The following is a 72,089-nucleotide window of genomic DNA, read 5'->3' on the forward strand; positions in this document are numbered from 1 at the left end:
GTAAGTGACAAGGTACGTCAGGCTCGTGACATTAAACAAGCGCTTCTTAGGAGGCAACCAAGCATTTGGGGGTTTATTTTTATGTTTTCATGTTCTTTGTGTTCATTCTAATGTCCTTTTCATATTTTCTTAGAGTTTTGAATTTGAATAAGTCCATGCTCACATTGCTTTGTGTATCATCATTATTGTCTAAGTTGTCTTTACTCATTTTTTCTTAATGAGAAACATGTGTTTGGTTGTCATGTCATGCATTAGATCAAACAAAGCCATTATTCCATGTTGGAGATGTTTTAGAACACCTTATGGCCATTCCCATGCACTTTGAGAAGTGTTTAAAACCTTGAAATTGAATTCAAGGGGCATACAGCCTCAATAAGGTCCTCATTGAGGCCGTCTGCCCCATCCAAAGAGAAACAGTTAGGGTATACAGCCTCAATGAGGGCCTCATTGAGGCCGTCTGCCCTAAACTGAGAGAATGAGCTACTTCATACGGCCTCAATGAGGCCCTCATTGAGGCTGTATAAAGTCAGGTCCCTTATATGTTTTTTCCAACCAACTTTTCTTTCTCTTCACTATTCTTCTTCTCCAACCGAGTTCTTTTCTTCATTCAACATCAAACCTTGGCCAAATCTCATCCTCTCTTATTCTAAATCATCTCCTAACCCCATTGAGAAGTCGATTTAGTGATTTCATCCAAGCTTCACTCTAGTTTTCTCAAGTTTTTGTCGGTAAGAATTTTGATAACCTAGTTTTATTTTCTCCATTTCATCATGCTTTATTTGGTTTGTTTGTGGAATTTTTCAAGCATGTAGCTTGTTTTGTGTGGTATGAACATCATGGTTATGGAGTATTGATAAGTGCTTGAGTAAATATATTTTTATATATGTTTTACATTCATTGAGCATCGTTTTTACCATGGTTTATGTCTCATATTGCGTATTTGGTGTTCTTTTATGCATATAGGTTGTGAATGCCTTGAAGAGTAAAAAGAAAGCAAAGATAGGCTATCAAGACACAATGTTGGGAGTTCTTGTTCAATTCAAGGACCAAGACATGAGAGGATTTCATAAACATGGAGATGTGTGCCAACTTCCAAGAAGATTCAAGTCAATTCACTAGTTGGAAGGGCACAAAAGCAGCCACATCTTCATGTTCCTTCTCTTTGTCAAGATTGCAAGATCTCTCAAAGATATGTCGACGAAGAAAAGTTTTATAGCCTACCACATGGACGTGTGCCCGGACATGTGGCCTCAAGAGAAGAGTGTTTGGACCACGGTTTGGGAAATGTAATGTAGCAATTTCACTGTAGCAAAGTTACTGTTCACGCGGCCGCGTGGAAATTTCGCGCACCCGCGTGGAAATTCCTGCATCCCACGCGGGCGCGTGGAAAATCCACATGGACGCGTGGGGGCACGTGACAGACGCGATCTAAGGCCTATAAATGGCCGGTTTGCCCTATTCTTTCTCAACTTTTTGGCAGAGCTTTGAGGGGGAGACATTGAGAGAGAGGCGGCTAGGGTTTGAGGAGAAGATCTTCGCCAATTGAGAGGGAGTTCTTTACCAACTTTGATTGGTTCCTTCGACGTCATAGCATTTGGGGAGCCATTGGCGACCTAGCTTCGGAGAGGAACCCTTCAAGACGTAGAACTACCAATCAAGGCCAATCCGCACGAATTCGAGGGGGTTTTCTCTATGGGTTTTATTGCTTTTCATTGTATCCATTATTGTTTTGCAACTAGGCCCATGGAGAGCTAAACCCTAGTGGGTATTTGGGCATGTGAACCCTAAGATTTACATTTTGTATTGATTCTCTTAATCCTTCTAGTTAATTCGAGTTGTCTTGAGTTTTAATCTTATGATTTAATTGCTTGCTAGTGTTGTTAATCCTTGTGGTTGATTTACATTGCTTGATTTAATACTTTGATGTGAGAGGTCTCCATTAGAGTTAGAATTCCAAGATTAAAGAGGGTTGAGAGGGTGAGCCTTGGGATGGAGGAGTGTCCCCTTTCCCCTTCGATTGAGTGTTTTCTATCTGCGTATTCCATATTCTCTTTGCAACCATATTTAGTGTGAGGCGTGAGATTGCTCGATTTCTCCGCCGGGAATTAGGGTTGGATCTACATTTAGGAATCGGTTTCACTCTTAGGTTTCCTTAGAGCATATTGCCGTCATATGGGGTGTGAGGTGTTGAGATTGGTCGATTTCTCCACCGGGACCTTGTAGGGGACTAGTGCCTTTTGCTTGGAGAAAAGGATTGGTTATCGTTGTACTACCTCGACTCATTAGATTCGATTCTAGAGCATTTAGGGAATCTTGAGCTTCATGGAAGATCTTAGGGGATCATTGCCCGAATACCTCATCCTTAGTGATTGAGACTCTTCTACTTTATTTCTTGCATACTTGTTTGCTTTGCTTACAATTAGTTCACTCCATCATATTCATTGATTCCGACTAGATAATTGAGAAGTGGTTATTACTAATACTTCCGTTCCCTGTGGATTCGACTACCCGACTCACCTGGTAATTATTACTTCGACACCCGTGCACTTGCGGTTTATACGCATATTCGGACGTGTCAAGTATCTTGATTTTATGTACAAATTTTTTGATTTTCATGATGATGGGGAACCCTTGTAAGATGAATAGTGTCCATACGGCCCCCATACGGCCGTATGGACCCTATTCACTTGTTTATTTCATTTATCTTGCCCTTTTCATACCACATTATGCATTCTCTTGGATTCCTTTAAACCTTATATGATTTATTCTGGATGTAGGAATGCCGAACGTCAAGAAACTCGCCTCCAAATGACCAAAAATGATTCTGACATCCCCGAAGAACCCCGTTTCTCTAGTGCTCTTTACAAAGCAAGATACGACATTTTGAAGACCAAACCTTTCGGTATCTTTTGTCATATTGAGTGGAGGGTTCTAGGGGAACTTGGGTTGGATGACCAAGTGAAGGAATTATTATCTCATAATGGTTGGGCGAATTTGTTCTCAATAGATGATCCTACTTTTCGCCGACTTACATTGGAGGTGTTGAGCACTTTTGAGGTGAAGCATGATGAAAGGAACGTCATTACTCAAAGACAAAGTGCCATTCGATTCCAAGCCTTTGGAAGGTCTCATGAAATGAATCACATGGAATTTGCAAAATACTTGGGGGTTTATGATGACGAATTCATTAGCATGTCACTGCTTAATCAACTCCACATTGATTATCCACCATGCATGAGTGTGGGCTAGTATTGGACTTCTTTAGCACCTAGTGACACCAAAAATACTCAGAAAGCTACTCGTATGGTGAACTTCATGCACATATATGTTCATGCTCTCATTACATGTTCTACTAGGGGTAGGAAGGATAGTACTGGAGTGGTTACACAGTCTGACATGTTCGCCATGTATGGCATTCTTGAGCAACACCCTATCCATTTTGGGCACCTTATAGCCGAAGCATTCATCCATCAGGGTCAGTGTGTTCATCTGGGAGCCATCTTTGCAGGACCCTACATCACTAGATTGATTTGCAATATGAACTTGTTGGACCGCACTCGAGGTATGACTATAGTTGGGGATGTGGCACTTGTTAGAGCGCCTATCTTGTGAACAATTGGGTTATTATAGAAGAAATGTGGCATATACAGAGTTGCTCAACACTTAACCACGGGAGAATCTAGTCAGCGCGTACCAGATAAGTCAGAGTCCGAGTCTGATGGTTCACCTACTTATACTACTCCTGGCACTTCCTTTCCATCAGACTTCGACTCTCGGTTCAAGGTTATGGAAGATGACTATCATGCTATAAGTCATGAGCAACACGAGTGGGAGGACAGATTTATGAGATTTTAAACTATCAGGGTCAACTCACAGAGCACTTCAATCAGTTTGTCATCTCCTCCTGTGGATCATCCTCATAGGTCACTACCGCTTCTTGCTCCATCGCCCTCCATCTGCAGCAACATTTGACGATCTGTTTCACTTCTGAGTATAGACACTTGTTTTATTTTTGTAGTTTATTTGTGTTGCTTTACTCTCTGCATGTGTGTTTGTTTGATTTAAATAAGTTGGGAAGGGGATACCCTACCAACCTTGTGTAAGACCTTCTTTACTTTATTTATTTTGTGTGTTTGATTACTCCCTAGTATTTAATTCTTATAATTTAAATTTTTGTTTGGAATGATGATGCCCCTTTAGGCCTTGCAAGGCATTAAGGGAGCTTGGTGAGCCTCTCCACATTTCATGAAAGTTGGACCCGACATGACAGCTCGCAATACCTTCTATTGGGGTCACATCTCGCCACTTGCACAAGATTAACCGGGGAAGTTCATTTTCACCCTCCTCCATTGTTTTCATTATATATATTACTATGCTTTTCATGATTAGTGTACATTGGGGACAATGTATAACACTATGTGTGGAGATGGGTGTATTTTATGTATTAGGGGTATTATATGCATGCCAGTGTTACCCATGATGGCTTGTTCATTATTGTAAGACTCTTCTAGCATGGATTAATGATTGATGTGAGTTACATGCTTTCTGTGCTCTATTGAATCCTGTTTCACCTCTAATACTGTCTTGTTCACTGAATTTTTTATTGATGCCTGGGAATAGCCAACATAACTACTCTAACTCTCTTGTATGCTTAACACACAACTTTGAGTATTTGGACTTAGAATAATAAGTTCTATCTTTCAATGAACTCTTAAAAACTTCTAAGTCTTGTTAAGCTAGCCATAGTTTTATGGCATGTAGTGTAGTCTGAAGACGTGATCTAGGGTGAATGTGAAAAAAGAAAAAAAATTGAATGAAATGAATGAAAAAAATGAGTCTATGTCAGTATTCCTCTGCTAATGAAGCATGATGCATCTATGTAGACTGTAATCGAGTAGTTGGGTAGCTCTTGTGCTTAACCAGCATGTGCACCCTCCAAAAAGATTTTTTTTGTGCAGTCTACGTTAGTTGGACTCAGAAAAAATGAAAAAAATGAAAAAAAAATGAATGAATTAAATGAAAATAAAAACCCTAGTGATCTTTTTGACTACCTACTAGAGGTTCTGAGAAAGAAAAGGGAGTTAGTTTAAGTTTAAGAGTGAGAAGGATCTCACTTGTTCATTTGAGTAGCACTTAGCATTCTAGGACTTAGTATTCTTTGTTTGTGGAGTGATTAGCATCTAGAGCTACGCTGATTAAAGTTAGAAGGCTAGACCTAGTTAGGGTAGATGAGATAGAAGATTCACACACATGGCACAGATATATAAGAGGTGGGACATGATCTTTCTGTTGTGCTTACTGTTTATAACTCATCAGTTGTATATCATTTTCCATTGCTTATATAGTCTTGTATTTATTTGACTTGGAATACATTTAGCCACTTATCATTTCCTTTGTTTTTCATGATTTGTTTGCTTGGGCACAAGCAAACGCTTAGGTGTGGGGATATTTAATAAGTGTCTAAATATATGTATTGTAGTATATGTATTTGATACTTATAGCATGTATTTTTGTATGAATGGATGCCCGTTTTGTGCTTAATTGACTATTATTTGCTTTGTAGGGCATGAAAGAGCCATGGAGGACACGAAGATACGATTTGGGCTAGAAAGAGAAGAAAACCAGGTCACAATACTGCAACGCATTCACTATCACAGAGCACTATAGCTAGAGTACTATAGCAGTGGTATTGTATCAAGATCGCTGTAGCAACCACTGTAGCACATGGAGAATTTTTGAGTCAGGAATTGATTCAAGCCATACGGCCTCAATGCTGCCCTGGATTGACCCCGGGATGGATATTGTAGCAAGAGAAGCCATTTTCAAGCTTGATGCATACGCCCTCAATGACGCCATCATTGACCCCATCATAGACCCCAGGATAGACCATGGGATGGCTTGTTTTAGAGGGATTTTTGTCTCTTTTGGACCCCTATACTGCCCCTATATGGCTGGGATACATTGGAAGTATAAAAGCATGATCTAGGGGTGGAGAGGAGAGCTTTTTGGCTGCCACAACTTGTGGAAGAAAAGGGGGAACGAAGACATATTTATGAAGACTTTTCTTGACGTTTGAGAGGTGATCAAGGGCTTGAACTTGAAGGGGAGAGTTTCACCATCATGGGAAGAGGAGTCAAGAGGTCATTCGGCATTCACTCGGCTAGAGGAATCGTCATTTGGCCGGCCTTGCTCTTCTTCCCCATCATTTGGACTACGGAGTTTCACTTATGCATTTGTTTCTCATTTTTCTTGTCTTTATCATGTTTGTTTGTATGATGGCACACTAGACCCCCAAAGCCACCAGATGTAGGTGAACCTTGGTGGGTTCATCATGTATTTTGGATGCTTTATTATTAATTGAAATGCTTGGGATGATTTATGGTTTAGTTCATCGTTTTTCATGCCTAGAACTACTTAATGGAGAGATTCGTAATTCTTATTTGAATTATACACGTAGATGTGACCTATTCACATGTATTAGATTCCTAATGAACTAAAAGGTTTATACTTGTATCGACATGCCGAGAAATTGGGTGTCGGTAGGCCCTCCGAACCATAAGGATAGACTTAGGGTAAGTGTGTCCTTATTGCAGGATCTCCTTATACTTAATGTGATCATAGGAATATGATTAAGGAAATATCCTTATCGACATTCGTATGGAATTAGGGTTCAATTGCCAAGAAATTGGGGTTGGACTAATCTTGAGATCCTTCTGTCTAAATCACCCTTGCTATGTTATCACCGTGCATCCATATATCATGATGATCCCTCAAGGGGATCCTCATCCCTAGGCCTCTATATCTCATTGTTTCTCTTGTGATCTCTTATGTTACTTTGTAATTCTTATACTTGTAAATTTTTTACATCATTGCACTTGTTAGAGTAGTTCATCATGTTTAAGTTGTAAGGTTAGATAATAGGTGATGGAGCAGTAATAGGAGCTCCTTAGCCCCATGGAATATGACCCCTATGTCACTCACAGGGTATTACTTGGCTATCCCGTACACTTACGGGGAGGCAATCAGCGATCTTGGGTGGGATCTACTCCTAGGGCTTGTATAGAGGAGGTTTAAGACAATGGAAGCCACATCTTGTGTGGCGTCTATGAAAGCTTCTCTGGCTTTCATTCTTTGAGGGAGTGTTCCTTATGTTTTTTTTGGTTGTTTGCATTGATTTTTTGTTGTATTTGGTGACTATGAACAACTAAACCCCAAGGTCACCGGATGTAGGTAAACCTTGGGGTGAACTTATGCTTGTATGGATGCTTAGTTCTTTCTATTGTATTTTGTCTTGTTTGTGATCCATGTTTGGTGTATTTGAATGCCTTGGTATGCATGAGAACTCTGTGTATCAATTTTTAGGTAATACGAGGTTGCATGACCATTGCCCTAGTGTTAGACTCACCAAACTTTGAAGGGAAATACGTATAAATACACCATAACCATCGGGTATTTGTACCCCTCCATTTCTATGGTTGAGTACTAGTTCATATTCTAACTCTAGTTTGAGAAAACCACTATTCCCATTGCAATCGTAAGAGGATTTGGGCGGAAGAGATTCCGTATCCAATACTTGTACCGGATTAAGGGTTAATTACCGTGATCATCGAGTTGACCTAATCTAGGTTTTTCTCGCTCCATCTAGCCATTTTCATGTTAGTTCTAGCATCCTATGCACTTTAGTAGCCCCTGAGGGGATCCTCATCGGTGACCATTTTTTTCCTTGATTATCTCTGCATCTTGCCTTCATTGTTAGCATTTTAATTGCATTTTATTTATTTTCTTGTTTTGTCTCTATCACACTTAAACTTGAAGATTAAACAACATTACAAGAAGGAAATAGGAGTAGCTTCTCAGGCCCTTGGGAATACAACCCTCTCGTGTTCGCACGAGATGTATTACTTGACGACCTGTATACTTGCGGGCTTGCACGAGATCATGTCTTTTTCTTTCCTTCTTTCTTTCTTTCTTTCTCCCTTTCGGATGAGCACCCAAACCTTAGGGAATTTCTCTGGCAACCATCACCGGCGAATCAAAACACCAAACCTTTTCCTCTCTTACTCCTGAATACGGTAAGGCTTCGATCCAAGGTTTTTCTTCTGTATTTCTCTGGTATTTCCTTGTTTTTTGAAATCTTTGAAAACCTAAAAATACACCATGGATTGGGTTGTTTGTAGGCTCAAATCAAAGTCAATGTTATTGTTATTCATTTGTGTGAATGCTTGTGAAAAATTTCTTGATTAGATGATGTAAATTAGGAGAAAGTCTTTGTATAATGGCCGATTACTGTAGCAATCTCGAGTTTACTGTAGTACCGAAAAGTTTCAACATTTTTTTTCCTATTTCTTTGATCCAAATCGAAGCCCTTCTTACTTGGAATTTATTGGAATTAATTTTACTCCAGTTTAAGCTAATTTGGATCCAAAATGATGTTATTTTGCCATAAACGCTAGAGTTACATGTTTGACATGAACATTTGCATTCACATGCATTTGAGTTTCATTCTTGTGTTCATTGGTTCGTGGATTCCCTACTTGTATCTAGGTAGTGAAGTATCCTCCAAGGGAAAGGAAATTGCTGACCAGTGAGCACATCTCAAGGTGAGACGACTGGTTCTGTGAGTGGTTTAATTCGTAATTGTATAGATTTAATAAGAGTATTGCAGTATTTCTTTATGTGTTTTATAACATAATTTTGATGATAAATTAGATTCCATTTGGTATATATATATTATGTATTTTGAGTATGAATTTATTAGAATGTTAAACCTAGAATACTTATATGTATTTATTTTGAAAGAAACATGTTTACATGTATATGTATTTACATGCACATGAAATATGGTTTGATGTACATTTCCATATTTAAACATTGTATGATGGATTCCTTGAGTTGGAAATTGGAAGGAATTTCATAGTTGCATTTGATTTTGATGGTGACTGATTGCTTCCCTGTAAGTGTACAGGATCGCCAAGTAATGCCTCCTGTAAAGACACAAGGATTGTATTTCTTGGGGATAAGGATCTACTATTAATCCTTCGGCACCTACTTTCTAACCCAATATCTTAAGTGAGAAAATCTACTTTACTAAATGCAAGAAAATAAATAAAAGATTACTACACAAATGAAGACTTAAGCACAAGGTTACAAAGACAATAGTGATGTGCAAAGGACTATGTATGCGAATCCCCTAGAGCGGTCATCATGATACAAGTATGAAATACAAAAGATGAAAGGGTGATTTGGACCTAGGGATTTATAGATTAGATCAATCCTAATCTCTCAGCGATGAACCCTAATTTCATACGAGTGTTGATTGTTATTTCTTAAAAATCAGCACACCTACGATTGCATTAATAACAAAGAAATCCCAAGATAAGAGTAAACATAACCTAAGTTTACCCTTAATGATAAGCTACCGACATCCAATCTCTCGACATGTCAATACAAATAACCCATTTTAATCCATGCAAGATCTAATACATGTGAGTAGGTCACATCGACGTGTATAACTCATAAATGAATTATGGATCTCTCCATATGTAATTCTATCATGAAAACATAATGGATTAAATCACAAATCAAACCCAAGTAATGGAATTAAGTATTAACCATCCATAATCCATGATGAACCAGACAAGGTTCACCGACATCCGGTGTCCTTGAGGATCTAGTGTGCCATCAAACAAATGCAAGCAATAATATAGATCAAAATACAATAAAGTTCATAGATGACTCTCACTAGATGAAATGATGAAAAATAAAGTGGAGATCGGCCGAATGATGCTTCCCTTTTCCAAGGATTGCTGAATGATGCTTCCCCTAGCCGAAGGTCGGTTCTCGGACATAAGACTCCTTCCTTCCTTGATGGTGGATCTCCCCTTTGAAAGATGATTCCTTGAAGCCTCTCAAGCCCTTGAATATCACCTTCAAAGATTTCTTCATTTCTTTGTTCTTCTTTTTTCCCAAATAGTGCCCAAAGCTCTTTCTTCCAGCCCTAGAATGTTTCTTTAATACCCCTGAGTCATACAGTGTGGTAGTTTGACCAATTTCCTACTTTCTTATTTTTTTTTGACTTGTTCGTTGTGTGTTTCTTTTGTGTGTGAGCTTTCTTAATTTGTCTCTTTGGTTTTAGGACTTTAGTGTATCCTAAAACCTGGTGTGTCCTCAATGGGGCAAATTGAGTTGGTTTACTGGTTGTATTACAAGCTGTATTATGGCTTGTATATTGATTCGTTAGCAATTCAGAGAGGGATTGTAGCCTCTCTTTCAGCCATGAGGCCACCCATGAAGCTCCCCGAGACTAGTATCTTCTAGGGCCTTCTAGGGTTATATAACACCCCTTTTTGCCACTTTCTTTTGCTTGTTCTTCTCATTCTTTTTCTCCCCTTCTCTTCTTCTCTTTAGAACTTCTTTTTCCACTCTTTAATCCTCTCTTTTCTTGGTTTGAATTTGGAGTTAAAAAATTGGAGACCTCATCCCTCCACTCTTATGAAGGTTTTCCTTGAGTTTAAGGGGCTTAAAGGTATGGTTCTTATTCTTCTTCTTTTCTTCTCTCTTGTTGTGTTTCTTTGAGTTCGTTTGGTTAGAAATCCTTGCTTTGTGTTAGATCTTGAGTTTGGAAGCTTAATTTGGTTGTATTTCCTTGGGTTGATGAAAGATTGAGAGAGATCCTTCATCTCCTAGTTTGGAGTTACTGCATCACCGATGAGTTTTCCTTGTTTTCTTGATTTCTTTGGCTTAGAATGAGACCTAACCCTCTAGAACTTCATTAGTAACCTGAGATTTAGTTGAGCAAGCCTTAGAGTGGATTAAGGTTGTTTGGTAACAGGAACCTAGGGTTTCTTTGCTTGGATTTTGTACTAACCTTTGATGTTGTTTGTTGTGCTTGGCAAGAAGGTGAAGCATTGGATTGAAGCAAATGGCTTGCTGAGGATTAACTTGTGAGGAAAAGAAATAATCAATTTTGTGAATGTGATTATTAAGCATGACTATTATAACTATACCAATATTTATATGATTATATATATACTTTATTTTTATTAATGAGATTGTTGTTAGTTTGATGATTGATTTTGAGATTTTATTGTCTTGGAAATGAGTTTATGGCTTAGTTAAACCTTTATTAGTTTATACTTGTTAGCATTTTGTTGAATAATAGTTATTATTTTTAAAGATCATGGATGTTTTACTTGGTGTTTGAATGTTCATCTTTGACTTGTGATTTAAATTCTTCAAGGAGTTTATGAAATCTTTGTTTTGTGAAACTTGGGATTTGTTGTGAAAATCATTGATTTCATGAAATCTAAGGCTTGAAACTCAATTTACAGTGCCGAAAGGGAAAGATTTCCATGTTGCTTCTTGTGTTGGATTTTGCAAATAGATTTGTGTTAATAGATTTAGTTTAGCTTATGCTTTTTATCATTTCCTTATGGTAATAGTTGAGGTACTGTTGTTGTTATTGTTGGCTCTTGTACTCCGTGTGGAGTTATACTTATTTTTAAGTTTGTATGGTGATACTCTACTGTAGTATGCGGTCTCCACGGCCAACCTATTGAGGTGGCATGGTAGACCAGCTGATTACTACGAGGGTTAGTTCAAGTGGGATGGTAGAGTCCTGACTGGATATTCATCGGGTAGCTGTTGTCACCATGCGGTGAACCGATGTGTCAACATCTAAGGCATGATTACTTTGGTGGCTCTAGACCTAGACGCGGCCACAATGAAGGTTTAGGGAGGTTTATAGACCACTCTATGTTAGGTGAGTGTTGGGTGCGGCTTTATAATGGGTTTGAGATTTAATTCTTTTGTGTTTCTTTTGTAGTGTCACATTGAGTTTATGGTGATGGGGCGAAGCCCAGCTGTCGTTCTTAAGGGGCAGTCTCCCATAGATTCAATCTGGTATGAGTATTGTGTTTATTTATTTTGAAACTCATATTATTCACTTTTTTATACTCATAAATGGATCTATTTTGATTTACATGTTTATGGTGGAAGACTTGTTTCAAGATTAGCATGTTTTCATAAATTTTTGAACTCTATATTTAGTATATTTACATTTGATATTCCAAAACCATAATTAAGGTAAAATGCCTATTTGGTGCTATCCTTTCATATTACTGTATTAAAGTTTGTTGTATTAAGATTTCATGCTCTAAGTTAATATCTTATTAGTAAAATAATTGAAGATTTATGTTTATTATGTTTTGGTACATTGTATTAGAGTTGTGCTAACCTCCCCTCACTGAGTAACGTTAGTTGCTCACCTCTTTTCCTTTCTCCCAGGCTGTTATAGGCAGTAGGTAGGGTGGTGCAGTTGTATGCTGAGCATTTGCCACCTTCTTATCTTCTTTGTTTCTCCTCTATTCATGTATGTTACTTTAGTCATGTATACGTGACTTGAGTCTTGGATCTACTAGTATGTAAGAACCCTGTTGCATGGTGTTCTATTAAAGCAACTCTTAAACTCATGTGTATCATTTTTTGCTACTATTGTTAGTGTTGCTTTCCTATGTGTTTGTGAACTTCTCTTTTCTATTCTTATTGTTGTTGTCATGGTTTATGTTATTACTTATGTTAGGTGTTATTCTGTTTGAAACTCGGTATTGGTGTTGGATATTGTTGATTCTAGGTTTACTACAGTACTGCTATAGTACTACTGCCTTCAAAGTTCTCGTGGTCGTGAGATTTCCTGTAAGGATTTCCAGGCTTAGAATTTTCACCAACTCTTTGTGTTATAGTGCTGCTAAAATACCGGGACCTAAAATGGTGTTTTCTGTGTCGATTTCTTCTCAAATCGCATCGTTGAGCTCACTTGGGCTTCTATAATTCCTGTAACACGAAATTAAATAATTAAACCATAAAAAGGGCATCAATTCATCAATAAAATACATAATTAATAAACAATAAATATATATAAAATACATACATTTAGGCGTTTATCATTCTTTATCTCAAAAAATCTCTAGGTGTTACAGTGACTACCACAGTTACTCTGCTATAGTAAATCTGCTACAATACTGCACAACCTAGTTCTCCATGGCTTATTCATGCCCTACAAAATAAATAATACATGATTAAGTATAAAACAAGCATCAATTGTTACAAAAATACATGCTAAGTGTATAAAATATGTATAATATAAAGTATACATTTAGACACTTATCAGAATATCCCCACACCTAAGCGTTTGCTTGTCCCCAAGCAAACAAATCATGAAAAACAAGGAGGATGATAAGAGGCTAAATGTATCACCTCTAGCTCAAGTAAAAATAAGAATCTAAAGGCAATGGATAATGATATGCAGATATTGAGTTACAATGAAGAAGCAAGAAAAAAAGGATCTTGTCTCACCTCATATATACCTGAGTAGTGTGTGTAAATTTCTATCTCATTTGCCTTGATCTGGTCTAGCCTAATAACTTCAATCATTGCAGCTCTAGATGCTATCACTCCACGTACAAAGAATATTGAGTCTTAAACTGCTAAGTGCTACTTCAGTGAACAAGTAAGATCCTTCTAATTCTTAGACTTGAGACTAAACCCATTTTTTCTCAAAAACACTAAGTAGTCAATCAAAAAGATCAAGAGGGTTTTTATTTTTTATTTTTATTATTATTATTTTTTAGATACAAAAATATTTTTGGAGGATGCACATGCTGGTTAGGCACAAGAGTCACCCAACTACTCAATTACAGATCTATATAGACGTATTCATGCTTTATTAACAAGGGAATATTGGCATAAAATTTTCTTTTTCTTTTTCTCTCTTGTTTTTCCATTTTTTCACAATCACCCTAGATTACGTCTTTAGACTGCTTTACATGCCATAATACTAGGACTAGATCAACTAGACTTAGAAATTCTTAAGAGTCCATTGAAAGATAGAACTTAGTATTCTAAGACCAAGTAATCAAAATTGTGTGTTAAGCAAATAAGAGAGCAGAGTAGTCATGTTGGCTTTTCCCCAGGGCATCAACAGAAGATTCAGTGCACAAGACAATACTAGAGGTGAAACATGGATTCAAGAGAGCACAAAAAGCATGTAACTAACATCAATCATTAATCCATGCTATAAGAATCTTTCAAGAAGGACATAGCCATCATAGGTAACACTAGCATGTAAACAATGGCCCTAACAAGTGAAATACACCCATCCCCACACGTATTTTTTTTATATTGTCCTCAATGTACAATAATCATAAAAACATGGTAGAATAAGCAATGAAAACAATAGTGGAGGTTGAAAACAAACTTTTCCGGTTCATCTTGTGATACCTGGCTCGTCACTCTTCTTCCTATTTTCTCTTCCTTGGCCATTAGGAGCGTAGAAGGTTTCCACGGCCTTTATTGGGTTAGTTGGGGTCATTTGAGTAATTATCACCCAAGTTTACTCACTAGTGTCTTTTCTTGAATGTACAAGGGCATTGTTGTCTTTTGCAAATGCTTATTCACTCTAGTCTTTGTTTCATAAGCATGAGGGTAACTTAGTTATTTCTTGAAGTCCATGGCATTTTGGTTAATATATTGAAGCTTAAGGGGTGAAATGGTCATTTCCCCTTAAAACCTTATCTATTGCTTTAAATGAAAGGTTCCTTAGAGGCTAAGTTTCTCATTCATCTCTTAACTCTTCTCTTCTTCATTCCTAGGGCTGTTCTTCTCTTCTTCTTGCCCAATCTTGTTTGATTTGAAGCTTAGAAGGTAATGAACCTTTCTTTTCCTTTGTTTGGATAAGGCATGAATCATCTATGTTGTGCTTGTGTTTTTAGCTCTTGAAATGGTTATTTCACTCTCATGCTCTTCCTTGAAAACTTGTTTTCAAGATCTTTGTAATTGTTTGAAAATTTGAAGGTTGTCTGAGTTGTGAATCCCTTGTACTTCACTCTTGTATTCATGGAATTAGCATACTTTTGAATTCCATGAGTTTTGATGGCATTTTTGTGGAGTTTTGGTGCGGAAAAGAAGGGTGTTAAGAGCTCAAAATGATGCCGTAGGTTTTTAGATTCATGTGTCTTTTAGTTAGCAATTGTATAGTTGTGAGAACTTGGTGTATTTCCCTTGGATTGTTGTTGAGTTTGGTCTCGGGCATTGTTGCAAGCCTGCTTTTACTGTAGCACCGAGAAGCTTTACTTGTTTCTTTAATTTCTTTGAATTAGAGTAAAGCTCTAACCCTTAGGATTTCTTTGGTAACCTTTAGACTTAGCTTTGAGCCAACCCTAGGATCAATTTAGGATTGTTTGGTAGAAGGAACCTAGGGTTTCATTGCTTGGATTTTTGTACTAACTTTGGATGTTATTTGTTGTGTTTGGCAAGGAGGTGAAGCATTGGACTGAGGCAAAGAGTTAGCCGAGGTTTAGTTTGTAAGGATTATTAAGCATGACCCTATTAGAAATTACCAATATTTATATGCTTATATACACTTTATCTTTCTTAATGAGCTTTTGTTAGGTTCATGATTTATTTTGAGATGTTTAATGCTTTGGAAATGAGTTTAAAGTAAATATTTATTGGTTTATACTTGTTTTTTTATCTTTTTTAAAGATCTTGAAAATTTTGCGTTTCAAAGGAGGTGTTTTGTGAACTTGGGCTTACTTGTGAAATCTTTGATTTTTGTGAAAAATAAGTTTGAAACTCATTCTTGGGTTGTTGAAAGGTAAGAATTTCCATGTTGTTTCTTGTGTTGAATTTTGTAAATTGATTTATGTTAAAATCTTGAGTTTTGCTTGTGCTTTTATCGTTTCCTTATGTAAATGGCTGAGGTGTTGTTGATTGACAATTATTGGTGGCTATTGTCCTTCGTGTGGAGTGTGTTTATTGTTGAGTTTGTATGGTGACCTTGCTGCAATAGGCGGTTTCCATGGCCAGCCTTTTGAGGTGGCGTGGTAGACCAATTGATTACTACGAGGGCCAGTTCAGGTGGGAGTGTAGAGTACTGACTGGATATTCATCGGGCAGCCATTGTCACCAGGCGGTGAACCGATGGGTCAACATCAAAGGCATGAGTACTTTAACGGCTCTAAACCTAGCTACGGCCGCGGTGAAGGTTTAGGGAGGTTTCTAGACCACTTTATGCTGGGTGAGTGTTGGGTGTTACATTATCCCGAGTTGAGAAATATTTTGATTTACATGTTTATTGTGGAAGCTTTGCTTCATGATGGGCTTATTCCTTTAATCTGGAACTCTATATTCAGTATTTTCACACTTTAATATTCTAAAACCCCAGTGGAGGTAGAATGCCTTCTTATTCTATCTTTCTTGCTAGTTTGCTATTATATGTATTCAACTGTGTGCTACTGCTGTTGTTGCTTCCTTGTGCATTTGTGAAGCCCTCTATTTCTTTTTGTTATTGTGGTTGCCATTTTTACTACTTCCGCTGTGTATCAGTATGTTTCTCCGTTTTATATCTGTGATAGATGTTATTGGATTCTAAGTGCATTGATCAGCCTTGCGGCGTCCCGAGGGTTGAGTGGCGGAGTATCCCTCCTAGGGATTATCGTGGCGGTTATTGCGTCCTGTGGACCCGCGGGTCAGGGCGTGACATATCTTATGCAAGTTGCAAGGTGTGACCCGAACATATGGTCCGGCGAGCTATATATGTCGGGTCCGGTCACCATTGAATGTGGAGAGGCTTAACAAACTCCCTTAATGCCCTGCAAAGCAAAAAGGGGACATCATTTTTCAATCGAAAAAGTTTAAACACAAAAAATAACCCTAGGGAGTAGCTAAAAACATATACTAGATAAAAGGGAATAAAGTTCAAAACAAAAGGTTAGTAGGCATGACCCTTGCCAACTAAGAAGTACAGTAAACAAACACACAAACTGAAAGCCGATAACAAAACACACTAAAATAATTAAATAAGTGTCCATACTCAAAAAGAAAACTAGTTGTTGCAGGCTGCTGTAGGTGGTTTTGGCATGGCGGCACATGAAGATGTGGTGGTGTGATAGGAGGAAGTATAAGTGGAAATGACAAACTGATGGAAGTCATCCACTAATTGACACTGTCCCTCTACAAGCTGGAAAATCTGGCCTCGCATCTCACGCTGCTCATGATGCATGGCCTAAATCTCACTCTCTATCCTCCTCAGTCTAGTGTCAAAGTTTGGTGGCAATGTGGTACTGGGAATAGGCGGAGTAGGTGTATCTTCAGACTCAGACTTTATCTCAATTGGCTCACACTGATTGGACTCTTTTATGGCTAGGTGTATGAATACCTCAACAAGAAGTTGGCCAAGATAAACAGAATACCGCTAAAAAATTCCATACATAGTGTACAAGTCTGACTATGTAACCACCTCGGTAGTGTCCTTCCGGTCCCAATAGAATAAGTGATAAAAGAATGAATATATCTATGGACTGGGTTCTTTATATGGGAAGCTTTACAGGTGTTCTTACTGTCACTAGCTGCTAGGGAGGTCCAATACTGGTTTGCATTCATGTATGGTGGAAAGTTTCTTTACAATTAGCCAAATGGCACCTCGTGAATGAATTTGGCATCGTATATCCCCAATGACTTTGCAAACTCCATATGATCCATCTCATAAGACCTTCCAAAAGCTAGAAAATGAATGGCTCCTGGTCTTCAAGCACCGACAATCCTTTCGTCTTGGTGTGCTTCAAAAGTTATTAACACCTCCAAGTTTGGTTGGTGATAAGTAGGATCATCGATCGCGAACAAATTTACTCAACAATCATGTGAGAGCAAACCCTTCACTTGCTCATCCATTACAAGTGTTTCCAAGATGCCTCAATCTATATGACGGAATGTGCTAAAAGGTTTGGTCTTCAAAAAGCCATATTTTTCCCTATTATGAGCATGCTTGAAGTGAGGTTCTTTGGGGGTTGGCATTGTGTTTCTTGGACATTTGGAGACAAGTTTCTTGATGGTCGGCATTCCTAAATCATATATAAACCTAATAAAGTTTAAAGGAATTCAAAAGAATCCAAAATGTGGTGTAAAAGATGGAGAAAAATTGGATAAAATGGTGGATAGTGACCATACTGCTGTATGGGCACTATTCACTTCGAAAGAACCTCCCCATAAACATGATAATCAAAACCTTTTTACATAAATTCAAGGAAAACTTCATCCATGACAATCAAACTATAGAAACCAAGCAAAATTCTTGAATAATTCCACAAATATGCTTCTAGAAAATAAGAGGATTGAAAAGGATAAAAACTAGGGCGTCAAGACTCTTACAGAAGATAACTTGAGAAACCCACGGTTAAACTTGAAGAAAACTACTAGATAAAAATCTCAATGAGGTTAGTAGGAGATTTAGAAGAATAAATGGGAAGATTTGGCCAAGAAATGAGTGAGAAAGAGGAGGAAAAATTGGGAGAAAAAAGGTGGTAAGAAGAAGAGTTGGTTTTAAAGGACTACACTAGCTATACGGGCTCCATGCGGCCCACATGGAGGCCATATGTCCTAGTGTATTCTTTCTTGATTGTCATAGATGGCCTTAATGCATCCTGCATAGAGGCCGTATGAAGTATTTAAACTTCTCTAGATGGTTTCAGATGGGCACAATCTAGGGCACATTGAGGCTGCATGGCTTAGAATGGGTTTCTAAGATCAGTAATCAACCTCCAAATGATCAAATGAAGCCAAGAAAGGATAAACCTCCAAGGCCAAATGTAAATCTTAAGACTTTGATTGAATGCATGAAATAATACCAAGAATATTTCTCACAAAGAAAAGTGATTATGCCACAAGAAAGACGACAAGAAAAATGCACAAGGCATGTGTGCGTGGACTTATTCACATAAATAACACACAAAAAAAATGACTTCAAGAATGATAAAACTAAACCCTAGAATACAAAAAAAGAAAATTAAACCCCCGAATGCTTAGGTTGCCTCCCAAGAAATGCTTGTTTAATGTCGCGAGCCTAACGTACCTTTCTTACTTACCTCACGGGGGTTCAAAAAGCTTGAAGTTACCCGCATTCATCTTTGGAGGATTGATTCTTCCTAGTAAATTTAATTACAACAATGAATGAATTTTACACTTTTCATGAGTGAGGAGGGATGAGAAATGTACCTTCCATCCTTGAGGTGTTGGATGATTAGGATTGACACCTTTCCTTTTTCTTCCACAAACTTCATTCCAAATTTTCTTCAACATTGATTATGTTCCTTCTTTTTCTTTGGCAACGAAGAGTTTATGATGCTTGGTTCGATGGAAGAAGTACCATCTACTCCGGGGATCTTGAAGAAGGTGCTCCAGAAGTTGAAGAGGTCTAGGAGACGCCACCGGAAACGCCCCAAGGCTGTTGGAGACGTGCGTGAACCGAACAAGGTGGTTGAACAATTGCTAGGTGGTCCAAAGCTCGATAATTTACCCTCTACCCTTAAGAAATTGTGCTCATCATGCTTCCAAGCCACGGGTAAGAGAGCAACCTTCATCTATGAACCCCCGTGAGGTAAGACAAGGTACGCCAAGCTTAGTGACGTTAAACAAACACTTCTTGGGAGGCAACCCAAGTGTTTGCGGTTTTCTTAGTCTTAGTTTAGTTTGTTTGCATGAATAAATTATTGAGTGTTGGTGTCTTGAGTTTTAGATATTTGTGCTATGATTTCATCGTGTGTTTTTATGTGGATTTGGAGAAGTTGGGTCGTTTGAGCTATATTTCATGTTTTTTTTTCACTGGTATAAATTGCATATTAGGGCAGGCTCTGAGTGTGTAAACATGTTCAGAAATTTTTTGCAGAGCCTGCAGGTTTTTCTAAGGTATCCAGAGAAAACGCGCGGGCTTGTGGAATTTCCGTACGCCCGTGGATTTACATTATGAGCTCATCCAGAGATGGCACAGGTGCGTGGACTTGCCCCTATGAATGACTTTGTGACGAACGCACGCCCGTTTGTAATTTCCGCACGGCATGTGAATTCCTGCAGAGACTTGGCAGATTATCCCGAAAGCACATAGGGGCGTGAACTCGCCCCTGTTGACGACCTTATGCAAATCGAACGGGCGTTGGTAATTTTTGCACGCCTGTTCGAAACTCTGCAGAGGAGCTCTCTCCATCCCGAGAAGACACAGGGGCGTGTGGCTGCCCCTGCAAGTTGGACCTGTGAATGTCCACGCTCATGCGGAAATTCCGCACGGGCGTGCGGAACACTTACCAAAATTTTCTCGGATGTCCAGAGATGCCACTAGGGCGTGTAGCTGCCCCTGTGGGTCGGGCGCACATTCGTGGGTATTTTCCGCACGCCCGTGTGAGAGTAATCAGAGACAGTGGGTGTTTTCCCGAGAGTGCACAGGGGCGTGCGCTTGCCAATGTGAAGCTCTCCCGTGTAGGAGCACTGCCGTGGGTAATTTCCGTACGCCCATGTGGATGCACCGAATTCCAAGAGACGCGAGTTTTTCTTTAAAATCTTTGCGGATCTTCTTCTTCTTCATCTCCAATCACCTGAAAACCACCCCTGATCATTTTCCCGGCCTCTCACCACTATTTTGGAGGATTTTTCTTCACTTATCATGCCGATTTTCAAAGTATTCACATCTTTTTCATCGGTAACCTTTTTATCCTCTTTTTCTTCACAAATTCTGGAATTTTATTGGATTGAAGGGCCTGAGTTGTGCCAATTTTCATGTTATAATGTTTTTAGCATGTTTAGAAAGCGTTTAGGTGCGTTTTTAAGTTGAATTTTTGGAGAATTGGTGCACAACCGTGAGGTTTTCACGCTTTGCAGATCCACACGGGAGTGGGTAATTTCCATAGGCCGTGTAGAATTCTGTAGTATGTTGTTTCTAAGCTTCTTTGACCGTTTCTTCATCTTTTATCGCAGGTATGGCACCGCGCTCGAAGATGCAAGAGGGTAAGCGTCGTAGAGAGGCCTCACCTGAGTTAGTACATATCGGATTCTCAAATCCCGAGCATCAGGCTCGATTTGAGTGGCTATCAAGGCTCAGGATTTGGCAGTCAAGATTTGTGGACCTGAGCGCATTCAGTGAGGTCCAGCCAAGTGACGAGTTAGTTAGTGAGATTGATGCACTGATGGCCGTGGGAAGCTGGAGGAGATTACTTTCGATACGAGTACCAGTTTTGCGGCCACTGACACTGGAGGTCCTGGCGTCCTTTGAGTTCCAGCAGCCATATGGGAGGTTTTACATCATTGATGTCATTCTGTTCAGAGCATTCGGACGTCAGTTCACCATGAGTTTTACTGAGTTTTCAGTGCGCATGGGCTTGTATGATGAGGCCTACATAGATACCGAGGACTACAGATACTTACCAATAGATTTCCCTGGCACTTTGACCACATAGTAGGCTTACCAGGCCTTCTGCGGACAGGGGCAGTATGAACCGGGAGTGTCCAAGGCCTCATGTTTGTCCCGACTGAGCTACAGGTACTTATTCGCCGTTTTGAGCAGATCTATAGATGGCCAAGGAGACAACACTTGTGTTTTGAGTCGGCAGGGGTTACTTTATTTATATTCCATGGTCCATACCGTGCCAATTCACTTGGGGTACATTGTGGCTGACTATTTGCGATATCAGAGCCAGAATGGGAGAGTGGGAGTATTATTTGCTGGTCCCTACATTACTCGACTTATTCTGGGGATGGGCCTTGGGGACGCCATTCGGGACACCGAAAAGACAGTTATTCTTTCTCCTCTCAGACTCGATACTCTCAAGATGATGGGAGTAGTGCGTAGATATGGTCTCAGAGTTTACATACTGGTGACATCCGAGGCGGGAGACTCCGCACCGGTGACAACCGAGGCCTTAGGGCAACTAGGTACTCTTTCAGGATCCTATGATCGTATTGAGAGGCTCGAGAGCACCATGACTATATTACGGTCTAAGATCATCGAGATACGGGCGATACAGTCAGCACAATATACGGATATGATGGCCCGTTTCGATTTCTTATGACAACTATTGAAAGGCAGACCCTCAGCTCCTCCAGCATCTCCATCACCACCTCCACCAGCACCCTTTGACCTAGCACCCGCAGCAGCAGCGTAGCCCGAGGACGACACCGACACTTGACTTTATTTTTCTGTATTTCTTTTCTTTTTGCATTTTCATTTTGGACTTGTACTCTCAGAAAGGACTTTCCTTTTGAGTTTATTTTTAGTTTGTGTCTTGAGTTGTATTCATTGCTTTATCTTTTATATACTCGAGTTGTTTTTGTTTTCATTGAGCTTTACTGAACCCCCTCGTGTGTGCATGCAGATGGTCTTGTCATCATGAGAATTGAGACTTTGTCATGGGCACAACAAAGATGCTTTGGCACTTGGCCGTGTGAGCTTCACAACCCGTTGGAACATCACTACCAAGGATTTAGCTCCATCAAATGCAACACTAGGAGTAAGGGGAGTATCGTTTTGATTGCTTCTTTCATAGTGCATACATCTTTTCTATTGGTTTTGATTGATATACATACTCACATAGCCAATGGTTGTTCATCTTAGTTGCATTGATTATATTCTTGAGTTTAGGAGAATTTTTAACATTGAATGTCTTCATGCTCTAGTTTTTGCTTGAATTTCTAGGAATTTTTGCCCGATTGACACTTGTTGCACTACTCACTCTTTAAACTCTTTGGAAACTCATGTTCGATGTTAAAGGGACTAGTTATAGTTGTCTCTTGTGTTAATTCTGAAAAAAAAACATTGGAAAAATAAAAAGAAGGAACAAAATAGTTTTGTTGTTTACTTGCGCTTGTTGGGTGGAAAGAGCTACCACCTATGAAGTATGAAGCTACTCTCATAAGTCGGATACTAGTTATACTCTAATGAGAGAAAGAGCTATCTCATAGGATGAGTGAAAGCTACCACTCCGGTAGAAAGAGCTACCACTTCGAAAGTGTGAAAGCCACCTTAGCGGCCGCTTTGGAAAGGGCTACCTTAAAGGATATGTGAAGCTACTACCATTTTTAAAATGTTTCTTACTTTTTGTAGATAAATAAGTCTCTTGTACTTAGATCTTTGAGGAGTATACTTTGGGTTGTTTTGAGTGAGTTCACACACTTACACGATTTCGGGTTTGTTGTCCTTCTTTATTCGAGTTTTTAGCTAGAGCATCCATTTTTCGTATTTAATGTTGAAATTTCTCTTACTTGTAGAATGCTCTCTTTGTATACTTTCATGAACCTAAGGCCAAGCACTTCCAATTTTTCCTTCATCTACGCACACAATGTTTTAATTTTTGCTTGAGGACAAGCAAAAGCTTAAGTATGGGGGAGTTTGAATTTTTGCTAAGAATGCGAAGCGTTCTTTCCTTATGTTGAGCATTACTTTTCTCGGGTTTTTACACTAATATGTGTGTATTTATGTTACTTTAATGCAGGTAGGGTTGTGAGGCCGATTATAAGAGAAAGAAGCCAATGTGGATTGTAATGCACCAATTTGGAGGAAATCTTGAGAAGGTTCAAACGCGGAGACATAGGTCGGGTTGGAGATGCAGGAATGTGTGCCAACCTCCTCGTATTCGAGTTAGTACAACCATTTGGAGGAGCACAAAAGCAGTCACATTCAGGCATTCCGACTTGTGCATATAGGACAAGATCTCCACCAACATGTCCGTTATTGAAGAAGCAAAGCGACCCACGACGTAAACGTGTGCTCGTATGCGTTACCTCGATGAAAGCATGTATTCGGGAGTATTTCATGCCGGTACTATAGCAGGTACTGTAGCAAATACTGTAGCGTGAAAACTGGAAAACAGAGAATCCACACGCCCATGCGAAAAATCCACAGGGGCTTGTGGATTCCCAATTCCAGCCCTTTAAAAGCTGATTTAAGCCCCGATTTCAACATTCTTTTCTCCATCTTTTCCCAAACTTGAGAGAGGGCTTAAGCTAGAGTTTTGAGGGGTATTGGCTATTGATTTAGAGAGGTTTTACGGCTCCAACATCACGCGCCGTTTGTAAAAAGGTTATTGGGAGAGCTTTTATCGGCATCGATCTGGCGAGGTGTATCATAGGCCGGACAAAGGGACCCTTGCGACGAGTAGAGGATCTCCACAAGACCATCGCCACGACTATCAAGGTGGTTTTCTATAGATTTATTGCTTTTACATTCAATTTCATTGATTGTACTTAGCTCCATGGAGCGCTAAACCCTCTAGTGGGTACTTGGGTATTTGTGAACCCTAGGATGTATTCGTTTTATTGAATCTCTTTATTATGCATTCAATTAATTGATGCTTATTGTGAGTTCAAATCTTGAATGCTTGATTGTATGAATACTCCCCTAGAGTGACACTAGGGTTTGAGAGTTCTTGTTGGTAACCTTGTGAGTAAGTGACAAACCACGAGAGTTACACAAAGCTAGGTTGGAGAGGGTTGAGAGGGTGAGTCGAGAGGTAGCGGAGCGTCCCCTTTCCCCTCCGGTGTGATTTATTCTACCTCCATTTCCTTGAGTTCTTTGCAGTCATAGTAGAGTGAATGGGCTAAGGGATGAACTTTCGCTGGGGTTTAGTTGCGGGTGCAACTGAGTGAAGCGTAGAAGTGATCTTAGCATCTAGGGCTTAATTGTGGCTAGGCACCTTCCACCTGGACTAAAGGGTTACGTCTACCTAGGATAATCATTTCAAGTGCAAGAACCCTCTATTATGCTTCCTAACTAATGCAATAGTGAGTTGTGGAGATCTTTTAATACATGGTCCCAAATCTAAGGTCAACCATGCCTAACTCTATACATGTCCTAGAGGAGAAATTGAATAACCTCTCATCCTCACACTCGTATAGAATTGCAATGAGTTCTAGGGATTCCAAGTGATAAATCCTCTTCCTATATGTAGACCTAACCCTTTGGTCCAGGTGGAAGGTCCCTAGCCACAATTAAACCCTAGATGCTAAGATCACTTCTACGCTTCACTCTGTTGCACCCGCAACTAAGCCCCAGCGAAAGTTCATCCCTTAGCCCATTCACTCTAGTATGACCGCAAAGAACTCAAGGAAATGGAATTAGAATAAATCACACCAGAAGGGAAAGGGGACGGTCCGCTACCTCTCGACTCACCCTCTCAACCCTCTCAAACCTAGCTTTGTCTAACTCTCGTGGTGTGTCACTCACTCACAAGGGTTACCAACAAGAACTCTCAACCCTAGTGTCACTCTAGGGGAGTATTCATACAATCAAGCATTCAAGATTGGAACTCACAATAAACATCAATTAATTGAAAGCATAATAAAGAGATTTGATAAAACGAATACATCCTAGGGTTCACAAATACCTAAAGTACCCACTAGGGGGTTTAGCTCTACATGGAGCTAGATACAATCAATGAAATCGAATGTAAAAGCATAGAATCCATAGAAAACCCCCTCGATAATCGTGGTGATGGTCTTGTGGAGAGTCCTCTACTCGTCGCAAAGGTCGCTTTGTCCGGCCTAGGATACACCTCGCCGGATCGATGCCGACGAAAACTCACCCACTAACCTTCTTCCAAACAGAGCGCGATGTCGGAGCCGTAGAACTTCTCCAAATCCCTAGCCAATACCTTTCAAAACCCTAGCCAAAGCCCTCTCTCAAATTTTGGAAATGATGGAGAAAAGAATGCTGAAATCGGCTTTTAAAGGGTTGGAATATGGAATCCTCACGCCCCTGTGGGCGCCCTTGTGGATTTTCCGAACGGGCGTGTGGAATTTCCACACGCCCGTGTGCATTCTCTGTTTCACTATTTCATCGTCCGACTTTGAACAGTGCCTGCTACAGTAATTTCGCTACATTTTTTCTACAATACCTACTTCAGTACCGGTCCGAAATACTCCTGAATCCATGCTTTCATCGTGGTAACGTAAACGGGCACACATTTGTATCTTAGATCGCTTTGCTTCTTCAATAACGGACAAGTTGGTGTAGATCTTATTAAAAATGCACAAGTCGGAATGCTTGAATGTGACTGCCCTTGTGCCTCTCTAAATCGTTGTGCTAACTTGGATACGAGGAGGTTGGCATGTATTCCCGCATCTCTAACCCCACTTATGTCTTTGCATTTGACCTTCGCAAGATTTCCTCTAAATGGTGCATTTACGATCCACATTGGCTTTTTTCTCTAATATTCGGCTCCACAACCCTACATACATCAAAGTAACATAAATACACACATATTAGCGTTAAAACCCGAGAAAAGTAATACTCAACATAAGGAAAGATTGCTTCACATTCTTATCGCACAAGCACTTATCAAACTCCCCCACACTTAAGCTTTTGCTTGTCCTCAAGCAAAAATTAAAACATTATATGCATAGATGAAGGAAATATTGGAAGTTCTTGGCCTTAGGTTCACTAAAGTATACAAAGAGAGGATTCTAAAAGCAAGGAAAATTTCAAAACTAAATACGAAAAATCAATGCTCTAGCTAAAAAACTTGAATCAAAAAGGACAACAAACCTGAAATCGTGTAAGTGTGTGAACTCACTCAAAACAACCCAAGGTATACTCCTCAAAGTTCTAAGCACAAGGGACTTATTTATCTACAAAGAGTAACAAAAATCTTAAAGGTGGTAGTAGCTTCACACATCCTCTAAGGTAGCCCTTTCCAAAGCGGCTGCTAAGATGGCTTTCACACTTTCGAGGTGGTAGCTCTTTCTACCGGAGTGGTAGCTTTCACTCATCCTATGAGATAGCTCTTTCTCTCATTAGGGCATAACTAGTATCCGACTTATGAGAGTAGCTTTATACTTCGTAGGTGGTAGCTCTTTCCACCCAACAAGCGCAAATAAACAATAAAACTATTTTGTTCCTTCTTTTCATTTTGTTTTGAGAATTAACAAAAAAAACAACTATAACTAGTCCCTTTAACATCGAACATGAGTTTCCAAAAGAGTTTAAAGAGTGAGCAGTACAACAAGTATCAATCGAGCAAAAATTCCTAGAAATTCAACCAAAAACTAGAGACTAAAAACATTCAATGTTAAAAATTCTCATAAACTCAAGAATACAATCATTGCAACTAAGGTGAACCGCCATGGGCTATGTGAGCATGTATATCAATCAAAACTAGTATAAAAGAGATGTGTGCACTATGAAACTTCCCCCCACACTTAATTTGTACATTATCCCCAATGTACACATGCAAGCTCACTCATAATGTATATCAATGAAATTCAAATTTGGGAGAAGCAATCAAAACAATACTCCCCTGACTCCTAGTGTTGCATTTGATGGAGCTAAGTTCTTGGGAGTGTTGTTCCAACGGGTTGTGAAGCTCACACGGCCAAGTGCTAAAGCACCTTGGCCGTGCCCATGACAAAGTCTCAATTCCTATGATGACAAGACCATCTGCATGCATACACGAGGGGGTTCAGTGAAGCTCAATAAAAACAAAAAAACAACTTGAGTATATAAAAGATAAAGCAATGAATACAACTCGAGACACAAAATGAAAATAAACTCAAAAGGATAGTCCTTTCTGAGACTTCAAGTCCAAAATAAAATGCGGAAGTAAAAGACATGAAAAGAAAGTCAAGTGTCGGTGTCGTCTTGTCTCCGCTTCACTGCTGTTGCTGGATACTCAAAAGGTGTGGGTGGTGGTGGTGATGGTGATGCTGGAGGGGCCGAGGGTGTCCTCGGCTGCATGACAAAAGTGTCAAAACATGCCATAAACTCTGTATAATGTGTGGCCTGCGCAGCCCTAATCTCAGCAATCTCTACTCGGACCTCAGCTACCTCTGACCGTATCACCCCCATAGCACTCTTGAGCCTCTCAAAGCGATCATGGGCTCGACATGGTGAAAACATGCGAACTGGGGGTGGGTCCTCTGCCACTGGAGGTGCCTCGGTCTCCATCGATGTCGGCTGAGACTCAGGGGTAGGCTGAGAAGCCTCAGTATCATTACTCTCATCCTCAGCTATCTCTGGAGCTGGTAGCACCAAGGCATAAACTCCCGTTCGAACTCTGCGGACCATGCCCACTAATCTCATCATCTCAAGGCTCAGGGGAGCAGGTGTACTCATCTTCTTGGCCCCACGAATCGCGTCCAAGAGACCCATGCCCAGAACTAATCTCGTAATGTAGGCGCCCGAGAAGATCACTCCCATCTGGCATACTGCCCTTGATGTCAAATATACTCTGCAATGATGTGCCCTAGATGGATCGGTATGCGCTGCATCATTGAATACAAGTACAGGAGCTCCTGCCGGCTCAGAACGGCAGTGCTATCACCACGACCATTCACCGACCTGCTTATAATGGTGTATAAATATCGGTACGTAGGTCGCGAAAGGTACATGGCCTTGGACACCCCCGGCTCATACTGGCCCTGACTACATAACACTTTGTATGCTCTCTGCGGGGTCAAAGCTCTAGGATAATCTGTCGATAACTGAGAATACTCCTCAGTGTCTGTAAATGGCTCCTCGTACAAGCCAAGCCGAATTGAGAAATGAGTGATACTCAGGCTATGGTGATGTCTAAGTGCTCGGAACTGAATGACGTCAAGACTATCGAATCTCTTGTAAGATCTATTAAACTCGAACGACGATAGTACCTCAAGTGTGAGCTCATGAATGGCTGGCTCCTTAATCGATAATAACTGCCTCCAACCACCCACTGACACGAGATCCTCGACCTCATCTGTGAACTCATCCCCCTGCTGTAAATCTTTCAGTATGCTCGTGCCAAAGGATCGAGTCTATCCTAACCGAAGTCTCGACAACCGCTCAAACTAAGCCTGGTGCTCAGGGATAGTGAATCTCATACCCTCGGACTCAGGAGACAACTCTCGTGGCCGTTTATCATCTTGCTTCTTTAACCTGGGTGCCATAATCTCCAAAATTTGAAAGAAAATTGATCAAACATGTCAATTAAGCAATGCTGTAGAAATCCACACGGTCGTGTGGAATTTCTGCACGCCCATGGGGATCCACGGGGCGTGAAAAATGCACGGCCGCACCTCAAACATCCAAAAGTACACCGTTAAATTACTTTTAACTTCACTCTAAACATGCTTAATCATTCTAATTATAGAAACGAAGCATTATTAACTAGTTTCATCACTTAAAATCAAGAATTGACGAAGAAAACAAAAAATAGGGCTTACCGATGAGTTGGGATGAGAAAACTTGAATCGGCCGGAAAACCACGCAAAAACCTTCCAAATCGGCAATACAAGGTCAGGAAACAGTTGTATGAGAAAGAAGAGAAACGGCCAATCTTAAAAAAGAACTCGCGCCTCTTGGCGTTCTGTACATCCTCACGGGTGTGCGGAAATTACCAACGCCCGTGCGGCTCCACATGGGAGAGCCACAGGCCAGACGCACGCCCTTGTACGCTCTCGGTATAACACTCAATCTCTCTGAACACAAACACACGGGCGTGCGGAAAATATCCACGCCCATGCGCCCGACCCACAGGGGCAGCTGCACGCCCCTGTGGCTTCTTGAGAAACTCATATTTAGGTGTTAATTCATGCACTAGATCGTCGTTTTATTCAATTCACTCATTTTCGGAGGAGTCTTTGAGCTTGCTATATCATTTTTTCATCATTTGGGGGCAGATTTTCGAAGTTTTAATTGATTCTAATGGGTATACGACCTTACTGGGTCGTATGGTGGCCGTCTGAGACGACACAGACGGCCCCACATACGGCCCCTATACGGGGCCATCTGTTACGGGATGCCCTCTCAGCCGAGAGGGCCATTTAGTTTCATCGGCCCCCCATCTTTCGGGCCGTATGGGGGCCGTATGGGGTCGGGTCCCCCCATTTAATCCCTCTCTCTCTCCTTCTTCCATTCTCTTCTTTTCTCTCTTTCTCCACCGATTTTCTCTCTTCATTCTCACTCAATTCTTGACCAAATCTCTTCATTTTTCTTCCTAAATCCTATCCTCATCCATTTGAGACGTCGATCTAGTGATTTTCCCCGAGTTTAAAGCTTGTTTTCTCAAGATTTCATCGGTATGCCTTTTCTATGCCCTAGTTTTATTTTTCTCATTTCTTGGGCATTCTTGGAGATTTTGTGTGGGATTGCTTTAGCTTTTTGCTTGGTTTTGGATGATGTGAATGTCATGGATGAATTTTCCTTCAATTTTATGTAAAAATTTTCGATGCTTTGAATATAGGGGAGACTCTTGCCGCATGAATAGTGACCATAAGGCCCCCATACGGCCGTATGGCCTTCAAAGTTTGATTTTTCATGAGTTTCCTCTACCTCTAGCATTTTCGTTTGCTTTATCTTGTACCCCTATGAGCTTGAACAAAGTTTATCTTCATTGTAGGGATGCCTAACACAAAACGGCTCGTCCCCAAGCGCCCAAGGACCTCTGGGCCGTCCTCTACACCCGATGAGCCCGTCTTCAAGTTATCCTATCATCGAGAGAGATATGATCGACTGAAAACAAAACCATTTGGAACATTATGCTACCTTGATTGGGGACTTGTGGAGAACCTTGGGATTGCAAGTCAAGTAAGGGAATGACTATCAAACAATTGTTGGGATAAACTCTTTGCGATAAACGAGCCAACCTTTCGTTAATTAACCTTGGAGGTTTTGAGCACATTTGAGGCACAACAAGATGGAGATTCTGTGCAGAATAGAAAAATTCTCACCATCCGTTTTCAAGCTTTTGGACGGAAGAGTACTATGCACCACTTGGATTTTGCCAAGTACTTGGGGATTTATGATGATGAGTTTATCAACTCCATGCCCGGAAAGCGTCTTAAGCTTGATTTCCCAAGTGGAGTGGGACGAAGTGACTATTGGGCAACCTTGGCGGGTGATGATCAAACACGAAAGGCCTCGCGCATGATTGACCCGGCCCACAGATTCATTCATGCTTTGATTGCTCGATCCATTTGGGGCCGGACCGATAGCAAGGGGGTTGTAACTCAATCCGATCTTTATATGATGTATGGCATCTTCGAGCGATGCCCTTCTCACCTTGGCCACCTTGTCGCCGATGCATTTCTTCACCAGGGCTCATATCCACGATTGGGAGCTATATTTATTGGGCCCTATGAGACTAGATTGATCCGTGGCATGGGTTTACTTGAGCAGACGCAAGGCATGACCGTTGTAGGAGGTACAGTACCCCTTGGACCAATCCACATACGGGTGATAGGCTTGATGGTCGCACGTGACAGACCCACACGCCACCGGGCCACTGGTGAGTCTAGTCAACAGCAGACTGAGCACACAAAGTTAGACCCTGAGGGCGTGCCTGCTCTGACCCCCGGCGCTACATCTTTACCTGACTTTGACATGAGACTGAGGGGACTTGAGGGCTAGGTTCGGGCTGTGCGTCAGGAGCAGAGTGAGATTCGTGGCCAGCTTTACCAGATCATTGAGGGACAACGCCGGCTCGAGGCAAATCTTCACCGTTTCATCACTTCCTATTGTGGTTTATCCTCGCACATTGTAGCCACTCCTTCTACCACCGTGCCGCCACCACCAGCACCTGATTGTGATGAGCAGCTGCTTGTTGGAGCCTGAACAAATATTGTTTACTTTTGCTTGTTTTGTTTTGTGTTTTGTTAAGTTGGCATGGTTCTACCCTACCGACTTGTGTTGTTGAACTTTAGTTTATTTTCATCTTTGTGTTTTTGTTGACTACTCTCTAGTTTTTCCCCTTGTGCTTGTATTTTTAAATTTTTGTGGAATGATGATGTCGCCTTTTTGCCTCGCAGGGCATTGAGGGAATTTGGTGAGCTTTCCTAGTTTTAATGGAGGTCGGACGAGACATGTATTGCTCACCACACCTTTTGTCGAGTCCTACCTCACGACGAGCACAAGTTAAACCGGGGAGTTCGTTTTCACCCTCCTTTATTATTTGCATTGCTTCATTTTGCATATTTTTCATGATTAGTGTACATTGAGGGCAATGTACAACACTAAGTGTGGGGATGGGTGCATTTGATGTATTAGGACCATTGTTACATGCTAGTGTTACCTATGATGGCTTTGTTCATTCTTGTAAGATTCTTTTAGCTTGGACTAATGATTGATGTGAGTTATTTGTTTCTATGCTTTATTGAATCCTGTTTTACTCCTAGTATTGTCATGTGCACTGAATATTTTATCGATGCCCTGGGAATAGCCAATGTGACTACTCTAACTCTCTTGTATGTGTAACACACTACTTTGAGTACTTAGTCTTAGAAAACTAAGTTCTATCATTCAGTGGACTCTTAAGAACTTCTAAGTCTTGTTGAGCTAATCCTAGTTTTATGGCATGTAGTGTACTCTAAAGATGTGATCTAGGGTGAATGAAAAAAAAATAGAAAAAAAATTGAGTCTATGTCAGTATTCCTCTGCTACTGAAGCATGAATGCGTCTATGTAGACTGTAATCGAGTAGTTGGGTGGCTCTTGTGCCTAACCAGCATGTGCATCCTCCAGAAAGATTTCAAAATGTTGTTGATGCAGTCTACGTTGGACTCAAAAAAAAAAATGAATGAAATTGAAAATGAAAATGAAAAAAGGAAGAAATAAATGATGAACTGAAAATAAAACCTAGTGATCTTTTTGAGTACCTACCAAAGGTTTTGAGATGAAAGTGGATTTAGTTTCGAGCTATAGATTTAGAAGGATCTTACTTAGCCATTGAAGTAGCACTTAGTAGTTTAAGACTTAGTATTCATTGTAAGTGGAGTGATTAGCATCTAGAGCTGTACTGATTGAAGTCCTTAGGCTAGACCATATCAGGGCATATGAGATATAAGATTCACTTACACGGTACAGACGTATAAGGGGTGAGACAGGATATTTTTATTATGCTTATTGACTATGACTCAACATCTATGTATCATTGTCCATTGCTATTGGAATCTTATATTTGCTTGAGCCAGAGGTAATGCATTTAGCCACTTCTCAGTCTCTTTGTTTTTCATGAGTTGTTTGCTTGGGGACAAGTAACGCTTAAGTGTGGGGATATTTGATAAGTGTCTAAATGTAGGTGTTTTCATATAATTATCGTATTCACTTTGCATGTATTTTGTGAGGCTTGATGCCTGTTTTATGCTTAATCGTCTACTATTTGCTTTGTAGGGCATAAGGAAGCCATGGAGAACAAGAAGATATCATTTGGGCAAAAAAAGAAGAAAACAGGAATTTCATACTACCCCCATACTACCCAGTATGGGGGCCGTATGCACTGTAGCAGCGGAAGGTTTTGGAGTGTCTGCCCAGATTTCCATACTACCCAGTATGGGGGCCGTATGCACCCCGTATGGATCACAAATCTAGGGTTTTTGGGTGCTATATGACCCCTATACGACCCCCATATGACCCGTATGCCTCGGGGGGGTTATAAATACCAACTTTTAGGGCAGAAAAGGGGGACTTTTCAACTAGACTTTTTCTAGACCTTTTCTTGACCGATTTTGGGGAGACACTTGAGAGGTTTTTGGGCGACCTAGGGGAGGAGAAGAAGGGCAAGGAAGCTAGAAGATCATCCAAGCCCAAGGTCCAAGACTCTCAAGGCTAGAAGGCAACATCATTCAAAGGAGAGATCTACCACGATTTGAAGGAAGGAGACCCGCGGCTAGAGGAAGCGTCATTCGGCATTCCTTTGGCGAGGGAAGCATCATTCGGCATACATTCTACCTCCTCCTCCACCATTTCATCTAGGGAGTGTCACTCATGCTTTTCTTGTGTGTTTTACTTGATTATATTACTTGTTGTGGGATGATGACACACTAGACCCCCAAGGCCACCGGGTGTTGGTGAACCTTGGGGGGTTTTATCATGTATTTTGAATGATTACTTGTTAATTCTATGCTTGGGTAATTTTGAGATCTAATCCATTGTTTTCATGCTAAGTGCTACATTAAGGAGAAATCCGTAGCTCTTTTATGAGTGATGCATGTAGATGTGACTTGCTCGCATGTATTAGATCATGAATGGATTAGAACGGGATACTTGCATCATCACACCGAGAAATTGGGTGTTTGGTAGCCCTCCATGTAGGTTTAATCCGAAGAAGAATAGGTTTATTCCTAAGCGAGATTTCCTCATACTTAATGCAATCGTAGGGATGTAGATTTGCGAGAAATTCCTATCTATGTTCGTATGGGATTAGGGTTCAATCGCCGAGAAATTGGGGTTGTTCTAATCTTGGAATCTCATGGTCCATTTTATCCTTGCATCTTTAAATCATCATCCATGTTGCATGATAACCCCTCAAGGGGATCAACATCCATAGGCCTTTGCATTATATTGTATTTCTTGCTTGCCCATTGCTTGTTCTTTCTAATTTGGCCATAATCTCATTTTAGCTTTAATTACATTTAGTAGAGTAAAAATCCATCACTTGAGATCTTAGGCTAGATAATAGCTCGAGAAGGAGTAATAGGAGATCCTTAGCCCCGTGGAATACGATCCTCGTGTCTTCACGCGAGGTATTACTTAGCGATCCCGTACACTTGCGGGGAAGCAATCAGTCCACCTTAAGAAGCACATCTTCGATGATGCCAATCGGATGTCTCACCGTTCGGTCCGCCAATTGCAAAGTCATCCGAGTAGGCCTAGGCTCGCCCAAGCCTAGCCTCTGAAAGAAGGTGTATGGCATGACGTTGATACTGGCCCCAGAGTTCGCCAATGCCATTTCTTCACCCAAATTGCCAATATTACACAGAATGATGAAGCTTCCCATGTCTTTCTTCTTGTTCAGCATGTTCTTTTGCAACACCGCCGAGCACGAAGCCTCTAAAATCACGGAAGCACTCTCCTCCAACTTCCTCTTGTTAGTCAACAAGTCCTTCAAGAATTTTGCATACTTAGGTATTTGGGCCAAAGCCTCAACAAAAGGAATATTGATGTGGAGTTGGTTGAACAAACTCAAGAACTTCTTGTACTGTTCATCCCCTTGGTTATTCTTCAATCTAGAGAGATAAGGGATTCTTGGCTTGAAAGGTGGGCGTTCCACCTCCTTCTCTTTGCTTGCTCCCTCCTCAACCTCTATGACCTCGGGTGCGTGTTCATTTAGCTTCTGTCAACCCCCGTTCCGCGGGTCCCATATGTGACATACCGCCATGATAACCCAGGGGAAGTACAACATTACCTCAACCCTAGATCATCGTAAGGCTAACCTATTTCCTGTACATAACCACTATCACAACAAGAAACATTTTAACAATTCAACCTACACAATTATTCCTACACATACCCATCACTTTAATACAAGTCATGACACAAAGATGATCATAACATTGTGTTTATAGTGACAATGATAACAACCATCCACATAGAGAGTATACTGCACATGCCCAACATGAATCTAACCAACATATATAAGAGTATCTAAGAAGAAGATACATATAAGGGTTCGTAACAACCTAGTGGATGCATCAAATACAAGCCAAAATGTTTAAGAATCATACGCAGCTTAACAAAATACAAACTACTCGGCCAAGCACTTCACGCATCTATCCCGCTGCTCTACTATCACCTAGTAGAAAAAAGAAGAGGGAATGAGTAACTAGGTTACTTAGTGAGTGGCTAAACATGGAACTATATCTCATACATTATAGATTAAAATAACATATCAAAAATTTATTTCAAATCCTCAAGTATTTAATATACTTTGAATATCAAGTATAAAGTAAGAAATAAAATTTACAAAAATAAAATGTTTGATAAAAACTATTTAAATCATCATGAAATCTATATGAGTAAGAAATCCAAATCCATACATTTGCTCACTAACTCATAGTCCAAAAATGTATAAATCATCGATAAAAACAAACAAATATATCATAAATAGCCTTGAAAACCCTCCGTTGCTAACTGTGGCAGCGGGTTAGGTCAGGAGCCACCAAGATGCGCATATCTTGGCGTTGGCCACTAGGAAGTTTGTGTGGTGACTCCGAACAACCCAACTATATCAAAGTCAGGGCTCTACACTCCCACCTGAAATGGCATAACCGGTTTGACGGTATTCCACGCCACCTCTATACAGGTCGGCTCGTGGAAACCATCCACACTCTTACTGCAGTAAATACTGGGGTTTCCCCCTGTCACCATCAAAACCACCCCGTCAAGAACATGAAGGCCGTAGCCCATCATTTCCATGGATATGTTCAAGACCCCACGGGTGTTCGCATAATAAAATCCAAATATTTGTCCCAACATAAAAAGAGTCTTTATCCATAACTATGTTCATAAATCATGAATGAGAGCAATAGATAGCATTCTTGCCCGTAGGCTAAATATATAGATCAATAGAGAAGCATAAATCTCATCAAGAGATCACAAGTATTCACAAATGCCAATCTCACTCCAAAGGTCAACAACTTGTTCATACCCATTTAATGAAAACATTTTTATTAAGAACATCACACAAGAATATTCATTGAAAACATATATATACCTCAAATCAATTATGCCATCATCACGGTAAGAATCAATTTGTTTTACCCAAAGCTTTTGGTCATCATAGGATGAACATCAATATTTCATAAGGATACACAATTCAAACATATCTTCTAAAACATATATTTTTCAAATCACAACAACTATATATATATTTATGATCTTTAGTAAAAATCATGAAGGAAATCAAATCATAAATCATCATGATTTCCAAATCCAATGAAAAACATCTCAAGAGTTTTATAGATAGAAAGCTTGTCACTCAAAGGCCAATATATAGATATATATAGATGAGAATATGCATGATATATAGTCCATGATTTAATAAAATTCCACTCACAACTTGGCGAGCTAAAACCCCTCCTGGTTCACTTGTCAAGCAACTCTTTTCCTTTTCTTGCCTCTACTCCTAGAAGAAATTAAGAAACCCAAAACACACAACAAACATCATCAATTCTAGATCAAATCAAATGAAGAAAAAAGTCCTTACAAATTGGAAAATAATTGCCCTTAAGGCTTATTCAGCACTATAACAAGAAGATCTAACATGTATGGAACTCTTACAACCCTCAAAGATAATAAGAAAGACAAAAGAAAATTAACTTGGTTCGGTGCTACAGTAACCCCGAAACCTAGGGGTGCAAGATCTCTCTCATTTCTTCACCAAATCATGGTTTTACAAATTCAAAATGATTCTAATTTTTAAACCACTTCAAAAACTAAGATTTCCCACAATAATTCCAAAGAAACTTAACAAGGAAGGGAGGAGAGAAAAGGAGGAAGAAGAAGGTAACCCAACTCACCGATGATCGTCTCTACACCTTAATCGAACTCTTCTTCATGAAAAGAAATGAAATCTCCACTTCTTTCTTTATTTGGGGACAAAGGATGAGAGGTTTGAAGAGAAGAAATGAAGAAAATTAGAGGAGGAGGAAGAAGGAAGGAAAAAGGAGCTTTGGAAGGGCCTAGAAGCTCCAAGAACTCCTTTGTATAGGCCAAACACTGTGGAGCCTAACGGGTTGCCTTATGGGCATGAGGGAGGCTGTGAGAACTCTCTGGATGCTTTAGGGGCTGCCTCACGGGACAATTAACAGGTCATTTAATGGGTCAATTAACGGGTCAATATATTGATCAATATACTGGCACTATTACAACCCATTAACCCTCCTAATTAGCCCTATTGAAGGCACACCAAGCTCATGCAAGCTTTGTGCTTTCTTTTAACTCTTCTCAAGGCTTTCTCCCATATTTTTAACCTTCTTAATAACCTTAAATAAGGTCCTAAGATAAGAAAACATTTTAAGTAACTTAAATGCAAAATTTAAACTCAAGGAACAAAACATGAGCAAAGTAAAGAAAAAGTCGAACTCTCACATCCTACCCCCCTTAAATAAATTTCGGTCTCGAAATTTTGCATACCTATAGTTTCAAATAAATGAGGATTTTTACTCTTCATCACTTCTTCTGGTTCCCAAGTTATCTCTTCTACAACATCATTTCTCCAAAGCACTTTTACCATAGGTATGTTCTTCTCCGAAGAGTTTTCACTTGGTGATCCAAAATCTTCACCGGTTGCACCTCAAACTTCAAATCTTCTCTTAACTCCACTGGTGGGGCTTCAAGACAATGTGAAGGGTTAGGGATATACTTCCTCAATATGGAGACATGAAACACATTGTGAATCTTCTCCAACTCAAGTGGTAATTCTAATCGATAATTTACCGGTCCAATTCTCTCTAGAATCAAAAATGGACATATATATCGAGGATTCAGCTTTCCCCTACCTCAAGACTGAATTACCCCTTTCCATGGAGAAATTTTTAAAAATACTCTATCCCCAACCTCAAACTCCAAGAATCTCCTACGGTTGTCAGCATAGCTCTTTTGCCTATCTTGAGCTGCTTTCAATCTATCTTTAATCACTTTCACTTTCTCCATAGTTCGATCAATTAATTCCACACTTTGAAGCTTCCTTTCTCCCACTTCATCCCAACAAAGAGGAGTCCTACACTTCCTTCCATACAAAGCTTCATATGGAGACATACCAATGCTTGCTTGAAAGCTATTATTGTAGGCAAACTCCACCAAGGCTAGGTATTGATCCCAACTTCCTTGGAAATCTATAACACAAGCTCTCAACATGTCTTCAAGAGTCTGAATAGTTCTTTCTGACTGACCATCTATCTGAGGATGATAAGCTGTCCTAAATTTTAAAGTTGTACCTAGAGCCTCCTGAAACCTTGGCCAAAAACGAGAGGTAAATCTGGGGTCTCGATCTGAAACTATTGAAACTGGTACTCCATGAAATTTCACTATCTCATCTATGTACAACTTTTCCAATTTCTCCAAGGAATACTTAGTATGTACTGCTAAGAAATGTGCTAACTTTGTCAATCTATCCACTATCACCCACACTGCATCAAAACCTCGAGTTGTTCGTGGTAAGCCTACCACAAAATCCATTGTTATATGCTCCCACTTCCATTCAAGGATCGGAAGAGGTTGCCACAATCCTGAAGGTCTCTAGTGCTCTGCCTTGACTTGTTGGCACACTAGGCACTTAGCCACAAACTCTGCTATCTCTTTCTTCATTCCTGGCCAACAATAATTCCCCTTGATTATTCTGTACATCTTGGTACTTCCAGGATAAACTGCATAAGCTCAAGAATGAGCTTTTTCCAAGATAGCTCTCCTTAGCTATGTGTCCATTGGAACACAAGCACGTCCTCGAAACTCTAGAATTCCATCTTCTCTCAATCTGAACTCACTAGACTCTCCTATTTGTAGCTTCTGCATTTCTTGTATGAACTATTCATCATTACCCTGAAGCTCCTTAATACAATCAAACAGTGATGTTCTTACTATGAAACTGGCCACTAATACTCCACTATCTTCAACGTCAAGTTCTAATCTCAAGCTCTTCATTGCCGAAAGAAGTTGCACATAGGACACCCTCAAAGAAGATACTGAAGTAAACTTCCTACTCAAAGCATCAGCAACCACATTTGCTTTTCCTGGATAATAGTCTATGATCAAATCATAATCCTTTATTAATTCCAACCATCGCCGTTTTCTTAAATTCAATTCCTTCTGAGTGAAGAGATACTTCAAACTTTTATGGTCTGTGAAAATTTGACACTTTTCTCCAAAAAGATAATGCCTCCAAATCTTTAAAGCAAAGACCACTGCTGCCAACTCCAAATCATGGGTCGGATAATTCAACTCATGTTGCTTTAACTGCCTAGAGGCATAAGCCACCACTTTTCCCTCTTGCATCAACACACATCCCAAACCTTGCCGAGAAGCATCACTATAGACTACAAACTCTTTCCCACTTTCTGGCAAAGTGAGAACTGGTGCTGATGTTAAACGATCCTTCAATGTTTGAAAACTCTTTTCACACTCATCATTCCAAGAAAACTTCACTTCCTTACGATTTAACTTTGATAATGGCAAGGTAATTGAAGAAAATCCTTCCACAAATCTACTATAATAACCAGCAAGTCCAAGAAAACTTCAAACTTCGGTAACATTCTTTAGCCTTTCCCACTTTACAATGGCTTCTACTTTCTTTGGATCCACAAATATCCCTTCTCCTGACACCACATGTCCAAGAAATCCAACTTCATTGAGCCAAAACTCACACTTGGAAAATTTAGCATACAATTGCTTCTCCTGAAGAGTTTGCAAAACAATCCTAAGATGCTGGGCATGCTCCTCATTTGAAGGTGAATAGACCAAAATATCATCAATAAACACAATGAAAAACTTGTCTAAATAAGGCCTGAACACCCTTTTCATCAAATCCATAAAGGCTGCAGGAGCATTAGTCAGGCCAAATGGCATCACCAAAAACTTATAATGGCCATAACGGGTCCGAAAAGCCGTCTTTGGGACATCCTCTAACTTAATCTTCAACTGATGATACCCTGATCGCAAGTCAATCTTAGAAAACACCTTTGCTCCCTTCAACTGATCAAATAAATTATCAATACTTGGTAACAGGTACTTATTCTTGATTGTCACCCGATTTAATTGTCTATAATCAATATACAACCTCAAAGATCCATCCTTCTTCTTTACAAAAAGAACTGGTGTACCCCAAAGGTGATACACTTGGTCGAATAAACCCTTGTCTACAAGATCTTGCAATTGAGTCTTTAATTCTCTTAGCTCTGTTGGTGCCATCAGGTAAGGTGGTATAGAAATAGGAGCCGTACCAAGTAGTAAATCTATAGCAAACTCCATTTCTCTATCTGGTGGTAACCCTGGAAAATCTTCAGGAAAAACATCCTGAAACTCACTCACCACTGGCATCTCTTCTAAAGCTGGTTCCTTAACTCTTGTATCTACCACATGAGCTAAAAAGATAGGGTAACCTTTGTTCACCAATCTTCTAGCTTCCATAGATGAGATTAAACATGAAGGCAAAGTCCTTCTCATACCCTTTAACACCACTGTGGTTTTTGAGGACACAGGAAAAGTAACTTCCTTCTTGAAACAATCAATAGAAGCATGGTGTCTGTCCAACCAATCCATACCAAGGATAGCATCAAAATTTTGATCTCCAAAGGTATTAAGTCTGCCTTCAAGACAACTCCATTAACTAGGACAGGACACTCCCTGTACACCAAACTCCTTACTACCTTGTCACCAAGAGGAGTTTGTATCACCAACTCACAACCTAACGGGGAAGGGTCACTATTCGCGTGACATGCAAATGCAGTACTAACAAAAGAATGCTCTAACCCAGAGTCAATCAATGCATAAGCGTCATGCTGGAAAATGGATAATGTACCTGTGATCACATTAGGCCTACACTCAGCCTCTTTCTCTGTCATGGCAAACACTCGGGTCTGAGCTCTACTCTATGGTCGCTGGTGACCTGGCTGTGAAGTGTTGCTAGCAGCTCCTGACTTGGTAGTAATTGGGGCAGATGCTACTGGCTAGGAACCTTTAAACTGGATAGGACGGTCCTAAAATAGTGGTGCAGATCCACCCCATGCCAACTCTGGACATGCTGATCTCAAATGTCCAATTTGACCACACTGGAAGCACTTACGAGGTACCTAACACTACCCTTTATGTGACTTTCCACAATTCTTGCACCTGTTACTAGCTTCTGGGCCTCTGATACTAGAAGCACTGTCAGAACGTGTGAGTCTCTGCTGATCACCACACTGGGATGGTGTTGGTCTAGTAGGGCCTGGAGCAGAATTGCCCTTAGAAGAACCCTCACTCCTGCTCTTCCAAGATGGCTGCCCCGCCTCTAAGCTTCTTTTCTTTACTATGTTTTCTCGAACTCTCTTGCCTTCTTTAACTAATTGCTCTGCCCTCAAAGCTGACTGTACCACCTCCTTGAAACTTTGCTTGCTTGTGACTGTCATTCTTTCTCTAATACCCAAGTTCAAACCAACTTCAAATTTAGAGCAGAGAACCTCCTCAGTAGGTGCCAACTCTGGAACAAAGCTGGCTAAATCCTTCAATTCTGTCTCATATTCTGGAACTGTCTTGTTTCCTTGAACCAGTCTCATAAACTCATGCCTCTTTTGATCACGGTAGAACCGGGTGTAATATTCTTCATCAAATTATCGCAAGAAGTTTTACCAAGTAACTTGTCCAAATGATCTGCTCTTCAAGCTTTCCCACCAAATTCTTGATCTACCTTCTAACAGTCTAGTAGCAACCCTGAGTCTCATCTCATCACCTAGACTCATGTCATTAAAGGTAGCAATCACCCTCTTGACCCATTTTTTAGTAATCATTGCATCACTAGTGCCATCAAAAGATCCACATCCAAGCTGTCGGGCTTCCTTTAGTAGCTTGGACAAAGCTAAGGCTTGACTGGGTCCACTGGTCTCTCTTGGGGCAGATTGAACTACTGGGGCTTGTGGTGGTGCAGGTTTAGGTGCCGGGGTAGGTGCTGGGGCAGTCTGAGCCTGTCCCCCAAAAATCCTCCAGTAATCAAAGAAGTCTTGGCACTCTTGGTAGGTAGGCTGTCTCCCTTTGGTAGCCCAATGAGCCTTAAAGGCTTCTAGTGCCTCAGGGGTTGGAAAAGAAGCAGGCACAGGAGCAGCTCCCTAACACTCAGGGGCACGCACAGAAGTTGCCACTGCAGGATCATGCCTTGAACTGGCCTCCTGCCTAGGTGGCGACGGAGATGAGGGCGGGGATGGTTCTCCTCGCCTTCCACCTCTCTGAGCACTTGGTGTAGCAATAGCAGGGGAAATAACTTTCCCATGGCGAGTGTGTGAACGTTGTCTTGGTATCTTACTGAAATAAAAACATAAGACATCTTTTAGAAATCACCACAATATGCAACAATGCTATATGCAAACTCTTCTTGGATCCACTAGTAACAAAGACAAAGAATCAGACTTTTGACCCAATCGAGAAACTAACTCTAGATCTAGGTTATACTGTCTAAATCTACACCTAAACTCTAAACCAGGGCTCTAATACCACTAAAGTATGTCACGCCCCGTTCCGCGTTTCCCATATGTGACATACTGCCACAACAACCTAGGGAAAGTACAACACTACCTCAACCCTAGATCATCGAAAGGCTAACCTGTTTTTTGTACATAACCACTATTTTAACAATTCAACCCACACAATTATTCCTACACATACCCATCACTTTAGTACAAGTCATGACACAAAGATGATCATTACATTGTGTTTATAGTGACAATGATAACAACCATCCACATAGAGAGTATACCTCACATGCCCAACATGAATCTAACCAACATAAATAAGAGTATCTAAGAAGAAAGATACATATTAGGGTTGGTAACATCCTAGTGGATCCATCAAATACATGTTCAAATGTTTAAGCATCATACACAGCTTAAGAAAATACAAACTACTTTGCCAAGCACTTCACGCTTCTATCCCGCTGTTGTGCTATCATCTGCGAGGGAAAAGAAGAGGGAATGAGTAACTAGGTTACTCAGTGAGTGGCTAAACATGGAACTATATCTCATACATTATAGATTAAAATAACATATCAAAACTTTATTTCAAATCCTCAAGTATTCAATATACTTTGAATATCAAGTATAAAGTAAGAAATAAAATTTACAACAATAAAATGTTTGATAAAAACTCTTTAAATCATCATGAAATCTATACGAGTAAGAAATCCAAATCCATACATTTGCTCAGTAACTCATAGTCCAAAAATGTATCAATCATCGATTAAAACAAACAAATATATCATAAATAGCCTCGAAAACCCTCCCTTGCTAACCGTGGCCGCAGTTAGGTCAGGAGCCACCAAGATGAGCATATGTTAGCGTTGGCCACTGGGAAGTTCGCGTGGTGACTCCGAATAACCCAACTATATCCAAGTCAGGGCTCTACGCTCCCCCCAGAAATGGTATAACCTGTTTGACGGTATTCCATGCCACCTCTATACAGGTTGGCCCGTGGAAACCATCCACACTCTTATTGCATTAAGTACTGGGGTTTCCCCCTGTCACCATCAAAAACACCCCGTTAAGAACATGAAAGCCGTAGCCCACCATTTCCATGGATATGTTCAAGACCCTACAGGTGTTCACATAATAAAATCCAAATATTTGTCCCAACATAAAAGATCGTCTTTATGCATAACTATGTTCACAAATCATGAATGAGAGCAATAGATAGCATTCTGGCCCGTAGGCTAAATATATACATCAATAGAGAAGCATAAATCTCATCAAGAGATCGCAAGTATTCACAAAGGCCAATCTCACTCCAAAAGACAACAACTTGTTAATACCCATTCAATGAAAACATTTTTATTAAGAACATCACACAAGAATATTCATTGAAAACATATATATACCTCAAATCAATTATGCCATCATCACGGTGAGAATCAATTTTTTTTACCCAATGCTTTTGGCCATCATAGGAAGAACATCAATATTTCATAAGGATACACAATTCAAACATATCTTCTAAAACATATATTTTTAAAATCACAACAACTATATATATATTTATGATATTTAGTAAAAATCATGAAGGAAATCAAATCATAAACCATCATGATTTCCAAATCCAATGAAAAACATCTCAAGAGTTTTATAGATAGAAAGATTGTCATTCAAACGCCAATATATATATATATATATATGAGAATATGCATGATATATAGTCCATGATTTAATAAAATTCCACCCACAACTTGGCGAGCTAAAACCCCTCCTTGTTCACTTGTCTAGCAACTCTTTCCCTTTGCTTGCCTCAACTCCTAGAAGAAATTAAGAAACCCAAAACACACAACAAACATCATCAATTCTAGATCAAATCAAATGAAGAAAAAAATCCTTACAAATTGGAAAATAATTGCCTTAAGGCTTACTCAGCACTATAAAAATAAGATCTAACAAGTATGGAACTCTTACAACCCTCAAAGACAATAAGAAAGACAAAAGAAAATTAACTTGGTTTGGTGCTACAGTAACCCAAAACCTAGGGGTGCAAAATCTCTCTCATTTCTTCACCAAATCATGGTTTTACAACTTTAAAATGATTCTAATCTTTAAACCACTTCAAAAACTAAGATTTCCCAGAAAAAAACCAAAGAAACTTAACAAGGAAGGAAGGAGAGAAAAGGAGGAAGATGAAGGTAACCCAACTCACCGATGATCGTCTCTACACCTTAATCGAACTTTTCTTCATGAAAGGAAATGAAATGTCCACTTCTTTCTTTGTTTGGGGACCAAAGATGAGAGGTTTGAAGAGAAGAAATGAGGAAAATTAGAGGAGGAGGAAGAAGGAGAGAAAAAGGAGCTTTGGAAGGGCCTAGAAGCTCCAAGAACTCCTTTATATAGGCCAAACACTTTGGATCCTAACGGGTTGCCTTATGGGCATGAGGGAGGCCGTGAGAACTCTCTGGATGCTTAACGGGCTGCCTCACAGGTCAATTAACAGGTCAATTAACGGGTTAATATACTGATCAATATACTGGCACTATTACAGTCCATTAACCCTCCTAATTAGTCCTATTGAAGGTACACCAAGCTCATGCAAGCTTTGGGCTTTCTTTTAACTCTTCTCAAGGCTTTATCCCATCTTTTTAACCTTCTTAAAAATCTCAACTAAGGTCCTAACACAAGAAAACATTCGAAGTAACTTAAACACAAAATTTAAACTTAAGGAACAAAATACGAGCAAAGTAAAGAAAAAGTCAAACTCTCACAGCTTCTCACTCGGAAGCCTACCTTCAACCTCATGACCATTTCTCAAAGTGATGACCTTCACATGCTCTCTAGGATTGGTTTTGGTATTACTCGGCAAGCTTCCTTGTGGGCTTTCCGGTAGAGACTTCGCAATTCGCCCCACGTGATTTTCAAGATTGTGCAGAGAGGCGGTGTGGTTGCGAAGTGTATCCTCAATTGATTGAAACCTTGTATCTGATGATTGAACAAACCTAGTCAAGGCCTTCTCCAAATTGGTCATTCAGGTCTCCAAACCTGAAACTCGGTTCTCCATGTTTCGGGCTTGGTGTTGTTGGAAACCTGGTGGCCCCATGGCCTTTTGTGGACCTTGGTTGCTCCACGAGAAATTGGGATGATTCTTCCAACCCAGATTGTAGGTGTCGCTGTATGGGTTTCCTTCATTCCTCATGGCATTACCCACAAAATTGACGTTCTCAACTGAAGATGCATCACTAATGGAGATCAGACAATCTGAGGGAGCATGTCCTCCACCACACCCGGTGCAAGTGGTCATGGCCGCCACTCTATTTGAAGTTAGAAGATCTAACTCCATACTCAATGATTCCACTTGAGCCACCAATGAAGTTACTACATCTATCTTATGGAGACCGGCCACCTTTTTCTTCTCCCTAGCATTCTACTGGTAGCTATTTAACCATATTTCTTCAATTAGTTGATGGGCCTCATTGGGGGTCTTGCTACCTAAGGTATCTCCTGCTTTCGCATCCAAGAGTTACCTTGTACTCGGATTCAAACCGTTATAAAAAGTCTGAACAATCATCCATTATGGGAATCCGTGTTGCGGGCACTTTCTCAGGAGCTTCCTGAACCTTTCCCACATCTCAAATACAGACTCCAATTCCAACTGTACAAAAGATGAGATCCCATTCCTAAGCTTTGCAGATTTTACAGGAGGGAAATAACGGGCAAGAAAAGCTTCTACCATCTCCTCCCATGTGGTAATTGATGCTCTAGGTAATGAGTGTAGCCACTTCTTCGCCCTCCCCTTTAGGGAAAATGGGAAGGCTCTTAACTTGATGGCATCATCCGTCACCCCGTTTATCTTCAGCATATCACAAAGCTCGAGAAAGCTCTCTATATGACTGTTTTATCCTCATTGGCCAAACCATTGAACTGTGCGGATTGCTGCAACATGTGGATGAATGCCGGCTTTAGCTCGAAGTTCTGAACTGTAATCGGGGGACGCACAATGCTCGAATGTGTCCCCTATACTGAAGGTCTGGCATAATCGAATAATGTCCGCTATTGCTCATTCTGTTCTGCCATGTTTTCAGATTGTTCTACTTCCAAATCAACTAGATTGGACTGTTCTTGCACAGGTTCTTTCCCTTTTCTTCTAAGTGTACGTTCAAGCTCGGGATCTCCTTCAATCAATATGAGGGGTTTCCTTGGGTCATAACCTGGAGCTGCACCCAAAAAGAAAGAAAAAGAAATCAGAACGATGATAGAATAAGAAGATATGAAATATAATGAATGGATGAATAGCTAAGAAAACAAAGTACAAAATATCTCTAAACGTCTACTCCCCGGTAACGTCGCTAAAAACTTGACGAACGCCCCTTGCGTAAGTCCCGCAAGTGCACGGGGTCGTCAAAGTAATAATCCCAGATAAGTGGGTATCATATCCACGGAGAGTAGGGAGTAAAGATACTTAAATTGTTTCTTAACTAAGCGAAAGATGAATAGTGATATGTATGACAAGATATCAATAACAAAAAGTAAAAGCAACAAGAAATAGAGCACAAGTAAAGGAGAAGGTAAGGCAATCATTATAAATGGTCCGCCTAGGATAATCGTTTCAAGTGCAAGAACCGTATATTATGCTTCGTAACTAATGCAATAGTGAGTCGTGGAGATCCTTTAATACACGGTCACAAATCTAAGGTCAACCATGCCTAACTCTATACATGTCCCGGAGGAGAAATTGAATAACCTCTCAACCTCGCACTCGTATAGAACTGCAATGAGTTCTAGGGATTCCAAGTGATAAATCGTCTTCCTATATGTAGACCTAACCCTTTGGTTCAGTTGGAAGGTCCCTAGTCACAATTAAGCACTAGGTGCTAAGATCACTTCAACGCTTCACTTATTTGCACCCGCAAGTAAGCCCCAGCGGAAGGTCATACTTTAGCCCATTCACTCTACTATGACCGCAAAGAACTCGAGAAATGGAGGTAAAATAATCACATCGGAAGAGAAAGGGGATGCTCCACTACCTCTTGACTCACCTTCTCAAACCTCTGTAATCTAGCTTTGTCTAACTCTCGTGGTGTGTCACTCACTCACAAGGGTTACCAACAAGAACTCTCAACCCTAGTATCACTCTAAGGGAGTATTCATACATTCAAGCATTCAGGATTGGAACTCAAAATAAACATCAATTAATTGAAAGCATAATAAAGAGATTAAATGAAACGAATACATCCTAGGGTTCACAAATACCCAAGTGCCCACTAGGGGGTTTAGCTCTCCATGGAGCTAGATACAATCAATGAAATCAAATGTAAAAGCAAAAAAATCCATAGAAAACCCCCTCGATATTCATGGCAATGGTCTTGTGGAGGGTCCTCTACTCGTCGCAAGGGTCCCTTTGTTCGGCCTAGGATACACCTCGCCGGATCGGTGCTGACGAAAGCTCTCCCACTAACCTTCTTCCAAACAGAGCGCGATGTCAGAGCCATAGAACCTCTCTAAATCCCTAGCCAATACCTTTATAAACCCTAGCCGCAGCCCTCTCTCAAGTTGGGGAAAAAATTGAGAAAAGAATTCTGAAATCGGTGTTGAAATCGGCTTTTAAAGGGCAGGAATCGGGAATCCACACGCCCCTGTGGGCGCCCCTGTTGATTTTCCTCATGGGCGTGTGGAATTTCCACACGCTCGTGTGGATTCTCTGTTTTCCTGTTTCTTCGGGCGGCTGTGAACAGTACCTGCTACAGTATTTTGCTACAATATTTCCTACAGTACATGCTACATTACCGGCCTGAAATACACCCGAATCCATGCTTTCATCGAGGTAACGTAAACAGGCACACGTTTGTGCAGTAGATCCCTTTTCTTCTTCAATAACGGATAAGTTGGGGGAGATCTTGTTAAAAATGCATAAGCCGGAATGCTTGAATGTGACTCCCTTGTGCCCCTCCAAATCGTTGTGCTAACTTGGATACGAGGAGGTTGGCACACATTCCTGCATCTCCAACCTGACTTATGTCTCCGCATTTGAACCTTTGCAAGATTTCCTCCAAATGGTGCATTTACGATCCACATTGGCTTCTTTCTCTAATATTCGGCTCCACAACCCTACATGCATCAAACTAACATAAATATACACATATTAGCGTTAAAACCGGAGAAAAATATTGCTCAACATAAGGAAAGAACGCTTCGCACTATCAAAATGATCATAAGAGATGTCAAACTCGAATGAGGTGAGCACCTCTAATGTGAGTTGGCGGATAGCAGGGTCACGAATAATCAACAGCTTGCGCCAAGTACCCACAGATAGAAACTTCTCTACCTCATCAGCCATGTCATGTGCTTTTTGCACCGCCCTAAGTGAGCTTACATCCAGGATTCGCGTCTGACCAAACTTAAGCTTTTCTAGTCACTCAAATCGAGCTCGATACTCGGGAAGTGTGAATTCCATGCTTTCTGGCTCAATTGTAGGCTCTCTAGGATGCTTACCAGCTGCCTTCTTCGATCTAAGGGCCATACCTGCATGTATTAGAAGGGAAATTAATCAGATTCATTCATAATTCAATACTGCAGGAATCCACACGCCCGTGTGAATTCACGGGCCGTGAAAAACCGCACGGCCCTTATGGCAAATTCCACAAATGCACCTCTACCTCTCTTCCAAAGTATGTCAAAAACAAATCATAACCATTCTAGTAAGAAACCGATGCGCATTAACCAGTTTAATCGGAGAAAAGTGAATAGAATCAAAGAAAATCAGTGACCAGAGAAAACAAGGGAGGTCGGGAGAATGTCGGAGAGTGTTTTTGTAGTGGTTAAAGGTCTGCTGATGAATAGGGTTTAAATGATTTATCAAGAGAAAACGCAACCTTTTGATTCCTAGAGATTTGCACGGGCGTGTTGAAATTACCCACGCCTGTGTGCCTCCTCATGAGGGATTCACAGGGGCAGACGGACACCCCTGTGCACTCTCAGGAAAACACTCAACTTCTCTGAACACATCCACACGGGCGTGCGAAAAATACCCACACTCGTGCACACGACATACAGGGGCAGCCACACGCCCTTGTGGCTCCTCTGTCCAACCGAGAAAATTATCTAAGAGTTTCGCACGCCCGTACGGAAAATCCACACGGGCGTGGACATGCACAGGCTCTACCCACAGGGGCAGATGCACGCCCCTGTGTCTTCTCTGATGGAGGGGGCTCCTCTGTAGAGATCCGCTCGGGCGCACGAAAAATACCCACATCCGTGTGTTGGTCACAGGTTCACTCACAGGGGTGAGTCCACGCCCTTGTGCCCTCTCGGGAAAATTTGTTAACTCTCTGCAGGAAAACGCACGCCCGTGTAGAAATTACCCACGGGTATGCGAAAATCACGAGGTCGCTCACAGGGGCGAATCCACGCCCCTATGCCTTCTCTGCATGAGCTCGCAATACAAATCCACGGATGTGCAGAAATTCTACACGCCCATTCGTTTTCTCTAGATGCCTTAGAAACTCTGCAGGCTCTGTAGAAAAATTGCTGAACATGTTTACACACTCAGAGCCTGCCCTATTATGCAAACTATACCAATGAAAAACATGAGAAAACAGCTCAAACGACCAAGACTTCGCGAAATCCACATGAACACACAATGACCTTGAAAACCCACAAGAAAATTACAGCAAAAACATCTAAAAATCAAGACACCAACACTCAACACTTTCTTCATGAAAACACTAAACTACTGAACTAAAAAAAAACAATACACACTTGGGTTGCCTCCCAAGAAGCGCTTGTTTAACGTCACTAAGCTCTACGTACCTCGTCGTATCTCACGGGGGCTTATGAAGGAAAAATACTTCCTTGTCGTCATTACTAACCTCCCTAACATAGTATGGTTTTAGCCTATGTCCATTTACCTTGAATGTATCCTTCTCCAAATGGGTAATCTCAATAGCTCCATGAGATGAAACTTCAGTTACTGTATAAGGGACAAACCATCTAGACTTGAGCTTCCCAAGAAATAACCGTAGACGAGAATTGAATAGTAACACCTGATAGCCCACTTTGAACTCTTTCGGATTCCTAATGTGCTTGTCATGCCACTTCCGAATTATTTCCTTATATATCCATGCATTCTTATATGCTTTCGTCCTACATTCATCTAGCTTGTTAAGATGTAACATTCTTTGCTCCCCCGATTTGCGCAAGTTAAGATCCATTGCCTTTATTGTCCAATATGCTTTATGCTCTAATTCCATCGGCAAATGACAGGATTTTCCATAGACCAAATTATAGGGAGTTGTCCCTATTGGAGTTTTGTATGCTGTTCGATGAGCCCAAAGTGTGTCATCTAACCCTTCTGACCAATCCCGCTTTCCTTGTTCCACAGATTTGGTTAAGATCCTCTTAAGCTCTCTATTTGTGACTTCTACTTGTTCACTAATTTGCAGGTGGTAGGTGTAGCAAGACAATGATTGACGAACGTTCCTTGCGTAAGTCCCGCAAGTGCACGGGGTCGTCGAAGTAATAATCCCAGGTGAGTGGGTATCGTATCCACAGGGAGTAGGGATTAAAAACACTTAATTTGTTTCTTAACTACGTGAAAGATGATTAGTGATATGTGTGATAAGATATCAATTAACAAAAATAAAAGCAATAAGAAAGATAGCAGAAGTAAAGGAGAAGGTAAGGCAATCGATAAAGATGGGGTACCCGGATATTTTTCCGCCTAGGACAATCATATCAAATGCAAGAACCTTCTATTATGCTTCCTAACTAATGCAATAGTGAGTCGTGGAGATCCTTTACTACATGCTCCCAAATCTAAGGTTAACCATGCGTAACTTTATACATGTCCTGGAGGAGAAATCGGGTAATCTCTCAACCTCGCACTTGTATAGAATCGCAATGAGTTCTAGGGATTCCAAGTGATAAATCCTCTTCCTATATGTAGACCTAACCCTTTGGTCCAGGTGGAAGGTCCATAGCCATAATTAAGCCCTAGATGTTAAGATCACTTCTACGCTTCACTCCGTTGCACACGCAACAAAGCCCCAGCGGAAGGTCATCCCTTAGCCCATTCAGTCTACTATGACCACAAAGAACTCAAGGAAACGGAGGTAGAATAAATCACACCGGAGAGGAAAGGGGATGCTCCACTACCTCTCAACTCACCCTCTCAACCCTCTCCAACCTAGCTTTGGCTAACTCTCGTGGTGTGTCACTCACTCACAAGGTTACCAATAAGAACTCTCAAACCCTAGTGTCACTCTAGGGGAGTATTCATAAAATAAAGCATTCAAGATTGGAACTCACAATAAACATCAATTAATTGAAAGAATAATAAAGAGATTCAATGAAACGAATACATCCTAGGGTTCACAAATACCCAAGTACCCACTAGGGGGTTTAGCCCTCCATGGAGCTAGAGATTCAATGAAATCGAATGTAAAAGCAATGAATCCATAGAAAACCCTTTCGATAGTCATGGCAATGGTCTTGTGGAGAGTTCTCTACTCATCGCAAGAGTCCCCCGGCCTAGGATACACCTCGCCGGATCGATGCCGATGAAAGCTCTACCAATAACCTTCATCCAAACGGCGCGCGATGTCGGAGCCATAGAACCTCTCCAAATCCCTAGCCAATACCCCTCAAAACCCTAGCCAAAGCCCTCTCTCAAGTTGGGAAAAAGATGGAGATAAGAATGCCGAAATCAGGGCTGAAATCGGCTTTTAAAGGGCTGAAATCGAGAATCCACATGCCCCTGTGAGCGCCCCTGTGGATTTTTCGCATGGGCGTGTAGAATTTCCACACTCCCATGTGGATTCTCTGTTTTATAGTTTTCTCGGCCGGCTGTGAACAGTGATGTTACAGTATTTTGCTACAGCTTCAGCCTGAAATACTCCTGAATCCATGCTTTCATCGAGGTAACGCAAACGGGCACACGTTTACGTCGTGGATCACTTTGCTTCTTCAATAACAGACATGTTGGTGGAGATCTTGTTCTATATGCACAAGTCGAAATGCTTGAATGTGACTGCCTTTGTGCCCCTCCAAATGGTTGTACTAACTCAAATACGAGGAGGTTGGCACACATTCCCGCATCTTGAACCCGACCTATGTCTCCGCGTTTGAACCTTCGCAAGATTTCCTCAAAGTTGGTGCATTACGATCCACATTGGCTTCTTTCTCTCATAATTGGCCTCACAACCCTACCTGCATGAAAGTAACATAAATACACACATATTAACTTGGGAGGCCATTCTTGCGGATATTAGTGTAAAAACCGGAGAAAAGTAGTGTTGGATGTTGATGAGGATACGGATGTACCTTTGATACTTGGGAGGCCATTCTTGCGCACTTCAAAGGCATTGATCGATATAGACGGCGGGGAGTTGACACAGAGGGTTGGAGATGATAAGCTCACATACCGCCTCACCGAAGCCAAGAGACATTCTCTTTACTTTGATGATACTATTTACTTTCTTGACACTACTGATGAAATAATTGATGAATATATGCAAGAAATGTTCAATCCGAAGACATACGAGGGTTTGTTCAACCAAGAGGTGGACAATGAAGAAGTAATAATGCTTGGTTTAGAGGAGCAAGTACCATCTAACCCGGGGATCATTAAGAAGATGCTCCGGAAGATGAAGAGGGAGAAGAGATGGCACAGAAAACACCCCAAGGTTGTTGGGGATGTGCGCAACAGAACAAGTTGGATGAACCTTTGCTAGGTGGTACCCAGCCCGATGATTCCCCCTCTACCCTCAAGAGACTTTTCTTATCATGCTTTCAAGTCATGGGTAAGAGGGAAACCTTCATCTATGAGCCCCCATGAGGTAAGACAAGGTACGTCACGCTTAGTGACGTTAAACAAGTGCTTCTTGGGAGCCAACCTAAGTGTTTTTTGGTTTGATAGTTGATAGTTTAGTTGGTTGCATGAATAAGACTTTAAGTGTTGGTGTCTTGATTTTTAGATGCTTTTGCTACGATTTTCTTGTGGATTTTTGGTGTTATCGTGTGCGTTAATTTGTTTTGGCAAAGTTTTTGGTCGTGCAGCTAGTTTCTCATGTTTTTGCTGGTGTATTTTGCATAGTAGGACAGCCTCTGAGTATGTATACATGTTCAAGAATTTTTTGGAGAGCCAGCAGTGTTTTCTAAGGCATCTAGAGAAAACTCACAGGCGTGTGGAATTTCCACACGCCCGTGGGTCTATACTATGAGCTCATCCAGAGAAGGCAAAGGGGCATGGACTCGCCCCTGTGAGCGACTTCGCAACATCCGCATGCCCGTGGGTAACTTCTGCATGGGCGTGCGTCTTCCTGCAGAGACTTATAAATTTTTCCCGAGAGCGCATAGGGGCGTAGATTCACCCCTGTGGGTGATCTTGTGATGAACGCACGGGCGTGAGTATTTTCCGCATGCCTGTGTGGATCTCTGTAGAAGAGCTCTCTTCCATCCAGAGAATACACAGGGGCGTGCATCTACACCTGTGAACTTCATAGTAATGATCCACGCCCGTGCGGAATCTCCGTACGGGCATGCGAAACACTTAGATTATTTTCTCGGATGGACAGAGAGTCCATAGGGGCGTGCTTCTTCCCCTGTTGGTTGGGCGCACGGGCGTGGGTATTTTTCGCACACCCGTGCGGTTGCATTCAGAGACAGAGGAATGTTTTCCTTAGAGCACACAGGGACGTGCATCTGCCCCTGTGGCTCTCTCTTGCGGAAACGCACAGGCATTGTTAATTTCAGCACGCCCGTGCGGATGTACAGAGCATCAAGAGGCGCGAGTCTCTTTAAAGTCTCATCGTTACTCTTCATTTTCACACTCCTAATTCATTTGAGAGCACATTCGCATTCTTTCTCGACCTCGTAAGGCCATTTTAGAAGGATTTTCACTGATTTTGGAGGCCTATTCCAAGTTTTATTGTTCAACTGGTCGAAAAGCCCTATTTTCCTCTTTTCTTCATCAATTCTTGATTTTAATCGATGAAACTGGTTAATGTGGCTTCATTTCTACAATTAGAAGGGTTATGCAAGTTTATAACAAAGTTAGAAAGAATTAAACGGTGTATTTTTTATTTTGTGAGGCACTACCGTGCGGTTTTCACACCTCGTGTATCCACGCGGGCGTGTGGAAATTCCACAAGACCTTGCGGATTTCTGCAGTACTACTTAATGAGCTTGTTTGATCGATTTTCTTTCAAATTTTGCAGTTATGGCACCTCGGTCGAAGAAGCAAGTGGATAAACGGCCACGTGAGTCATTGCCTGAGTCAGAAAGCATGATATTTGCTATTCCTGAGCATTAAGTGCACTTTGAGCCGTTATTGAGGTTGAGATCAGCTCCAGTGCTTATTTTGCCAGAAAGTGGGAAAGAGTTTACAATCTATAGTAATGCTTCTCGGCAAGGTTTAGGTTTTGTGTTGATGCAAGAGGGAAAAGTTGTGGCCTATGCTTCTAGGCAATTGAAGCAACATGAGTTGAATTATCCGACCCATGATTTGGAGTTAGCAGCAGTGGTCTTTGCTTTAAAGATTTGGAGGCATTATCTTTTTGGAGAAAGGTGTCGAATATTTACAGACCATAAAAGCTTGAAGTATCTCTTTACTCAGAAAGAATTGAATTTGAGACAACATTGATGGTTGGAGTTAATAAAGGATTATGACATGATCATAGACTATCATACAAGGAAAGCAAATGTGGTTCCTGATGCTTTGAGTAGGAAGTCTACTTCAGTATCTTCTTTGATGGTGTCCTATGTGCAACTTCTTTCAATAATGAAGAGCTTGAGATTAGAACTTGATATTGAAGATAGTGGAGCATTAGTGGCTAATTTCATAGTAAGACCATCACTGTTGGAATGTATTAAGGAACTTCAGGGTAATGATGAAGAGTTGATGCAAGAAATATAGAAGTTACAAACAGGAGAGACTAGTGAGTTCAGATTGAGAGAAGATGGAATCCTAGAGTTTTGAGGACATGTTTGTGTTTCGGCAGATTTAGAGCTCAAGAAAGCTATCTTGGAAGAAGCTCATTCCTCAGCTTATGCAGTTCATCCTGGAAGTACCAAGATGTATAGAATAATTAAGGAGAATTATTGGTGGCCAGGAATGAAGAGAGAGATAACAGAGTTTGTGGCTAAGTGCCTAGTGTGTCAACAGGTTAAGGCAGAGCACCAGAGACCTTCAGGATTGTTGCAACCTCTTCCAATCCTAGAATGGAAGTGGGAGTATATAACGATGGATTTTGTGGTAGGTTTACCACGAACAACTCGAGGTTTTGATGCAGTGTGGGTGATAATGGATAGACTAACAAAGTCAGCACATTTCTTAGAAGTGTATACTAAGTATTCTTTGGAGAAAATGGCAAAGTTGTACGTTGATGAGATAGCGAAATTGCATGGGGTGCCAGTTTGGATAGTTTCAGATCGAGACCCCAGATTCACTTCTCATTTTTGGCCAAGGTTGCAGGAGGCTCTTTGTACAACTTTAAAGTTTAGCACTGATTATCATCCTTAGACAGATGGTCAATTAGAAAGAACCATTCAGACCCTTGAAGACATGTTAAGAGCTTGTGTTATAGATTTCCAAGGAAGTTAGGATCAACACCTAGCATTGGTGGAATTTGCCTACAATAATAGCTTTCAAGCAAACATTGGTATGGTTCCATATGAAGCCTTGTATGGAAGGAAGTGTAGGACTCCCCTTTGTTGGCATGAAGCGGGAGAAAAGAAGCTTCAAAGTGTGGAATTAATTGATCAAACTATTGAGAAGGTGAAAGTGATTAGAGATAGATTGAATGCGGTTCAGGATAGGCAAAAGTGCTATGTTGACAACCGTAGGAGATTCTTGGAGTTTGAGGTTGGCGATAAAGTATTCTTGAAAATCTCTCCATGGAAAGGGGTAATTCGGTTTCGAGGTAAGGGAAAATTGAATCCCCGATATATAGGTCCATTTTGATTTTGGAGAGAATTGGACCAGTAGCTTATCTATTAGAATTACCACCTGAGTTGGAGAAGATTCATAATGTGTTTCATGTCTCCATGTTGAAGAAGTATATCCTTGACCCTTCTTATTGTCTTGAAACACCACCATTACAGTTAAGAGAAGATTTGAAGTTTGAAGTGCAACTGGTGAAGATTTTGGATCACCAAGTGAAAAATCTTCGACGAAAGAACATACCTATGGTAAAAGTACTTTGGAGGAATAATGTTGTAGAAGAAATAACTTGGGAACCAGAAGAAGTGATGAAGAGTAAATATCCCCTTTTGTTTGAAACTAGAGGTATGCTAAATTTCGAGGCCGAAATTTCTTTAATTGGGGTAGGATGTGGGAGTTCAACTTTTTCTCTACTCTTTTGTTTTGTTTCTTGAGTTTAACTTGTGTGCTTAAGTTCTTATGAATGTCCTCTTATGTTAAAAATTTATTTGAGGTCTTTAAGGAGGTTGAAATGGTGGGAGAAAACCCTCAAGAAGGGGTAAATGCAAGGCCCGAACCTTGCAAACAATTGGTGTGTTGCAATGGTGCTAAATGGGAGGGTTCACTGATGTGGTAGTTTGATCAATTTCATATTTATTTCCCTTATATTTTAATGTGTTTTATTAATTAATTTTCATTTAGGAGCGTGCCTTAGAGAGTCCCGAGTCATTAGAATAAAAAATGAGGTCAATACGGGTTGAATAGAGCTCGGGATAGAAATTCCAGAAGCTTTGAACTAACTCATACGGGTCGTATAGAGGCCGTATCAGGGCCGTTTGGGGCAAGTTTCTAGGGTTTTAAAACCATTTTATGCCACTTTTTCTTCATTCCTTCTACACACTTCCACAAACCCTTTCTCATCCACTTTTCTCCTCCTCTAGAACCTTCATCCCCACTTCTCTAACTTATTATCCTTGCCTTGAATCAAGAAGAAAACTCAAAGATTTATCCTTCATCTCTTGAGAATGAGCTTTCCTTAGGGTTTTTGAGAAATTTTGAGGTAAGGATGTGTTTCATTTGATCTTCTCCTTCCCTCTTTCTATTTTTGTTGGATTTCTTTGATATTATGAGTGGAGAATCATGGGTTTTGTTTGGATTTAGAGAATAGAAGAACTATGGAGTTGTAAAACCATGAATCCATTGAGATTGGAGAAAGATCTTTCATGTTCTAAATTAGGGTTACTGTAGCACCGAACCAAGTTTGGTTTCTTTTGCTTTTCTTGTTAGTTTTGAGGGTTGTGAGAGTTTCATTTTTGTTAGATATTCTTGCTAGAGTGCTTAGCAAACCCAAGAAGCACTCATTTTCCCATTTTGAGCATTGTTCTTCATTTTAGTTAATTAAGTGATTGGTGAAGTTTCATTGCTTGTTTTGGTTGTTTAAATGCTTCTAGGAGGTGAGAATTCAACCAAGGGGAAAGAGCCGGTGGAGAAGTAACACCGGGGTCTTTTAGCTCGCCAAGTTTGTGACTGGGACTTACTAAATTTTGGACTATAAATCATGCATGCTTATAATACTAATTTACTTATTTTTGAAAAACAATCTCTTTGTTGCTAACAAGGCTTTTGAAATAATTCCAATGTGATTTAGAAATCATGATGAACCGTAATTTGGCTTATTTCATGATTATTGGAAATATTTCATATACTACTTGTGATTTAGAAAACCCTATGTTTTAGAATATATGATTTCAAGTTTTGAATTTTCACGGGACTTGATGTTCTTGTTATAATGTGCATAAAGGTATATGTGAACCAAAATGATTTCATTGTGATGATGCTATATTTGAAGTATATTTTCAAAGAATGCTTTTGTATGATGTTCTTGATGAAATTGGTTTCATTGGAATTATTATAAGTAAGTCATTCACTCTTGGAGTGAGATTGGTATTTGTGAACACTTGTGATTTTATGGTGAAACTTTTGCTTTTCTATGGATGTACATATGTAACCTACGGGCCAGAATGATATTTATTGAGTTTGATGACTCTCATTTATGAATTGTACACATAGTCCTGAATAAGGACCCTTTTTATGTTCTGATGAATATTTGGATGTTATTATGCAAACACCCATGGGTCTTGAACATATCCATGGAAATGGTGGGCTACGGCCTTTATGTTCTTGACAGGGTGGTTTTGATGGTGACAAGGAGAAACCCCAGTACTTATTGCAGTAAGGGTGTGGATGGTTTCTAGGGGCCGACCAATATAGAGGTGGCGTGGAATACTGTCAAACCAGTTATGCCATTTCAGGTGGGAGCATAGAGCCCTGACTTGGATATAGTTGGGTTGTTCGGAGTCAGCACACGAACTTCCCACCGTCCAACGCCAAGATATGCGCATCTTGGTGGCTCCTAACCTAATTGCAGCCACTGTTAGCGAGGGAGGGTTTTCAAGGCTATTTATGATATGTTTGTTGGCTTTAATCAATGATTTATACATTTTTTGGACTATTAGTTACTAAGCAAATGTATGGATTTGGATTTCTTACTCGTATGGATTTCATGATGATTTAAAGAGTTTTATCAAGCATTTCATTGTTGTAAATTTTATTTCTTACTTTATACTTGACATTGAAAGTATATTGAATATTTTGAAGATTTGAAATATATTTTTGACATTTTAGTTTAATCTATAATGTATGAGATATAGTTCCATGTTTAGTCACTCACTGAGTAACCTAGTTACTCATTCCCTCTTCTTTTCCCCCTCCCAGGTGATAACACAGCAGCGGGATAGAAGCGTGAAGTGCTTGGCAGAGTAGTTTGTATTTCTTAAGCTGTGTATGATGCTTAAACATTTTGGCATGTATTTGATGGATCCACTAGGATGTTATCGACCCTAATATGTATCTTTCCACTTTGGATACTGATATATGTGTCGGTTAGATTTATGTTGTGTATGAGAAGTGTACTCTCTATTTGATGGTTGTTAATATTGTCATTACAAACTTAATGCTATGATTATCCTTGTGACATGTCTTGTATTAGAATGATGGGTTGTGTAGGAGTACTTGTGTATGTTGGATTGTTAGAATGTTTATTATTGTTATAGTGGTTCTGTGCAAAAAACAGGTTAGCCTTACAATGATCTAGGGTTGAGGCAGTATTAAACCTCCACTGGGTTGTCGTGGCGGTATGTTGCGTGTGGGACCCACGAGACGGGTTGTGACAACACATCTCTTTTATATTAGTTTTGATTGATATACATGCTCACATAGCCAATGGCGGTTCACCTTAGTTGCAATGATTGTATTCTTGAGTTTAGGAGAAGTTTTAACATTGAATGTTCTCATGCTCTAGTTTTTTGCTTGAATTTCTAGGAATTTTTGCCCGATTGACACTTGTTGCACTACTCACTCTTTAAACTCTTTTGGAAACTCATCTTCGATGTTAAAGGGACTAGTTATAGTTGTTTCTCGTGTTAATTCTGAAAAAAAAATGGAAAAAGAAAAAGAAGGAACAAAATAGTTTTATTGTTTATTTGTGCTTGTTGGCTGGAAAAAGCTACCACCTATAAAGTATGAAGCTACTGTCATAAGTCAGATAGTAGTTATGCCCTAATGAGAGAAAGACCTATCTCATAGGATGAGTGAAAGCTACCACTCCGGTAGAAAGAGCTACCACCTCGAAAGTGTGAAAGCCACCTTAGCGGCCACTTTAGAAAGGGCTTACCTTAGAGGACGTGTGAACCTACTACCATCTTTGAGATTTTTGTTACTTTTTGTGGGTAAATAAGTCCCTTGTAGTTAGAATTTTGAGGAGTATACTTTGGGTTGTTTTGACTGAGTTCACACACTTACATGATTTTGGGTTTGTTGTCCTTTTTAATTTAAGTTTTTAGCTAGAGCATTAATTTTTCATATTTAGCGTTGAAATTTCCCTTACTTGTAGAAGGCTCTCTTTGTATGCTTTGGTGAACCTAAGGCCAAGCACTTCCAATATTTCCTTCATAAATGCACATAATGTTTTAATTTTTGCTTGAGGACAAGCAAAAGCTTAAGTGTGGGAGAGGTTGATAAGTGCTTGTACGATAATAATGCGAAGTGTTCTTTCCTTATGATGAGCATTACTTTTATTGGGTTTTAACGCTAATATATGTGTATTTATGTTACTTTCATGCAGATAGGGTTGTGAGGCCGAATATTAGAGAAATAAGCCAATGTGGATCGTAAATGCACCATTTGTGAGGCCGAATATTTATGTTACTTTCAGGTTCGAGATGCGGGAATGTGTGCCAACCTCCTCATATTCAAGTTAGCACAACGATTTGGAGGGGCACAAGGACAGTCACATTCAAACATTCTGGCTTGTGCATGTATAGCAAGATCTGAACTAACGTGTCCGTTTATTGAAGAAACAAAGTGATTTACGGCGTAAATGTGTGCCCCTTTACGTTACCTGGATCAAAGCATGGATTTGGGAGTGTTTCGGACGGTATTGTAGCAGGGTACCGTAGCAAAACACTGTAGTTTTTCACTATAGTAGGTACTGTTCACAGCCGGCCAAAAATGAGCAAGACAGAGAATCCACACAGGTGTGAATTAATTCCACACGCCCATGCAGAAAATCCACAAGGGTGGGTGGATTCTCGATTCTAGCCCTTTAAAAGCCGATTTCAGCCCCGATTTCAGCATTCTTTTCTCTATCTTTTCCCCAGCTTGAGAGAGGGCTTCAGCTAGGGTTTTGAGGGGTATTGGCTATGGATTTGGAGAGGTACTATGGCTCTAACATCGTGCTCTGTTTGGAAGAAAGTTAGTGGAAGAGCTTTCATCGGCACCGATCCGGCGAGGTGTATCTTAGGCCGGACAAAGGGACCGTTACGACGAGTAGAGGACTCTCCACAAGACCATCGCCACGACTATCGAGGGGGTTTTCTATGGATTCTATGTTTTTACATTCGATTTCATTGATTGTATCTAGCTCCATGGAGAGCTAAACCCCCTAGTGGGTACTTGGGTATTTGTGAACCCTACGATGTATTCGTTTTACTGAATCTCTTTATTGTGCTTTCAATTAATTGATGTTTATTGTGAGTTCCAATCTTGATTTCTTGATTGTATGAATACTCCCATAGCGTGAGACTAGGGTTGAGAGTTCTTGTTGGTAACCCTTGTGAGTGAGTGACACACCATGAGAGTTAGACAAAGCTAGGTTGGAGAGGGTTGAGAGGGTGAGTCGAGAGGTAGCGGAGCGTCCCCTTTCCCCTTTAGTGTGATTTATTCTACCTTTGTTTCCTCGAGTTCTTTGCGGTCATAGTAGAGTGAATGGGCTAAAGGATGACCTTCCGCTGGGGCTCAGTTGCGGGTGCATCGGAGTGAAGCGTTGAAGTGATTTTAGCACCTAGGGCTTAATTGTAGCTAGGGACCTTCCACCTGGACTAAAGGGTTAGGTCTACATATATGAAGAGGATTTATCACTTGGAATTCCTAGAACTCATTGCAATTCTATATGAGTGCAAGGTTGAGAGGTTATTCAATTTCTCCTCCGGGACATGTATAGAGTTAGGCATAGGTGACCTTAGATTTAGGACCATGTATTTAAAGATCTCCATGACTCATTATTGCATCAATTAGAAAGTATAATAGAGGGTTCTTGCACTTGAAATGATTGTCCTAGGTGGAACAATATCCGGGTACCCCATTTATATCGATTGCCTTGCATTCTCCTTTACTTGTGCTCTCTTTCTTTTTGCTGTTACTTTTGTTATTTCACATCTTGTCACACATATCACTACTCGTCTTTCACTTAGTTAAGGAACAATTTAAGTGTCTTTATTCCCTACTCTCTGTGGATACGATACCCACTCATCTGGGATTATTACTTCGATGACCCAATGCACTTGCGGGACATAGCAAGGGGCGTTTAACACTTTCAAATCCCCATAGCTCCAGAAGATTAGGACAATACCACATTTACTTGCCTTTACGGTACTTTTGCTTACAAAAGAATGCCTTTCGGGTTGTGTAATACATTTACTTGTTGCTTGCAAGGGGCATCGTCCTTGGACACAAGATTTCCCAAGCAGGTATGGAGGTGGATAAGGCAAAGATTGTGGTCATCGAAGGACTTCTGGGGTATGCAGGTTTATCAAGGACTTTTCGAAGATCACACAACCATTGACAAAACTCCTAGAAAAAGATGCTCCCTTTGATTTTGGGGATAACTGTCTGAGTGCATTCAATTTGTTGAAGGAGAGATTAGTGCAAGCACCAATTTTAACAATACTGGATTGGAATGAACCCTTTGAGCTAATGTGTGATGCCAGTGATTATGCTGTGGGAGCAGTTTTGGGACAAAGAAAAGACAAGCAATTTCAACCGATTTATTATGCTAGCAAAACTCTCACAAGTGCTCAAGAGAATTATACAACCACTGAAAAGGAGTTGTTAGCAGTGGTGTTTTCTTTTGACAAGTTCAGGCCATACCTCATTTTATCTAGGGTCACAGTATTCACAGATCATTCGGTACCCGTTATCTCATGAACAAGGCGGACGTAAAGCTGAGATTGATTCACTGGATCTTATTGTTACAATAATTTGATATGGAAATAAAAGATAAGAGGGGAACCAAAAATGTGGTTTCAGATCATCTTTCAAGATTAGAAGGTTGTAAGGGGCAAGAACTGGCAAGCAAGGAAATCAATGACTTCTTCTCTCAAGAACATCTGTATGCAGTACAGGAATCAGAGTCAGAGGATACTCCATGGTTCGTTGACTTTCAATTTTCAAAAGAAGAAAAAGTTTTTCAACAGAAGGTACTTAAGCAAGACCTCAATTTTCAACAGAAGAAAAAGTTTTTCAGTGACTTGAAGAACTATTTTTGGGATGATCCCTACCTGTTCCGTATTTGTGCCGACCATGTGGTTTGAAGATGTGTTTCTGGGGAGGAAGGCTGGAGCATTATTGTGCACTGTCATTCGGGTCCTGTTCTAGGCCGTTATGCTTTGAGCCGAACTACTGAGAAAGTTCTGGCCGCCGATTTCTATTGGCTGACTTTATTCCAGGATGTTCATTAGTTTGTTCTTCAATGTGATAGTTGTCAGAGGGCTGGAAACCTATCGCGAAGAGATAAGATGCCTCAAAATCCGATGCAGTTTTGTGAGGTGTTTGATGTGTAGGGAATTGACTTCATGGGACCATTTCCGAAGTCCAATGGTAATCAATACATTTTGGTGGCAGTTAACTATGTTTCTAAATGGGTGGAAGCTCAAGCTCTTCCAACTAACGATGTAAGAACTATGGTAAAATTTCTGAAGAGGTTGTTTACTAGATTTAGGACTCCAAGAAATATCATTAGCGATCGAGGAACCCATTTTTGCAACACATAGCTTACGAAAGTATTGAAGAGCTATGGAGTGCATCATCGTCTTTTTACCCCCTATCACCCGCAAATGAGTGGACAAATGGAAGTCACAAACAGGGAGCTTGAGAGGATCTTAACCAAATCGGTGGAACAAGGAAAGCGGGATTGGTCGGAACGGTTAGATGACACACTTTGGGCTCATAGAACAGTGTACAAAACTCCAATAGGGACGATTATCTACAATTTGGTGTATGGAAAATCCTATCATTTGCGTGTGGAATTAAAGCATAAAGCATATTGGGCAATCAAGACGATGAATTTTGACATGAGCAAATCGGGAAAACAAAGGATGTTACATCTTAACAAGCTAGATGAATGGAGAATGAAAGCATATGAGAATGCAAGGATCTATAAGGAAAGAATTCGGAAGTGGCATGACAAGCATATTAAGAATCTGAAAGAGTTCAAAGTGGGCGATCAGGTGTTACTATTCAATTCTCGTCTACGATTATTTCCGGGGAAGCTCAAGTCTAGATGGTTTGGCCCTTATATGGTAATCGAAGTGTCACCTCATGGAGTTATTGAGATTACTCATCCGGAGAAGGGTACATTTAAGGTGAATGGACATAGGCTGAAACCAAACTATGGAGGGGAGGTTGGTAATGATGACAAGGAAGTATTTTTCCTTCATAAGTCCCAGTGATGTAAGACGAGGTACGTCAAGCTTAGTGACGTTAAACAAGCGCTTCTTGGGAGTCAACCCAAGTGTTTACTGTTTTCTTAGTTGAGTAGTTTAGTGTTTGCATGAATAAATTGTTGACTGTTGGTGTCTTGATTTTTAGATGCTTTTGTTGTGTTTTTATTGTTGGTTTTTAATGTCATCATGTGTTTTCATGTGGATTTGGCGAAGTTTTGGTCACTTGAGCTAGTTCTCATGTTTTTTGCTAGTATAATTTGCATAATAGGGTAGGCTCTAAGTGTGTAAACATGTTCAGGAATTTTCTGCAGAGCCTGCGGAGTTTTCGAAGGCATCAAGAGAAAATGCACGGGCGTGTGGAATTTCCGCAAGTCCGTAGATTTGTATTGCGAGTTCATCCCGAGAAGACACAGGGGCGTCGACTAGCCCCTGTGAGCGACCTTGTGCCTTCCGCACGCCCGTGGGTAATTTCCACACGGGCGTGCATTTTCCTGCAGAGACTTAGCAATTTATCCCGAGAGCACACAAGGGCTTGGATTCGCCCTTGTGGGCGAACTTGTGAAAAATGAGCGTGGATATTTTCCGTACGCCCATGTGGATCTCTACAGAAGAGCCCTTTCCATCCCGAGAAGACACAGGGGCATGTGTTCGCCTGTGTGAGTGGACCTGTGAATGTCCACGCCCATGCAGAATTTTAGCACGGGCGTGCGAAACACTTAGCGATTCTTCTCGGTTGGACAGAGGAGCCACAGGGGCGTGAGGCTGCCCTGTGGGTAAGGTGCACGGGCGTGGGTATTTTCCGCACGCCCGTGTGGTTGCATTCAGAGAGGTTGAGTGTTTTCCCGAGAGTGCACAGGGGCGTGCGTCTGCCCCTGTGAGTCTCTCATGTGGAGGCGCATGGGCGTGGGTAATTTCTACACGCCCGTGTGGATGTACAGAAATCAGAAGGCTGCGTTTTCTCTTTATCAACCGTTCAAACCCTATTCATTAGCAGACCTTCAAACACTTAGGAAACACTCTCTGACATTCTCCCGACCTCCTGTTGTCAGTTTCTGAGTCGATTGTTTGAGTATCTCGCCGATTTCAGGAGTCTTAGCTTCATCTCATCGGTAAACCCTTATTTTCTCTCGTTACTGATTTACTTTGATTCTATTCGATTTTCTTCGATTAAACTAGTGAATGTGCTTCGGTTCCCTGCTAGAATGCTTGTGATGTGTTTTTTACGAGCTCTGGAAGTGAGGGAAAGGTGTATTTGTTGAATTTGCCACAAGGGCTGAGCGGTTTTCCTGCCCCGTGAATTCACACGGCCGTGTGGAATTTCCACATGACCATGTGGATTCCTGCAGTGTTAAGTTATGAATGAATCTGATCGATTTCCTTTCCAATACATGTAGGTATGGCCCCCAGATCGAAGAAGCCAGCTGGTAAGCATTCTAGAGAGCTTACTCCTGAGCTGGAAAGCATGGAATTTACACTTCCCGAACATCGATCTCGATTTAAGCGACTAGCGAAGCTTAAGTTTGGTCAGATGCGAATCCCGGATATGAGCTCACTTAGGGAGGTGCAGCAAGCACATAACATGGCTGATGAGGTCGAGGAGTTACTATCCGTGGGTAGTTGGCGCAAGCTGTTGATTATTCGTGACCCTGCTATCCGCCTACTCACATTGGAGGTGCTCGCCTCATTCGAGTTTGACCGTTCTTATGCTCATTTTGATAGTGTCGGCGTCATTCAGTTCAGAGCTTTTGGGCAGCATCATAGTGTGAGCGTCACGCAGTTCTCCGTTAGACTTGGTTTATATGATGAGGAGTTCACTGAGACGGAGGAGTATGAGTAGCTACCGACTGACTATTCGAGAAGCTTAACCCCCCAGAAAGCGTACAAAATACTATTTGGTAAAGGACAATATGAACCTGGAGTGTCTAAGGCCTCATGCCTTTCTTGACCGAGTTACAGATATCTTTGCGCCATCCTAAGTAGGTCAGTATATGGTCGCGGCTACAGCACGGGAGTTCTTAGCAGGCAGGAGCTTTTATATTTATACTCCATGGTGCGAACTGAGCCAATTTATTTAGGACACATTTTAGCAGAGTATCTGAAGCATCAGGGACATTATCCCAGGCTGGGTGTCATTTTCTCGGGCCCATACATCACTAGACTCATCTTGGGGATGGGTCTACGAGACACGATCAGAGAGGCCGAGAAGACGATAGTACCAGCACCCCTCGAGTTAGGGACAATGAGGCTCATGGGTATGATCAGGAAATAACCGGATAGTGTTTATGTGCTGAACATACCCCCACCAGAGCCATTTCTGTCAGAGGAAGCCGCAGCAGAGGGGCCTTAGCCAGCTTTAGAGTCACAGCCGGAGAGAGATTAGACAGAGGCGGCCTCTTCAGCGTACGAGCCCCCGCTAGTGCGGATATTCTCTCCGACTCGAGCCCATGACCGATTTGAGAGGCTCGAGATTGCTGTAGGGATACTGCAGCAGGATGTAGCTGAGGTTCGCGCTACACAGACTGCACACCACACCGAGTTCATGGCACGGTTCGACATCATACAGTAGTTCCCAGAGCGAGACATGAGATTACCATTTCAAATGTGAGCCCCAGCACCAGTTGATCCACCAACTTCATTTCCTTCACCAGCAGCAGCAGCCGTGCCAGAGCGTGACACCGACGCTTGATTTGTTGTCCTTTATATCTTGTTGTCTTTTATTCTGCATTTTATTTTGGACTTGTATACTCAGAAAGGACTTTCCTTCTAAGTTTATTTTCATTTTGTTGTCTCGAGTTATATTCATTGCTTTATCTTTTATATACTTGAGTTGTTTTGTTTAATTGAGCTTCACTGAATCCTCTCGTGTATTCGTGAAGATGGTCTTGTTAACATGCGAATTGAGAACTTGTCATGGACACGGCCAATATGTTTCGGCACTTGGCCATGTGTGCTTCACAACCCGTTGGAACATCACTCCCAAGGATTTAGCTCCATCAAATGCAGCACTAGGAGTTAGGGGAGTATTGTTTTGATTGCTTCTCCCACATATATTCTTGATTGAGATACATTTGGGCTTGTGTTTCTCTGCAGAGTTCAAATCTCTATCCCGAGAAGACACAGGGACATGTATCAGCACCTGTGGATGACCATGTGAATTACATATGGGCGTGGGTAATTTTCACACGCCCGTGTAAACATCTACAGAGAGTTCTCTACCATCCTGAGAAGATACAGGGACGTGTGAATGCCCCTGTGAATAGTCCTGTGAAGATCCACGCCCGTGTGAAGTACTTAGAGAGAAGTTTTTCAGGTGGACAGAGAAGCCACAAGAGTATGTGGTTGTCCCTGTGGGTCGGGCACACTAGTGTGGGAAATTTCAATACGCTCGTTTGGATGTGTTCAGAGGTAAGATGTGTGTTTGTATGCTCACTCGCAAGTGTACGGGGTCACCAAGTAATACCTCGGGCGAGGGCCCCAGGATCGTATTCCACAGGGCTAAGGAGCTCTTATTACTCCTTCATCACTTACTTTCTAACTTTACAATTGAAACATGGTGTTACTCTAATACGTGCAATAATATAAATAAGAATACAAGTGTAGCAGTCCCACAATAAGCAAGGAAATCGTAAGAGCAATAATGATAATAATAGGCCTCGGGATGAGGATTCCCAAGAGAGGTTCACCATGATGCATGGATGCAAAAGAATAGATGGCATGGGTGATTTAGACCGACGGACCTCAACAATAGTTCAACCCCGATTTCTCGGTAGTCGTTCCCTAATCCCATACAAATGATGACAAGGATTTCTCCTTAGTCAAATTCCTACGGTTGCATTAAGAACATGGAGATCGCGCAACATGGACGCACTTAACCTAAGTTTATCCTCATGGTTCGGAGGGGCAACCAACATCCAATTTCTCGGCATGTTGGTTAAGGATCTCCCCTTTTAGCTCAAAAGTGATCCAGTACACGTGAGTAGGTCATGTCTACGTGTACAACTCAAGTAAGAACTAAGGATTTCTCCGCATTATAGTTCTAGGCATGAAACAACATGAGCTAAACCACAAATCACACCAATGCATTACAAATAAAAGTGAAGCATCCAAAATACATGATGAACCCCCCAAGGTTCACCTACATCCGGTGGTCTTGGGGGTCTAGTGTGCCATCACACAAATAAATATCTCAAACACAACAAAAGCAAGAAGTAAATGCATAAATGGCACTCCCTAGTCCGAATGATGAAGAGGAGGAAAAATGCCGGCCGAATGACGCTTCTTCTAGCCCAAAAGGTGCCGAATGCTTCTCCTCCCTTGATGATGAAGCTTCCCCTTGAAGTTCAAACCCTTCATCTTCCCAAGCTTCAAGCCAAAATCTCCTCAAGAATATGATGTCTTCGTTTTCTCCTTCTTCCCAAGTGGTGGCTGCCAAGAACCCTAAAAATGTCTCCCAGAAGTCCTCACTCAAAGTCCCCTTTTCTTTCCCCAAAGATACTCTTTATATCCCTCCTCATTCACTCCAAGATCCATCAATCCCGAGGTGGTATACTGGCTCAATGAGGACCTCATTGAGGTCCTCATTGACACTGTTCGGGGTAAGAAAACTCCTCATATGCACTCCCAATAGTATCCACACTGGCTCAATGAGCACCTCATTGAGCCAGTATGCCTTCAATCAATCAACTTCCTCTTCGCTACAGTGATCATCCCGGGCTCTATACCGGGCAGCATTGAGGCCGTATGCCATGATTCGATTTCTGTCTTGAAAACTCTCCATGTGCTACAGTAGAAGCTACAGTGTCTGTGTTACAGTACCACTGCTACAGTACCCCATCTGCATTATTTTTCTACAGAGAATACGCTATAGTACCGTGACCTGGTTTTCTTCTCTTTTTCACCCAAATTGTATCTTCGTGTCCTCCATGGCGTCTCCGTGCCCTATAAAGCAAATAATACATGATTAAGCGCATAACGGGCATCAATTATAATAAAAATACATGCTAGAAGCTACGAATACATATATAGAAATATGTACATTTAGACACTTATCAAATATCCCCACACCTAAGCATTGCTTGTCCCCAAGCAAACACATCATGAAAAACAAAGATAATGATAAGTGGCTAAATGTATTACCTCCTGCTCAAATAAATACAAGACTCTACAAGCATTGGAAAATGATAAATAGATAATGAGCTTGAAGAAAAGCACTAGATCTACTTCCCAAAGAGATTTGGAGATGATTTAGAGCATTATCTAGTGAGATCCGACCATGGAGGAAGAGCTCATGGAGGCTAAGGTTTGGTTGGACAAGAAGAACAATGAAGAGAGAGAAGAGGGGACAAGGTCACATGCAAAAAGGAGGGTCCATACGGCCTCAATGAGTTCCTCATTGAGGCCGTATGCCCTAGTGTAATGTTGCTGGAATTTCTTGAGGACCTCAATGAGGAGCTCATTAAGGCCATGAGAGGTAGGGAAAAGTTGCTGGAATTTCTTGAGGACCTCAATGAGGAGCTCATTGAGGCCGTGAGAGGTAGTGCGAACTTGCTGGAATTTCTTGAGGACCTCAATGAGGAGCTCATTGAGGCCGTGAGAGGTAGTGCGAACTTGCTGGAATTTTCTTGAGGACCCTCAATGAGGGAGCTCATTGAGGCCGTATGGCTTCTAAAAACAAGTTGTAAAGTCATCTTAGCTTCTCCAAACACATGGCCATGGCTACAATATGTTCTAAAAATCATCTCGACATAAAAATAATGGTTCAAATGCTCGATCTAATGCATGAAATGATGACCAAATCAAGTGTTACTCCACAATAAAATCAAGTAAGCAACCATATGAACAATGATCATGATGAACAAAATAGTTAGGGTATGGACTTATTCAAATTCACAACTCTAAGAAAATACATAAAATGACAAGAACATGAACATGAAGAACAACCAAATATGAAAAATAAACCCCCGAATGCTTCGGTTTGCCTCCCAAGAAGCGCTTGTTTAACGTCACGAGCCCTCGACGTACCTTCTCACTTACCTTACGGGGGCTCGAACAACTTGAAATTTCCCCCGGTCATCTTTGAATTGTTGTTGTTATTTCCTGATAAATTCAAGGACATCAATGAATAAACATCACATTTTTTTCATGAGCAAAAGGGAGGTGAAGATTGTACCTTCTCTTCTTGGGATGTTTGATGAGAAACGAGTAATACCTTTCTTCTTCTTTTCCCCGCACCTCCCTCCAAATTTTTCTTCAACATTGAATCTTTCTTTCCTTTCCCTTTGGCATTGGTACACATAACCTTCTCTTTTTGGTTTCTTCAAATTAGGACTTGGAAGAGGATAGTGGGGTTCTTCTTCATCTTCATTTCCTAGCTCTTCCAAATACTCATCCAATGGGTTTAATGACAACACCTCACGTACACAATTAGAAATTAAAAAGTTCAAACTTCATTGACAAAAATAAAGCATGTCATCATGGTCTAAAGAGTGTTTCATGGCCGCCGGTAGAGTGTACACCGATTCTTCCTCACCAACTCTTAATGTTAACTTTCCTCCTTTGAGGTCAATTAGGGCACCGGAGGTAGTGAGGAATGGCCGACCAAGAATCAATGGTGTCTCCACATCTTCATTAATATCCATGATGACAAAATCCACAGGAAACACAAATTTGTCTACCTGGACAATCACATCTTCGACAATTCCATGAGGCTTCCTTGTTGATCGATCCGCCAATTGTAAAATCATTCTCATGGGTCTAAGCTCATCAAGACCAAGTTTCGAATACATGGTATAGGGCATAACATTAATGCTTGCCCCCGAGTCCGCTAGGGCATTTTCTTGAACTCCACCCTCGAGTACACATGGGATTATAAAGCTTCCCGGATCCTTCAATTTTTGTGGGAGCTTTTTCTCCAAAATGGCCGAGTAATTTCCCGTAAGTGCAACTGTGCCCTCTTCTTCCAACTTTCTCTTGTTTGTTAGCAATTCTTTCAAAAACTTGGCATACTTGGGCATTTGAGTTAAAGCTTCCACTATTGGGATGTTTATGTGGAGTTGCTTGAAGATGTTGATAAATTTTCTGAATTGAGCATCCTCCTTATCTTGTTTCAATCTAGCCGGATAGGGAATTGGAGGTTTTGTATTCGGGACGGCTTAGATGAACACTTTTTTGGACTTTCCTTTTCTTCAATTTGCTTGATTGATTCAATAACTTCCTCCACGGTGTTAGGGTCTTCCACTTCGGCTACCCTAGTTTCCTTGACACTTGGGCCAACTCCCGACCCTTGTCTCAACTTGTTTCCCACTTCTAAGGGCGATGGCCTTCAAGTGTTCTCTTGGGTTCTCCTCAGTGTTGCTAGGAAGACTACCTGAAGGTCGCTCGAAATTTGTTTTTAGCCAGCTGCCCCACTTG

At 40.9% G+C, this 72,089-nt stretch overlaps 1 long non-coding RNA gene, 1 other non-coding gene and 1 pseudogene across 2 annotated transcripts; 1 reads left to right on the plus strand and 2 right to left on the minus strand.

Annotated features, from left to right (window-relative positions):
- Positions 1 to 35,174: 35,174 nt before the first annotated feature.
- On the minus strand, positions 35,175 to 37,197 carry LOC120280105. The gene is made up of 3 exons (XR_005542246.1): positions 37,077 to 37,197; positions 36,614 to 36,682; positions 35,175 to 35,350 (listed from the first exon to the last, which is right to left on the minus strand). It is a non-coding gene; the product is annotated as an uncharacterized LOC120280105 (long non-coding RNA).
- Positions 37,198 to 38,058: 861 nt separating this feature from the next.
- LOC120281072 lies at positions 38,059 to 41,114 on the minus strand (annotated as a pseudogene).
- Positions 41,115 to 46,282: 5,168 nt separating this feature from the next.
- Positions 46,283 to 46,389, plus strand: LOC120281494. The gene has a single exon (XR_005542633.1). It is a non-coding gene; the product is annotated as a small nucleolar RNA R71 (small nucleolar RNA).
- Positions 46,390 to 72,089: the final 25,700 nt, after the last annotated feature.

The sequence above is a fragment of the Dioscorea cayenensis genome, chromosome 17, assembly GCF_009730915.1.
Source record: "Dioscorea cayenensis subsp. rotundata cultivar TDr96_F1 chromosome 17, TDr96_F1_v2_PseudoChromosome.rev07_lg8_w22 25.fasta, whole genome shotgun sequence".
Lineage (NCBI taxonomy): Eukaryota > Viridiplantae > Streptophyta > Magnoliopsida > Dioscoreales > Dioscoreaceae > Dioscorea > Dioscorea cayenensis.